General features: G+C 38.5%; 2 protein-coding genes across 3 annotated transcripts; both read right to left on the bottom strand.

Annotated features, from left to right (window-relative positions):
* Nucleotides 1-671: 671 nt before the first annotated feature.
* rgs18 (regulator of G protein signaling 18) lies at nucleotides 672-50,453 on the bottom strand. The gene is made up of 7 exons (XM_062046127.1): nucleotides 50,441-50,453; nucleotides 34,423-34,494; nucleotides 34,232-34,364; nucleotides 31,035-31,127; nucleotides 30,861-30,922; nucleotides 27,399-27,565; nucleotides 672-1,617 (listed from the first exon to the last, which is right to left on the bottom strand). The coding sequence occupies exons 1-7, from the start codon at nucleotides 50,451-50,453 to the stop codon at nucleotides 1,360-1,362; spliced, it is 798 nt and encodes a 265-aa protein (XP_061902111.1). The 3' UTR covers nucleotides 672-1,359.
* On the bottom strand, nucleotides 34,257-51,242 carry LOC133649599 (adenylate cyclase, terminal-differentiation specific-like). 2 transcript variants are annotated; one of them, XR_009826092.1, is made up of 3 exons: nucleotides 51,147-51,242; nucleotides 50,441-51,047; nucleotides 34,257-34,494 (listed from the first exon to the last, which is right to left on the bottom strand). XR_009826092.1 is itself a non-coding variant. In XM_062046209.1 (2 exons), the coding sequence occupies exons 1-2, from the start codon at nucleotides 51,200-51,202 to the stop codon at nucleotides 50,510-50,512; spliced, it is 594 nt and encodes a 197-aa protein (XP_061902193.1). In that variant the 5' UTR covers nucleotides 51,203-51,242; the 3' UTR covers nucleotides 50,326-50,509. The 2 variants fall into 2 exon arrangements, 1 of the variants encoding a protein (XP_061902193.1); XM_062046209.1 differs by lacking the exon at nucleotides 34,257-34,494 and having other exon boundaries at nucleotides 50,326-51,047.
* Between the last annotated feature and the right edge of the window lie 20,847 nt (nucleotides 51,243-72,089).

Here is a 72,089-nt window from a genome sequence, read left to right on the forward strand (position 1 = left end):
TCAATATATTTATTCTATTCTTACATGGGAAAAAAGACCAACAAAAAGAGTAAGAAATTGGAATGTAACGGGAAAAAGGTGACATTTTAATAACAATAATGAATAATAACATACTTAGTCACTTATAACACAAATTTGTGTCTTAAAATAATTCTAATATCGGGGTTTTGGCATTCTTTTTCAAATAAAAACAATCTAAAATACTACAAGCTCTCAAAATACAAGTAAAATGTACCTAAATATAAACAAAGATTAGTTCATTGAAATAAAATAAAATATTACTAACTTATGAATTAATTTGACAACTATAATAAACATGAAAGGTGTAACTGAACATTTATGTTTCTGTACAGGCATATTTTTAAACACCAACTTATGCAGTTAATATATTATCAATATATTTATTCTATTCTTACATGGGAAAAAAGACCAACAAAAAGAGTAAGAAATTGGAATGTAACGGGAAAAAGGTGACATTCTAATAATAATAATGAATAATAACATACTTAGTCACTTATAACACAAATTTGTGTTTAAAATAATTATAATATCGGGGTTTTGGCATTCTTTTTCAAATAAAAACGATCTAAAATACTACAAGCTCTCAAAATACAAGTAAAATGTACCTAAATATAAACAAAGTTTAGTTCATTGAAATAAAATAAAATATTACTAACTTATGAATTAATTTGACAACTATAATAAACATGAAAGGTGTAACTGAACATTTGTATTTCTGTACAGGCATATTTTTAAACACCAACTTATGCAGTTAATATATTATCAATATATTTATTCTATTCTTACATGGGAAAAAAGACTAACAAAAAAGAGTAAGAAATTGCAATGTAACGGGAAAAAGGTGACATTTTAATAACAATAATGAATAATAACATACTTAGTCACTTATAACACAAATTTGTGTTTTAAAATAATTATAATATCGGGGTTTTGGCATTCTTTTTCAAATAAAAACGATGTAAAATATTCCTTTGTTAAATGTTTAACTGTTGGTTGTGGACTCTGCACATCAATCAATCAACCAATCAATCAATCAATCAATCAATGTTTACTTACACAGCCCTAAATCCCATCAGTCCGACTGAACAAATGGAGACTAATGAGTTGTGAGGTGGTTCACCACCTAGTGAGGACTTACAAACGCCAGCAGACAAAAGAATCTGACATATTTGCTAAATATCTCAGGCTGGATCGATGGCTCCTCGCCAGGCTGAATATTGTTTGCTCGTAAAATAAAAGTGATTCATTCCGCGGACACGTCGCCGTCTGAAACACAAATTCCACTGATTACCGCCAAAGTAATCATGGCTTTTACCAGCTCCGTGGGAGACGTGGTGGCTACCAGGGCGAAGGCTGGGTGGCGGCGGTGGCGCCTCGCTCGCTGAAGACGCAGGAGCGTGACCTTCTGCGGAACATGCCCGCCCCCGGACCCTTCTTCCTGGACAGACCTAAATACATGTCCGAGTGCAGGAATCTGGGGTAGGAGTCCTTCTTCATCAGGCTGTAGACTTTCAGCTGGGCCGCTTGGAAACAAGTCCTGGTGGGCTCTGCCAGCTCCTCCTGGATGGCCACCTTGGTCTTGTAGTCAATGTTGACCTGGGAACAAACATTAGACTAGATGAGGCCAAGGAATTAGACTTGGACTTAGACAAACTTGATTGTTCCACAGGGCAAATGGTTGTTGTGTGAACGCTCCGAAGCTGAAGTTGAAGTGAAATGCTGGCAGAATGTAGTATGAATGGAAGAATAGTTTCAATGTTAAAGAGTTTCAATTTCCAGGAAAAACGGAAATTTGGTTTGGAACTTGGGAAAGTGTTAGTTTGAATGTCCAGGATGAGTTGAAAGTGTTGATGTTGGAATGCTTTGAATAGCATGAAAAATGTGGGAATTGTGCAACTTGGAAAAATGTCCTATTCATTTTAATGGGAACTTCCTGGAAATTTGGGAATTTTGGGAAAAGCGGGATTAAAAAAAAAAAGATTAGGATCATTAAAGTCCTGAATGAGCTGAGTTGGTTGGTGTTGGAATTGTTTAAATGGGTCAAGAAATGTTAAAGTAGGAGCAGTTTTAAAGGAAAAATGGTATTAAGGGATTTCGGGAAAACCGGGAATTTTTCAAGTTTTTAAACCAACTTGTTTTTTTGTCCTGAGTAAGAGGAATGGTTTTTTTTTGACAGTGGAACGCTTGAAGTGGGCTGACAAATGTGAAAGGAGTCATCACACTGAAAAAGGTTAGAAAAAAACAGGAATTCCTGGAAATTTGTTGAACTTTGAAAAATGATAGTTTGAATGTCCAGGATGAGTGGAATGGTTTGAAAAGGTTGAAAAATGTGGGAATTGTGCAACTTGGAAAAATGTCCTATTCATTTTAATGGGAACTCCCTGGAAATTTGGGAATTGTGGGAAAAGCGGGATTCCAAAAAAATGATTAGGATCATTAATGTCCTGAATGAGCTGAGTTGGTTGGTGTTGGAATTGTTCAAATGGGTCAAGAAATGTTAAAGTAGTAGCAGTTTTAATAGAAAAATGGTATTACAGGATTTCGGGAAAAGCGGGAATTTTTCAGGTTTTTAAACCAACTTGTTTTTTTGTCCCGAGTAAGAGGAATGGTTTTTTTTTGACAGTGGAACGCTTGAAGTGGGCTGAAAAATGTGAAAGGAGTCATCACACTGAAAAAGGTTAGAAAAAAACAGGAATTCCTGGAAATTTGTTGAACTTTGAAAAATGATAGTTTGAATGTCCAGGATGAGTGGAATGGTTTGAAAAGGTTGAAAAATGTGGGAATTGTGCAACTTGGAAAAATGTCCTATTCATTTTAAAGGGAACTTCCTGGAAATTTGGGAATTTTGGAAAAGTGGGATTAAAAAAAAATGATTAGGATCATTAATGTCCTGAATGAGCTGAGTTGGTTGGTGTTGGAATTGTTCAAATGGGTCAAGAAATGTTAAAGTAGTAGCAGTTTTAATAGAAAAATGTTATTACAGGATTTCGGGAAAAGCGGGAATTTTTCAGGTTTTTAAACCAACTGAAAGGAGTCATCACACTGAAAAAGGTTAGAAAAAATAGGAATTCCTGGAAATTTGTTGAACTTTGAAAAATGATAGTTTGAATGTCCAGGATGAGTGGAATGGTTTGAAAAGGTTGAAAAAATGTGGGAATTGTGCAACTTGGAAATGTTAAAGTAGTAGCAGTTTTAATAGAAAAATGGTATTACAGGATTTCGGTAAAAGCGGGAATTTTTCAGGTTTTTAAACCAACTTGTTTTTTTGTCCCGAGTAAGAGGAATGTTTTTTTTTTTGACAGTGGAACGCTTGAAGTGGGCTGAAAAATGTGAAAGGAGTCATCACACTGAAAAAGGTTAGAAAAAAACAGGAATTCCTGGAAATTTGTTGAACTTTGAAAAATGATAGTTTGAATGTCCAGGATGAGTGGAATGGTTTGAAAAGGTTGAAAAATGTGGGAATTGTGCAACTTGGAAAAATGTCCTATTCATTTTAAAGGGAACTTCCTGGAAATTTGGGAATTTTGGAAAAGTGGGATTAAAAAAAAAAGATTAGGATCATTAATGTCCTGAATGAGCTGAGTTGGTTGGTGTTGGAATTGTTCAAATGGGTCAAGAAATGTTAAAGTAGTAGCAGTTTTAATAGAAAAATGGTATTACGGGATTTCGGGAAAAGCGGGAATTTTTCAAGTTTTTAAACCAACTTGTTTTTTTGTCCTGACTAAGAGGAATGTGTTTTTTTTGACAGTGGAACGCTTGAAAAGGGCTGAAAAATGTGAAAGGAGTCATCACACTGAAAAAGGTTAGAAAAAAACAGGAATTCCTGGAAATGTGTTGAACTTTGAAAAATGATAGTTTGAATGTCCAGGATGAGTGGAATGGTTTGAAAAGGTTGAAAAATGTGGGAATTGTGCAACTTGGAAAAATGTCCTATTAATTTTAATGGGAACTTCCTGGAAATTTGGGAATTTGGGGAAAAGCGGGATTCAAAAAAAATGATTAGGATCATTAATGTCCTGAATGAGCTGAGTTGGTTGGTGTTGGAATTGTTCAAATGGGTCAAGAAATGTTAAAGTAGTAGCAGTTTTAATAGAAAAATGGTATTACGGGATTTCGGGAAAAGCGGGAATTTTTCAAGTTTTTAAACCAACTTGTTTTTTTGTCCTGAGTAAGAGGAATAGTTTTTTTTGACAGTGGAACGCTTGAAGTGGGATGAAAAATGTGAAAGGAGTCATCACACTGAAAAAGGTTAGAAAAAAACAGGAATTCCTGGAAATGTGTTGAACTTTGAAAAATGATAGTTTGAATGTCCAGGATGAGTGGAATGGTTTGAAAAGGTTGAAAAATGTGGGAATTGTGCAACTTGGAAAAATGTCCTATTCATTTTAATGGGAACTTCCTGGAAATTTGGGAATTTTGGGAAAAGCGGGATTAAAAAAAAAATGATTAGGATCATTAATGTCCTTAATGAGCTGAGTTGGTTGGTGTTGGAATTGTTCAAATGGGTCAAGAAATGTTAAAGTAGTAGCAGTTTTAATAGAAAAATGGTATTACGGGATTTCGGGAAAAGCGGGAATTTTTCAAGTTTTTAAACCAACTTGTTTTTTTGTCCTGAGTAAGAGGAATAGTTTTTTTTGACAGTGGAACGCTTGAAGTGGGATGAAAAATGTGAAAGGAGTCATCACACTGAAAAAGGTTAGAAAAAAACAGGAATTCCTGGAAATGTGTTGAACTTTGAAAAATGATAGTTTGAATGTCCAGGATGAGTGGAATGGTTTGAAAAGGTTGAAAAATGTGGGAATTGTGCAACTTGGAAAAATGTCCTATTCATTTTAATGGGAACTTCCTGGAAATTTGGGAATTTTGGGAAAAGCGGGATTAAAAAAAAAAATATTAGGATCATTAATGTCCTGAATGAGCTGAGTTGGTTGGTGTTGGAATTGTTCAAATGGGTCAAGAAATGTTAAAGTAGTAGCAGTTTTAATAGAAAAATGGTATTACGGGATTTCGGGAAAAGCGGGAATTTTTCAAGTTTTTAAACCAACTTGTTTTTTTGTCCTGAGTAAGAGGAATGTTTTTTTTTTGACAGTGGAACGCTTGAAGTGGGCTGAAAAATGTGAAAGGAGTCATCACACTGAAAAAGGTTAGAAAAAAACAGGAATTCCTGGAAATTTGTTGAACTTTGAAAAATGATAGTTTGAATTTCCAGGATGAGTGGAATGGTTTGAAAAGGTTGAAAAATGTGGGGATTGTGCAACTTGGAAAAATGTCCTATTCATTTTAATGGGAACTCCCTGGAAATTTGGGAAATTTGGGAAAAGCGGGATTCCAAAAAAATGATTAGGATCATTAATGTCCTGAATGAGCTGAGTTGGTTGGTGTTGGAATTGTTCAAATGGGTCAAGAAATGTTAAAGTAGTAGCAGTTTTAATAGAAAAATGGTATTACGGGATTTCGGGAAAAGCGGGAATTTTTCAAGTTTTTAAACCAACTTGTTTTTTTGTCCTGACTAAGAGGAATGTTTTTTTTTTTGACAGTGGAACGCTTGAAGTGGGCTGAAAAATGTGAAAGGAGTCATCACACTGAAAAAGGTTAGAAAAAAACAGGAATTCCTGGAAATTTGTTGAACTTTGAAAAATGATAGTTTGAATGTCCAGGATGAGTGGAATGGTTTGAAAAGGTTGAAAAATGTGGGAATTGTGCAACTTGGAAAAATGTCCTATTCATTTTAAAGGGAATTTCCTGGAAATTTGGGAATTTTGGGAAAAGCGGGATTCAATAAAAATGATTAGGATCATTAATGTCCTGAATGAGCTGAGTTGGTTGGTGTTGGAATTGTTCAAATGGGTCAAGAAATCTTGAAGTAATAGCAGTTTTAATAGAAAAATGGTATTACGGGATTTCGGGAAAACCGGGAATTTTTCAAGTTTTTAAACCAACTTGTTTTTTTGTCCTGAGTAAGAGGAATGGTTTTTTTTTGACAGTGGAACGCTTGAAGTGGGATGAAAAATGTGAAAGGAGTCATCACACTGAAAAAGGTTAGAAAAAAACAGGAATTCCTGGAAATTTGTTGAACTTTGAAAAATGATAGTTTGAATGTCCAGGATGAGTGGAATGGTTTGAAAAGGTTGAAAAATGTGGGAATTGTGCAACTTGGAAAAATGTCCTATTCATTTTAAAGGGAATTTCCTGGAAATTTGGGAATTTTGGGAAAAGCGGGATTCCAAAAAAATGATTAGGATCATTAATGTCCTGAATGAGCTGAGTTGGTTGGTGTTGGAATTGTTCAAATGGGTCAAGAAATGTTAAAGTAGTAGCATTTTTAATAGAAAAATGGTATTACGGGATTTCGGGAAAAGCGGGAATTTTTCAAGTTTTTAAACCAACTTGTTTTTTTGTCCTGAGTAAGAGGAATGTTTTTTTTTGACAGTGGAACGCTTGAAGTGGGCTGAAAAATGTGAAAGGAGTCATCACAGTGAAAAAGGTTAGAAAAAAACAGGAATTCCTGGAAATTTGTTGAACTTTGAAAAATGATAGTTTGAATGTCCAGGAAGAGTGGAATGGTTTGAAAAGGTTGAAAAATGTGGGAATTGTGCAACTTGGAAAAATGTCCTATTCATTTTAAAGGGAACTTCCTGGAAATTTGGGAATTTTGGGAAAAGCGGGATTCAAAAAAAAAGATTAGGATCATTAATGTCCTGAATGAGCTGAGTTGGTTGGTGTTGGAATTGTTCAAATGGGTCAAGAAATGTTAAAGTAGTAGCAGTTTTAATAGAAAAATGGTATTACGGGATTTCGGGAAAAGCGGGAATTTTTCAAGTTTTTAAACCAACTTGTTTTTTTGTCCTGAATAAGAGGAATGTTTTTTTTTTTGACAGTGGAACGCTTGAAGTGGGCTGAAAAATGTGAAAGGAGTCATCATACTGAAAAAGGTTAGAAAAAAACAGGAATTCCTGGAAATTTGTTGAACTTTGAAAAATGATAGTTTGAATGTCCAGGATGAGTGGAATGGTTTGAAAAGGTTGAAAATGTGGGAATTGTGCAACTTGGAAAAATGTCCTATTCATTTTAATGGGAACTCCCTGGAAATTTGGGAAATTTGGGAAAAGCGGGATTCCAAAAAAATGATTAGGATCATTAATGTCCTGAATGAGCTGAGTTGGTTGGTGTTGGAATTGTTCAAATGGGTCAAGAAATGTTAAAGTAGTAGCAGTTTTAATAGAAAAATGGTATTACGGGATTTCGGGAAAAGCGGGAATTTTTCAAGTTTTTAAACCAACTTGTTTTTTTGTCCTGAGTAAGAGGAATGGTTTTTTTTTGACAGTGGAACGCTTGAAGTGGGATGAAAAATGTGAAAGGAGTCATCACACTGAAAAAGGTTAGAAAAAAACAGGAATTCCTGGAAATTTGTTGAACTTTGAAAAATGATAGTTTGAATGTCCAGGATGAGTGGAATGGTTTGAAAAGGTTGAAAAATGTGGGAATTGTGCAACTTGGAAAAATGTCCTATTCATTTTAAAGGGAACTTCCTGGAAATTTGGGAATTTTGGGAAAAGCGGGATTAAAAAAAAATGATTAGGATCATTAATGTCCTGAATGAGCTGAGTTGGTTGGTGTTGGAATTGTTCAAATGGGTCAAGAAATGTTAAAGTAGTAGCAGTTTTAATTGAAAAATGGTATTACGGGATTTCGGGAAAAGCGGGAATTTTTCAAGTTTTTAAACCAACTTGTTTTTTTGTCCTGAGTAAGAGGAATGTTTTTTTTTTGACAGTGGAACGCTTGAAGTGGGCTGAAAAATGTGAAAGGAGTCATCACACTGAAAAAGGTTAGAAAAAAACAGGAATTCCTGGAAATTTGTTGAACTTTGAAAAATGATAGTTTGAATGTCTAGGATGAGTGGAATGGTTTGAACAGGTTGAAAAATGTGGGAATTGTGCAACTTGGAAAAATGTCCTATTCATTTTAATGGGAACTTCCTGGAAATTTGGGAATTTTGGGAAAAGCGGGATTCCAAAAAAATGATTAGGATCATTAATGTCCTGAATGAGCTGAGTTGGTTGGTGTTGGAATTGTTCAAATGGGTCAAGAAATGTTAAAGTAGTAGCAGTTTTAATAGAAAAATGGTATTACGGGATTTCGGGAAAAGCGGGAATTTTTCAAGTTTTTAAACCAACTTGTTTTTTTGTCCTGAGTAAGAGGAATGTTTTTTTTTTTGACAGTGGAACGCTTGAAGTGGGCTGAAAAATGTGAAAGGAGTCATCATACTGAAAAAGGTTAGAAAAAAACAGGAATTCCTGGAAATTTGTTGAACTTTGAAAAATGATAGTTTGAATGTCCAGGATGAGTGGAATGGTTTGAAAAGGTTGAAAAATGTGGGAATTGTGCAACTTGGAAAAATGTCCTATTCATTTTAATGGGAACTTCCTGGAAATTTGGGAATTTTGGGAAAAGCGGGATTAAAAAAAAAAATATTAGGATCATTAATGTCCTGAATGAGCTGAGTTGGTTGGTGTTGGAATTGTTCAAATGGGTCAAGAAATGTTAAAGTAGTAGCAGTTTTAATAGAAAAATGGTATTACGGGATTTCGGGAAAAGCGGGAATTTTTCAAGTTTTTAAACCAACTTGTTTTTTTGTCCTGAGTAAGAGGAATGTTTTTTTTTTGACAGTGGAACGCTTGAAGTGGGCTGAAAAATGTGAAAGGAGTCATCACACTGAAAAAGGTTAGAAAAAAACAGGAATTCCTGGAAATTTGTTGAACTTTGAAAAATGATAGTTTGAATTTCCAGGATGAGTGGAATGGTTTGAAAAGGTTGAAAAATGTGGGGATTGTGCAACTTGGAAAAATGTCCTATTCATTTTAATGGGAACTCCCTGGAAATTTGGGAAACTTGGGAAAAGCGGGATTCCAAAAAAATGATTAGGATCATTAATGTCCTGAATGAGCTGAGTTGGTTGGTGTTGGAATTGTTCAAATGGGTCAAGAAATGTTAAAGTAGTAGCAGTTTTAATAGAAAAATGGTATTACGGGATTTCGGGAAAAGCGGGAATTTTTCAAGTTTTTAAACCAACTTGTTTTTTTGTCCTGACTAAGAGGAATGTTTTTTTTTTTGACAGTGGAACGCTTGAAGTGGGCTGAAAAATGTGAAAGGAGTCATCACACTGAAAAAGGTTAGAAAAAAACAGGAATTCCTGGAAATTTGTTGAACTTTGAAAAATGATAGTTTGAATGTCCAGGATGAGTGGAATGGTTTGAAAAGGTTGAAAAATGTGGGAATTGTGCAACTTGGAAAAATGTCCTATTCATTTTAAAGGGAATTTCCTGGAAATTTGGGAATTTTGGGAAAAGCGGGATTCAATAAAAATGATTAGGATCATTAATGTCCTGAATGAGCTGAGTTGGTTGGTGTTGGAATTGTTCAAATGGGTCAAGAAATCTTGAAGTAATAGCAGTTTTAATAGAAAAATGGTATTACGGGATTTCGGGAAAACCGGGAATTTTTCAAGTTTTTAAACCAACTTGTTTTTTTGTCCTGAGTAAGAGGAATGTTTTTTTTTTGACAGTGGAACGCTTGAAGTGGGCTGAAAAATGTGAAAGGAGTCATCACACTGAAAAAGGTTAGAAAAAAACAGGAATTCCTGGAAATTTGTTGAACTTTGAAAAATGATAGTTTGAATGTCCAGGATGAGTGGAATGGTTTGAAAAGGTTGAAAAATGTGGGAATTGTGCAACTTGGAAAAATGTCCTATTCATTTTAAAGGGAATTTCCTGGAAATTTGGGAATTTTGGGAAAAGCGGGATTCCAAAAAAATGATTAGGATCATTAATGTCCTGAATGAGCTGAGTTGGTTGGTGTTGGAATTGTTCAAATGGGTCAAGAAATGTTAAAGTAGTAGCATTTTTAATAGAAAAATGGTATTACGGGATTTCGGGAAAAGCGGGAATTTTTCAAGTTTTTAAACCAACTTGTTTTTTTGTCCTGAGTAAGAGGAATGTTTTTTTTTGACAGTGGAACGCTTGAAGTGGGCTGAAAAATGTGAAAGGAGTCATCACAGTGAAAAAGGTTAGAAAAAAACAGGAATTCCTGGAAATTTGTTGAACTTTGAAAAATGATAGTTTGAATGTCCAGGAAGAGTGGAATGGTTTGAAAAGGTTGAAAAATGTGGGAATTGTGCAACTTGGAAAAATGTCCTATTCATTTTAAAGGGAACTTCCTGGAAATTTGGGAATTTTGGGAAAAGCGGGATTCAAAAAAAAAGATTAGGATCATTAATGTCCTGAATGAGCTGAGTTGGTTGGTGTTGGAATTGTTCAAATGGGTCAAGAAATGTTAAAGTAGTAGCAGTTTTAATAGAAAAATGGTATTACGGGATTTCGGGAAAAGCGGGAATTTTTCAAGTTTTTAAACCAACTTGTTTTTTTGTCCTGAGTAAGAGGAATGGTTTTTTTTTTGACAGTGGAACGCTTGAAGTGGGATGAAAAATGTGAAAGGAGTCATCACACTGAAAAAGGTTAGAAAAAAACAGGAATTCCTGGAAATTTGTTGAACTTTGAAAAATGATAGTTTGAATGTCCAGGATGAGTGGAATGGTTTGAAAAGGTTGAAAAATGTGGGAATTGTGCAACTTGGAAAAATGTCCTATTCATTTTAAAGGGAACTTCCTGGAAATTTGGGAATTTTGGGAAAAGCGGGATTAAAAAAAAATGATTAGGATCATTAATGTCCTGAATGAGCTGAGTTGGTTGGTGTTGGAATTGTTCAAATGGGTCAAGAAATGTTAAAGTAGTAGCAGTTTTAATTGAAAAATGGTATTACGGGATTTCGGGAAAAGCGGGAATTTTTCAAGTTTTTAAACCAACTTGTTTTTTTGTCCTGAGTAAGAGGAATGTTTTTTTTTTGACAGTGGAACGCTTGAAGTGGGCTGAAAAATGTGAAAGGAGTCATCACACTGAAAAAGGTTAGAAAAAAACAGGAATTCCTGGAAATTTGTTGAACTTTGAAAAATGATAGTTTGAATGTCTAGGATGAGTGGAATGGTTTGAACAGGTTGAAAAATGTGGGAATTGTGCAACTTGGAAAAATGTCCTATTCATTTTAATGGGAACTTCCTGGAAATTTGGGAATTTTGGGAAAAGCGGGATTCCAAAAAAATGATTAGGATCATTAATGTCCTGAATGAGCTGAGTTGGTTGGTGTTGGAATTGTTCAAATGGGTCAAGAAATGTTAAAGTAGTAGCAGTTTTAATAGAAAAATGGTATTACGGGATTTCGGGAAAAGCGGGAATTTTTCAAGTTTTTAAACCAACTTGTTTTTTTGTCCTGAGTAAGAGGAATGTGTTTTTTTTTGACAGTGGAACGCTTGAAGTGGGCTGAAAAATGTGAAAGGAGTCATCACACTGAAAAAGGTTAGAAAAAAACAGGAATTCCTGGAAATTTGTTGAACTTTGAAAAATGATAGTTTGAATGTCCAGGATGAGTGGAATGGTTTGAAAAGGTTGAAAAATGTGGGAATTGTGCAACTTGGAAAAATGTCCTATTCATTTTAAAGGGAACTTCCTGGAAATTTGGGAATTTTGGGAAAAGCGGGATTAAAAAAGAATGATTGCGATCATTTATGTCCTGAATGAGCTGAGTTGGTTGGTGTTGGAATTGTTCAAATGGGTCAAGAAATGTTAAAGTAGTAGCAGTTTTAATAGAAAAATGGTATTACAGGATTTCGGGAAAAGCGGGAATTTTTCAAGTTTTCAAACCATTTTGTTTTTTTGTCCCGAGTAAGAGGAATGTTTTTTTTTTGACAGTGGAATGCTTGAAGTGGGCTGAAAAATGTGAAAGGAGTCATCACACTGAAAAAGGTTAGAAAAAAACAGGAATTCCTGGAAATTTGTTGAACTTTGAAAAATGATAGTTTGAATGTCCAGGATGAGTGGAATGGTTTGAAAAGGTTGAAACATGTGGGAATTGTGCAACTTGGAAAAATGTCCTATTCATTTTAAAGGGAACTTCCTGGAAATTTGGGAATTCTGGGAAAAGCGGGATTCAAAAAAAATGATTGGGATCATTAAAGTCCTGAATGAGCTGAGTTGGTTGGTGTTGGAATTGTTCAAATGGGTCAAGAAATGTTAAAGTAGTAGCAGTTTTAATTGAAAAATGGTATTACAGGATTTCGGGAAAACCGGGAATTTTTCAAGTTTTTAAACCAACTTGTTTTTTTGTCCTGACTAAGAGGAATGGTTTTTTTTTGACAGTGGAACGCTTGAAGTGGGCTGACAAATGTGAAAGGAGTCATCACACTGAAAAAGGTTAGAAAAAAACAGGAATTCCTGGAAATTTGTTGAACTTTGAAAAATGATAGTTTGAATGTCCAGGATGAGTGGAATGGTTTGAAAAGGTTGAAAAATGTGGGAATTGTGCAACTTGGAAAAATGTCCTTTTCATTTTAATGGGAACTTCCTGGAAATTTGGGAATTTTGGGAAAAGCGGGATTAAAAGGATCATTAAAGTCCTGAATGAGCTGAGTTGGTTGGTGTTGGAATTGTTCAAATGGGTCAAGAAATGTTAAAGTAGTAGCAGTTTTAATAGAAAAATTGTATTACGGGATTTCGGGAAAAGCGGGAATTTTTCAAGTTTTTAAACCAACTTGTTTTTTTGTCCTGAGTAAGAGGAATGGTTTTTTTTTTGACAGTGGAACGCTTGAAGTGGGCTGAAAAATGTGAAAGGGGTCATCACACTGAAAAAGGTTAGAAAAAATAGGAATTCCTGGAAATTTGTTGAACTTTGAAAAATGATAGTTTGAATGTCCAGGATGAGTGGAATGGTTTGAAAAGGTTGAAAAATGTGGGAATTGTGCAACTTTGAAAAACTTCCTATTCATTTTAAAGGGAACTTCCTGGAAATTTGGGAATTTTGGGAAAAGCGGGATTAAAAAAAAATGATTGGGATCATTAAAGTCCTGAATGAGCTGAGTTGGTTGGTGTTGGAATTGTTCAAATGGGTCAAGAAATGTTAAAGTAGTAGCTGTTTTAATAGAAAAATGGTAAAATGGTATTACGGGATTTCGGGAAAAGCGGGAATTTTTCAAGTTTTTAAACCAACTTGTTTTTTTGTCCTGAATAAGAGGAATGGTTTTTTTTTGACAGTGAAACGCTTGAAGTGGGCTGAAAAATGTGAAAGGAGTCATCACACTGAAAAAGGTTAGAAAAAATAGGAATTCCTGGAAATTTGTTGAACTTTGAAAAATGATAGTTTGAATGTCCAGGATGAGTGGAATGGTTTGAAAAGGTTGAAAAATGTGGGAATTGTGCAACTTGGAAAAATGTCCTATTCATTTTAAAGGGAACTTCCTGGAAATTTGGGAATTTGGGGAAAAGCGGGATTCAAAAAAAATGATTGGGATCATTAAAGTCCTGAATGAGCTGAGTTGGTTGGTGTTGGAATTGTTCAAATGGGTCAAGAAATGTTAAAGTAGTAGCAGTTTTAATAGAAAAATGGTATTACGGGATTTCGGGAAAAGCGGGAATTTTTCAAGTTTTTAAACCAACTTGTTTTTTTGTCCTGAGTAAGAGGAATGTTTTTTTTGACAGTGGAACGCTTGAAGTTGGCTGAAAAATGTGAAAGGAGTCATCGCACTGAAAAAGGTTAGAAAAAAACAGGAATTCCTGGAAATTTGTTGAACTTTGAAAAATGATAGTTTGAATGTCCAGGATGAGTAGAATGGTTTGAACAGGTTGAAAAATGTGGGAATTGTGCAACTTGGAAAAATGTCCCATTCATTTGAATGGGAACTTCCTGGAAATTTGGGGGAAAGCTGATTGTAAAAAATGATTATTAGCAAGAATGTCCTGAATGAGCTGAGTTGGTTGCTGTTGGAATTGTTTAACTCGGTCAAGAAATGTTGAAGTAGAAACAGTATTTTAATAGAAAAATGGTATTACAGAATTTCGGGAAAACCGGGAATTTTTCTAATTCTTAAACCAACTTGTTTTTTTGTCCTTATAAGAGGAATTTTTAGACAGTGGAACGCTTGAAGAGGGTTGAAAAATGTGGGAGGAGTCATCGCACTGAAAAAGGTTGGAAATAAGTTTAGAAAAAAACAGGAATTCCTGGAAATTTGTTGAACTTTGAAAAATGATAGTTTGAATGTCCAGGATGAGTGGAATGGTTTGAAAAGGATGAAAAATGTGGGAATTGTGCAACTTTGAAAAATGTCCTATTCATTTTAATGGGAACTTCCTGGAAATTTTGGGAAAAGTGGGATTTTAAAAAAAAAAGATTAGTAGCAAGAATGTCCTGAATGAGCTGAGTTGGTTGCTGTTGGAATTGTTTAAATCGCTCAAAAAATGTTAAAGTAGAAACAGTATTTTAATAGAAAAATGGTATTACAGAATTTCGGGAAAACCGGGAATTTTTCTAATCCTTAAACCAACTTGGTTTTTTTGTCCTGACTAAGAGGAATGTTTAGACAGTGGAACGCTTGAAGTGGGTTGAAAATGTGAAAGGAGTCATCACACTGAAAAAGGTTGGAAATAAGGTTAGAAAAAAACAGGAATTCCTGGAAATTTGTTGAACTTTGAAAAATGATAGTTTGAATGTCCAGGATGAGTGGAATGGTTTGAAAAGGTTGAAAAATGTGGGAATTGTGCTACTTGGAAAAAATGTCCCTTTCATTTCAATGGGAACTTCCTGGAAATTTTGGGAAAAGTGGGATTGAAAAAAAAAGATTAGTAGCATGAATGTCCTGAATGAGCTGAGTTGGTTGCTGTTGGAATTGTTTAACTCGGTCAAGAAATGTTGAAGTAGAAACAGTATTTTAATAGAAAAATGGTATTACAGAATTTCGGGAAAACCGGGAATTTTTCTAATCCTTAAACCAACTTGGTTTTTTTGTCCTGACTAAGAGGAATGTTCAGACAGTGGAACGCTTGAAGAGGGTTGAAAATGTGAAAGGAGTCATCACACTGAAAAAGGTTAGAAAAAAACAGGAATTCCTGGAAATTTGTTGAACTTTGAAAAATGATAGTTTGAATGTCCAGGATGAGTGGAATGGTTTGAAAATGTTGAAAAATGTGGGAATTGTGCAACTTGGAAAAATGTCCGATTCATTTTAATGGGAACTTCCTGGAAATTTGGGAATTTTGGGAAAAGCGGAATTCCAAAAAAATGATTAGGATCATTAATGTCCTGAATGAGCTGAGTTGGTTGGTGTTGGAATTGTTCAAATGGGTCAAGAAATGTTAAAGTAGTAGCAGTTTTAATAGAAAAATTGTATTACGGGATTTCGGGAAAAGCGGGAATTTTTCAAGTTTTTAAACCAACTTGTTTTTTTGTCCTGAGTAAGAGGAATGTTTTTTTTTTTGACAGTGGAACGCTTGAAGTGGGCTGAAAAATGGGAAAGGAGTCATCACACTGAAAAAGGTTAGAAAAAAACAGGAATTCCTGGAAATTTGTTGAACTTTGAAAAATGACAGTTTTCAATGTCCAGGATGAGTGGAATGGTTTAAACAGGTTGAAAAATGTGGGAATTGTGCAACTTGGAAAAATGTCCCATTCATTTGAATGGGAACTTCCTGGAAATTTTGGGGAAAGCTGATTGTAAAAAATGATTATTAGCAAGAAAGTCCTGAATGAGTTGAGTTGGTTGCTGTTGGAATTGTTTAACTCGGTCAAGAAATGTTGAAGTAGAAACAGTATTTTAATAGAAAAATGGTATTACAGAATTTCGGGAAAACCGGGAATTTTTCTAATTCTTAAACCAACTTGTTTTTTTTGTCCTTATAAGAGGAATTTTTAGACAGTGGAACGCTTGAAGAGGGTTGAAAAATGTGTGAGGAGTCATCGCACTGAAAAAGGTTGGAAATAAGTTTAGAAAAAAACAGGAATTCCTGGAAATTTGTTGAACTTTGAAAAATGATAGTTTGAATGTCCAGGATGAGTAGAATGGTTTGAACAGGTTGAAAAATGTGGGAATTGTGCAACTTGGAAAAATGTCCCATTCATTTGAATGGGAACTTCCTGGAAATTTGGGGGAAAGCTGATTGTAAAAAATGATTATTAGCAAGAATGTCCTGAATGAGCTGAGTTGGTTGCTGTTGGAATTGTTTAACTCGGTCAAGAAATGTTGAAGTAGAAACAGTATTTTAATAGAAAAATGGTATTACAGAATTTCGGGAAAACCGGGAATTTTTCTAATTCTTAAACCAACTTGTTTTTTTGTCCTTATAAGAGGAATTTTTAGACAGTGGAACGCTTGAAGAGGGTTGAAAAATGTGGGAGGAGTCATCGCACTGAAAAAGGTTGGAAATAAGTTTAGAAAAAAACAGGAATTCCTGGAAATTTGTTGAACTTTGAAAAATGATAGTTTGAATGTCCAGGATGAGTGGAATGGTTTGAAAAGGATGAAAAATGTGGGAATTGTGCAACTTTGAAAAATGTCCTATTCATTTTAATGGGAACTTCCTGGAAATTTTGGGAAAAGTGGGATTTTAAAAAAAAAAGATTAGTAGCAAGAATGTCCTGAATGAGCTGAGTTGGTTGCTGTTGGAATTGTTTAAATCGCTCAAAAAATGTTAAAGTAGAAACAGTATTTTAATAGAAAAATGGTATTACAGAATTTCGGGAAAACCGGGAATTTTTCTAATCCTTAAACCAACTTGGTTTTTTTGTCCTGACTAAGAGGAATGTTTAGACAGTGGAACGCTTGAAGTGGGTTGAAAATGTGAAAGGAGTCATCACACTGAAAAAGGTTGGAAATAAGGTTAGAAAAAAACAGGAATTCCTGGAAATTTGTTGAACTTTGAAAAATGATAGTTTGAATGTCCAGGATGAGTGGAATGGTTTGAAAAGGTTGAAAAATGTGGGAATTGTGCTACTTGGAAAAAATGTCCCTTTCATTTCAATGGGAACTTCCTGGAAATTTTGGGAAAAGTGGGATTGAAAAAAAAAGATTAGTAGCATGAATGTCCTGAATGAGCTGAGTTGGTTGCTGTTGGAATTGTTTAACTCGGTCAAGAAATGTTGAAGTAGAAACAGTATTTTAATAGAAAAATGGTATTACAGAATTTCGGGAAAACCGGGAATTTTTCTAATCCTTAAACCAACTTGGTTTTTTTGTCCTGACTAAGAGGAATGTTCAGACAGTGGAACGCTTGAAGAGGGTTGAAAATGTGAAAGGAGTCATCACACTGAAAAAGGTTAGAAAAAAACAGGAATTCCTGGAAATGTGTTGAACTTTGAAAAATGATAGTTTGAATGTCCAGGATGAGTGGAATGGTTTGAAAATGTTGAAAAATGTGGGAATTGTGCAACTTGGAAAAATGTCCGATTCATTTTAATGGGAACTTCCTGGAAATTTGGGAATTTTGGGAAAAGCGGAATTCCAAAAAAATGATTAGGATCATTAATGTCCTGAATGAGCTGAGTTGGTTGGTGTTGGAATTGTTCAAATGGGTCAAGAAATGTTAAAGTAGTAGCAGTTTTAATAGAAAAATGGTATTACGGGATTTCGGGAAAAGCGGGAATTTTTCAAGTTTTTAAACCAACTTGTTTTTTTGTCCTGAGTAAGAGGAATGTTTTTTTTTTTGACAGTGGAACGCTTGAAGTGGGCTGAAAAATGGGAAAGGAGTCATCACACTGAAAAAGGTTAGAAAAAAACAGGAATTCCTGGAAATTTGTTGAACTTTGAAAAATGACAGTTTTCAATGTCCAGGATGAGTGGAATGGTTTAAACAGGTTGAAAAATGTGGGAATTGTGCAACTTGGAAAAATGTCCCATTCATTTGAATGGGAACTTCCTGGAAATTTTGGGGAAAGCTGATTGTAAAAAATGATTATTAGCAAGAAAGTCCTGAATGAGTTGAGTTGGTTGCTGTTGGAATTGTTTAACTCGGTCAAGAAATGTTGAAGTAGAAACAGTATTTTAATAGAAAAATGGTATTACAGAATTTCGGGAAAACCGGGAATTTTTCTAATTCTTAAACCAACTTGTTTTTTTTGTCCTTATAAGAGGAATTTTTAGACAGTGGAACGCTTGAAGAGGGTTGAAAAATGTGTGAGGAGTCATCGCACTGAAAAAGGTTGGAAATAAGTTTAGAAAAAAACAGGAATTCCTGGAAATTTGTTGAACTTTGAAAAATGATAGTTTGAATGTCCAGGATGAGTGGAATGGTTTGAAAAGGATGAAAAATGTGGGAATTGTGCAACTTTGAAAAATGTCCTATTCATTTTAATGGGAACTTCCTGGAAATTTTGGGAAAAGTGGGATTGTAAAAAAAAAAGATTGGTAGCAAGAATGTCCTGAATGAGCTGAGTTGGTTGCTGTTGGAATTGTTTAAATCGCTCAAAAAATGTTAAAGTAGAAACAGTATTTTAATAGAAAAATTGTATTACAGAATTTCGGGAAAACCGGGAATTTTTCTAATCCTTAAACCAACTTGGTTTTTTTGTCCTGACTAAGAGGAATGTTTAGACAGTGGAACGCTTGAAGTGGGTTGAAAATGTGAAAGGAGTCATCACACTGAAAAAGGTTAGAAAAAATAGGAATTCCTGGAAATTTGTTGAACTTTGAAAAATGATAGTTTGAATGTCCAGGATGAGTGGAATGGTTTGAAAAGGTTGAAAAATGTGGGAATTGTGCAACTTGGAAAAATGTCCTATTCATTTGAATGGGAACTTCCTGGAAATTTTGTGGAAAGCTGATTGTAAAAAATTATTAGCAAGAATGTCCTGAATGAGCTGAGTTGGTTGCTGTTGGAATTGTTTAACTCGGTCAAGAAATGTTGAAGTAGAAACAGTATTTTAATAGAAAAATGGTATTACAGAATTTTGGGAAAACCGGGAATTTTTCTAATCCTTAAACCAACTTGTTTTTTTTGTCCTGACTAAGAGGAATGTTCAGACAGTGGAACGCTTGAAGAGGGTTGAAAATGTGAAAGGAGTCATCGCACTGAAAAAGGTTGGAAATAAGGTTAGAAAAAAACAGGAATTCCTGGAAATTTGTTGAACTTTGAAAAATGATAGTTTGAATGTCCAGGATGAGTTTGAAAAGGATGAAAAATGTGGGAATTGTGCAACTTTGAAAAAGGTCCTATTCATTTTAATGGGAACTTCCTGGAAATTTTATGAAAAGTGGGATTGAAAAAAAAAAAAGATTAGTAGCAAGAATGTCCTGAATGAAAAGGTTGGAAATAAGGTTAGAAAAAAACAGGAATTCCTGGAATTTTGTTGAACTTTGAAAAATGATATTCAAGAAAAGTTGAAGTAGAAACAGTTTTTTCATTGAAAAATGGTATTTACAGAATTTCAGGAAAACCGGGAATTTTTCCAGTTCTTAAAACAATTTGTTTTTTTGTCCTGACTAAGAGGAATGTTGTGACAGTGGACATTCGATCAACCAATTTTCCAAGTACAAAAAATTCCAGGAATTCTCAGTTTTCCGAACCCTATTTTCACCCTTTTTTCTGTACTCCTTCCACATTTTTCAACCGGTCTACCGTCCAAATATTCCTCTTAATCAGGACAAAAAACTAAGTTGTTTTTTTTAACTGGAAAAATTCCCCCTTTTCCCAAATTTTCCAGGAATTCCATAATACCATTTCTCAATTCAAAATGTTACTACTTCAACATTTCTCGCCCGTTTTGAAAAATTCCAACACCAACTCATTTTTAACATTTACATTTTTTAGCATTTTCCCAAAAATTCCCACTTTTCCAGAAATTCCCAAATCTCCATGAAATTCCCATTGAAATGAATGGGACATTTTTCAAAGTTCTACAACTCTCACATTTTTCATCCGATTCAAACCGTTCCAACTTCAAAATATTCAGCTTTTCCAGGATACGTGTGATCCCTTTCAACAATCATCCCAAAAATTCCCCGGATTTCCTAGAATTCCCAGTTTTTAGGGATATTTTCCCCATTCAAAATTAATTATCCATTTTTTAAACATCCACCATTTCCACATTTTCAATTGATTAATTTCCATATTCCACTTGTCCTGGACATTCAAACTGTCGTTTTTCCAAGTAAAAAAAAATTCCAGTAATTCCCAGTTTTCCGTACCCTATTTTCACCCTTTTTTCTGTACTCCTTGCACATTTTTCAACCGGTCTACCGTCCAAATATTCTTCTCAATCAGGACAAAAAACTAAGTTGTTTTTTTGAACTGGAAAAATTCCCCCTTTTCCCAAATTTTCCAGGAATTCCATAATACCATTTCTCAATTCAAAATGTTACTACTTCAACATTTCTCGCCCGTTTTGAAAAATTCCAACACCAACTCATTTTGAACATTCACATATTTTTTTTTAGCATTTTCCCAAAAATTCCTGCTTTTCCAGAAATTCCCAAATTTCCATGAAATTCCCATTGAAATGAATGGGACATTTTTCAAAGTTCTACAACTCTCACATTTTTCATCCGATTCAAACCGTTCCAACTTCAAAATATTCAGCTTTTCCAGGATACGTGTGCTCCCTTTCAACAATCATCCCAAAAATTCCCCGTATTTCCTAGAATTTCCAGTTTTTAGGTACATTTTCCCCATTCAAAATGAATGATCCATTTTTTATACATCCACCATTTCCACATTTTAAATTGATTCATTTCCATATATTTCACTATTCCTGGACATTCAGACTGTCGTTTTTCCAAGTTAAAAAAAAATCCAGGAATCCCCAGTTTTCCAAACCCTATTTTCACCCTTTTTTCTGTACTCCTTGCACATTTTTCAACCGTTCCACCGTCAAAACATTCCTCTTAATCAGAACAAAAAACTAAGTTGAACTGGAAAAATTCCCGGTTTTCCCAAATTTCCAGGAATCTTATAATGCCATTTCACAATTCAAAATGTTACTACTTCGACATTTCTCGCCCGTTTTGAAAAATTCCAACACCAACTCGACTGTAATTTATGCGATTGTTTCCTCTTTAAACATTCTACTTAGGTCTTATCCCGGGTTTTCACCAAGTCATTTCTCAGGTCATAAAACCACGACTGAGGTGGTCCAACTAGCCTCAACACAGTCCATTTCTTTCAAATCTAATTTCAAATGTATTTTAGTAGATTGACTAGAAGGCGAGTGTTGTCAACAAGCACGCTATTGTCAACATTGTCACTTCTCTGCTGCTACTTGCAGTCATTTTCCTCCAACGTGCCATCTTGTAAGTCTAAAATGGAGAAGAAGGCTGCAGCAGAACAGGTGTGTAGTAGTTCTTAGTTCTGCCTCCAACACCGCAAATGTTCCTCTAACTGTTGTTAAAGTGAACTTTTGTAATAAATAAACATGAAGGTGTGAGTTGGCAGCATTCTCTTGGCGCGTTAGGAGCTGTAATTAATTAGCATCTAGGGCTAAAATACACGTATTTTATACTGCTTATCATTGGGAAGATAAGACGCTTTAATTTTCCGCATTCTGGTTTTGTCAACAGAATAAAAAATTAAAAAATCTATTGAAAAAAATGACAAATACTGATAATAACAGTCAGGAAGTTGTTCTAAAAGCTGTCTGTGGAAAAGTCCCTTTTGGAAGTTTGAAATGATACAAAAAAGTCCAGAAGAGACTTTTGATGACGGTGGATCAGAAGGTTGGGGGTTCAAATCCCCGCAGGGGCGTCTTTGTCACTGCAGATATGAATCAGGACTGCTCATGGGGATCAAAGAAAGGAAATCAGCACAAATTGTCAATTTTTCTAGTGAAGGTTATTCAAGTGTTTTATTCATTGTCCTCCTGAGTTCCTGTTCAATTAAATGTCTTATTTTTTAAAATTTAATTACATTTTTCACTATCAAATGGTGCAAGTCAAGTTAATGTTTGTATAGTTCAAATAAGAATTTGAGTTTGTTTTGAATTTTAGGCAAATTGATGCATTTGAAATATTTTCTGTTACCGACCAAAAATAAATAAATGAAAATACAGGTATTATTTGTTGTAAATGGATCTAGGTTTCTTTCTTTTTTAATTTTTTTTTTTATGTTAATAAGGATGAAATGTTATGCAGAGGTGTACTTACAACACTTTTATAGACAAATATAAGCGAAAATAAATGCAGCGTCTGCGTTAACGGTAGACGGTGGTTGAAGGTGGAATGGTTCGAATTGGTTGAAAAATGTGGGAATGGTGGATGTTTGAAAACTGGATAATTCATTTTGAATGGGGAAAATGTCCCTAAAAACTGGGAATTCTAGGAAATCTGGGGAACTTTTGGGATGATTGTTGAAAGGGAGCACACGTATCCTGGACAGGCTGAATATTTTGAAGTTGAAAAATCTGATGAAAAATGTGGGAGTTGTCCCGTTCATTTCAATGGGAATTTCATGGAAATTTGAGGATTTCGGGAAAAGCCGGATGTTTTTTTGAAAATGCTAAAAAATGTGAATGTTCTAAATGAGTTGGTGTTGGAATTTTGCAAAACGGGCGAGAAATGTTGAAATAGTAACATTTTGAATTGAGAAATGGTATTATGGGATTCCTGGAAAATTTGGGAAAACAGGGAATTTTTCCAGTTCAACTTAGTTTTTTGTCCTGATTAAGAGGAATGTTTTGAAGGTGGAACGGTTGAAAAATGTGCAAGGAGTACAGAAAAAAGGGTGAAAATAGGGTTTGGAAAACTGGGAATTCCTGGAATTTTTTTTAAACTTGGAAAAATTACAGTTTGAATTTTCAGGACGAGTGGAATATGGAAATTAATCAATTGAAAATGTGGAAATGGTGGATGTTTGAAAAATGGATAATTCATTTTGAATGGGGAAAATGTCCCTAAAAACTGGGAATTCTAGGAAATCTGGGGAATTTTTGGGATGATTGTTGAAAGGGAGCACACGTATCCTGGACAGGCTGAATATTTTGAAGTTGAAAAATCTGATGAAAAATGTGGGAGTTGTCCCGTTCATTTCAATGGGAATTTCATGGAAATTTGAGGATTTCGGGAAAAGCCGGATGTTTTTTTGAAAATGCTAAAAAATGTGAATGTTCTAAATAAGTTGGTGTTGGAATTTTGCAAAACGGGCGAGAAATGTTGAAATAGTAACATTTTGAATTGAGAAATGGTATTATGGGATTCCTGGAAAATTTGGGAAAACAGGGAATTTTTCCAGTTCAATTTAGGTTTTTTTGTCCTGATTAAGAGGAATGTTTGGACGGTGGAACGGTTGAAAAATGTGGAAAGAATACAGAAAAAAGGGTGAAAATATAATTTTGGAAAACTGGTAATTGCTGGAAAATGTTTCAACTTGGAAAAACAACAGTTTGAATGTCCAGGACGAGTGGAATATGGAAATTAATTAATTGAAAATGTGGAATTGGTGGATGTTTGAAAAATGGATAATTCATTTTGGAATGGGGAAAATGTCCCTAAAAACTGGGAATTCTAGGAAATCTGGGAATTTTTATTTATTTATAATTGTTGAAAAGGAGCACACAATTGGCTAAATATTTTTAAGTTGATGTTTGAAAAATGGCCAATTCAATTTGAATGAAAAAAATGTCCCTGAAAAACATGGAATTCTGGGAAATCTGGGAATTTGTCCAGGGAAAGCAGAGGAATGCCAAATAGGTTGAACGCTTTGAATCACAAATGTGAAAGGTAGAGCGCGCCAAAATCTGAAGAAGAAGAAGAAGAAGAAGCAGAAGAAGAAGCAGAAGAAGAAGCAGAAGAAGAAGAAGAAGAACAAGAACAACAACAAGAACAAGCAGAAGAAGAAGAAGAAGAAGAACAAAAAGATGATGAAGATGAAGAAGAAGAAGACGAGGAAGAAGATGAAAGAAGGAAAATAAGAAGAAGAAGAAGAAGAAGAAGAAGAAGACGAGGATAAGAAGAAGAAGAAGAAGACGGTAAGAAGAAGAAGAAGAAAAAGGAGAAGAAGAAGAAGAAGAAGAAGAAGAAGAAGAAGACGAGGAGAAGAAGAAGAAGAAGAAGAAAAAGAAGAACAAAACAAATAATGCACCAGTGAAAAGTACTAATTGTACCAAGTAAAAGTACATCTGAAGGAACATCTGAAGGAACATCTAAAGGAACATCTGAAGGAACATATAAAGGAACATCTAAAGGAACATCTTCCAAAAACACAACCTTTGGTTCCAGGTGAGTGAGCCACTAGAAAGTGTGCTTAAAGCCCCTTTGGTTCCAGGTGAGTGAGCCACTAGAAAGTGTGCTTAAAGCCCCTTTGGTTCCAGGTGAGTGAGCCACTAGAAAGTGTGCTTAAAGCCCCTTTGGTTCCAAGTGAGTGAGCCACTAGAAAGTGTGCTTAAAGCCCCTTTGGTTCTAGGTGAGTGACCCACTAGAAAGTGTGCTTAAAGCCCCTTTGGTTCCAGGTGAGTGAGCCACTAGAAAGTGTGCTTAAAGCCCCTTTGGTTCTAAGTGAGTGACCCACTAGAAAGTGTGCTTAAAGCCCCATTGGTTCCAGGTGAGTGACCCACTAGAAAGTGTGCTTAAAGCCCCTTTGGTTCCAGGTGAGTGAGCCACTAGAAAGTGTGCTTAAAGCCCCTTTGGTTCCAGGTGAGTGACCCACTAGAAAGTGTGCTTAAAGCCCCTTTGGTTCTAGGTGAGTGACCCACTAGAAAGTGTGCTTAAAGCCCCTTTGGTTCTAGGTGAGTGAGCCACTAGAAAGTGTGCTTAAAGCCCCTTTGGTTCCAGGTGAGTGAGCCACTAGAAAGTGTGCTTAAAGCCCCTTTGGTTCTAGGTGAGTGAGCCACTAGAAAGTGTGCTTAAAGCCCCTTTGGTTCTAGGTGAGTGAGCCACTAGAAAGTGTGCTTAAAGCCCCTTTGGTTCCAAGTGAGTGACCCACTAGAAAGTGTGCTTAAAGCCCCTTTGGTTCCAGGTGAGTGAGCCACTAGAAAGTGTGCTTAAAGCCCCTTTGGTTCTAGGTGAGTGAGCCACTAGAAAGTGTGCTTAAAGCCCCTTTGGTTCTAGGTGAGTGAGCCACTAGAAAGTGTGCTTAAAGCCCCTTTGGTTCCAAGTGAGTGACCCACTAGAAAGTGTGCTTAAAGCCCCTTTGGTTCCAGGTGAGTGAGCCACTAGAAAGTGTGCTTAAAGCCCCTTTGGTTCTAGGTGAGTGAGCCACTAGAAAGTGTGCTTAAAGCCCCTTTGGTTCCAGGTGAGTGACCCACTAGAAGGTGTGCTTAAAGCCCCTTTGGTTCTAGGTGAGTGACCCACTAGAAAGTGTGCTTAAAACCCCTTTGGTTCCAGGTGAGTGAGCCACTAGAAAGTGTGCTTAAAGCCCCTTTGGTTCTAGGTGAGTGACCCACTAGAAAGTTTGCTTAAAGCCCCTTTGGGTCCAAGTGAGTGACCCACTAGAAAGTGTGCTTAAAGCCCCTTTGGCTCCAGGTGAGTGAGCCACTAGAATGTGTGCTTAAAGCCCCTTTGGTTCTAGGTGAGTGAGCCACTAGAATGTGTGCTTAAAGCCCCTTTGGTTCCAAGTGAGTGACCCACTAGAAAGTGTGCTTAAAGCCCCTTTGGTTCCAGGTGAGTGAGCCACTAGAAAGTGTGCTTAAAGCCCCTTTGGTTCCAAGTGAGTGACCCACTAGAAAGTGTGCTTAAAGCCCCTTTGGTTCCAGGTGAGTGAGCCACTAGAAAGTGTGCTTAAAGCCCCTTTGGTTCCAGGTGAGTGAGCCCCTAGAAAGTGTGCTTAAGGCCCCTTTGGTTCTAGGTGAGTGAGCCACTAGAAAGTGTGCTTAAAGCCCCTTTGGTTCTGGGTGAGTGACCCACTAGAAAGTGTGCTTAAAGCCCCTTTGGTTCTAGGTGAGTGACCCACTAGAAAGTGTGCTTAAAGCCCCTTTGGTTCCAAGTGAGTGACCCACTAGAAAGTGTGCTTAAAGCCCCTTTGGTTCCCTGTGAGTGACCCACTAGAAAGTGTGCTTAAAGCCCCTTTGGTTCCAAGTGAGTGACCCACTAGAAAGTGTGCTTAAAGCCCCTTTGGTTCCATGTGAGTGACCCACTAGAAAGTGTGCTTAAAGCCCCTTTGGTTCCAGGTGAGTGAGCCACTAGAAAGTGTGCTTAAAGCCCCTTTGGTTCTAGGTGAGTGAGCCACTAGAAAGTGTGCTTAAAGACCAGTTGATCTGCCGTTTCTTTTCTTCTCTCCTCTTCTCCCCTGTCCCTTGCGAGGGGGAGTTGCATAGGTCCGGTGGCCATGGATGAAGTGCTGGCTGTCCAGAGCCGGGACCCCGGGTGGACCACTAGCCTGTGCATCGGTTGGGGACATCTCTGCGCTGCTGACCCGTCTCCGCTCGGGATGGTTTCCTGTTGGCCCCGCTGTGGACTGGACTCCCGCTGATGTGTTGGATCCACTGTGGACTGGACTTTCACAATGTTATGTCAGACCCACTCGACATCCGTTGCTTTCGGTCTCCCCTAGAGGGGGGGGGGGTTACCCACATATGTGGGTTTCTCATAGTCATTCACCGACGTCCCACTGGGGTGAGTTTTTCCTTGCCCGTATGTGGGCTCTGTACCGAGGATGTCGTTGTGGCTTGTACAGCCCTTTGAGACACTTGTGATTTAGGGCTATATAAATAAACATTCATTGATTCATTGAAAGCCCCTTTGGTTCCAGGTGAGTGAGCCACTAGAAAGTGTGCTTAAAGCCCCTTTGGTTCCAGGTGAGTGACCCACTAGAAAGTGTGCTTAAAGCCCCTTTGGTTCTAGGTGAGTGACCCACTAGAAAGTGTGCTTAAAGCCCCTTTGGTTCTAGGTGAGTGAGCCACTAGAAAGTGTGCTTAAATCCCCTTTGGTTCTAGGTGAGTGACCCACTAGAAAGTGTGCTTAAAGCCCCTTTGGTTCTAGGTGAGTGACCCACTAGAAAGTGTGCTTAAAGCCCCTTTGGTTCCAGGTGAGTGACCCACTAGAAAGTGTGCTTAAAGCCCCTTTGGTTCCAGGTGAGTGACCCACTAGAAAGTGTGCTTAAAGCCCCTTTGGTTCCAGGTGTGTGAGCCACTAGAAGGTGTGCTTAAAGCCCCTTTGGTTCCAGGTGAGTGAGCCACTAGAAAGTGTGCTTAAAGCCCCTTTGGTTCCAGGTAAGTTAGCCACTAGAAAGTGTGCTTAAAGCCCCTTTGGTTCTAGGTGAGTGACCCACTAGAAAGTGTGCTTAAAGCCCCTTTGGTTCCAGGTGAGTGACCCACTAGAAAGTGTGCTTAAAGCCCCTTTGGTTCCAGGTGAGTGAGCCCCTAGAAAGTGTGCTTAAAGCCCCTTTGGTTCTAGGTGAGTGACCCACTAGAAAGTGTGCTTAAAGCCCCTTTGGTTCCAAGTGAGTGACCCACTAGAAAGTGTGCTTAAAGCCCCTTTGGTTCCAGGTGAGTGAGCCACTAGAATCCACCCAGAGATACTTTGAGGAACAGGCCCTAAATGTTGTCCACCCCCAGGAGACAAGAACACCTTCATGAACGTTGCTTACCTCTTTCGGGGCGTCCGACTCAATAAAAAGGGCATAAATGTGTTTGGCTTTGGCCGGCAGCTTGTTGTCCGAGTGCAAGGTCTTGTATTCTTCACACGCCAGCCAGAAGTCCATGTTCTCCTCACTGAACTCCGTGCGCAGGAAGCCAGAGAAGGTCTCCACCCCGTCTGAGAGAAAGTGCAGCTGGTTACCACGGCAACATGCCAGGAAGGAGAAGAAAGCGTGTGTTCAAAACTAAGTGAAGGATATGAAAACAACTTCCTCATTTAAAGGTCAGCTAAATGTGCTTCAAGTTCCGTATTTGACGGACTACTTTTTCTTCTTTGGCATTCCTCAAATATTTGTCATAAAACACAGAAAAGGTGTGCTAATGTTTGTGCTATGGTGCCTTCTTTTGGACCAGTCCAAAATATACTTCGGGTTTTGTGCCTTGAACCGGAAGTATATCTGGTTTTGTCTACCAATCGTCTATAGAGTTTCTGCTCAAAAACATTCTCCATTCTTCACTCCAAGCAAGCGTTCTAAGTTTCACAATATAACTAAAACAATATTGACTTAGTACTTTCACAATATACCTAAAACAATGTTTACTTAGTAGTTTCACAATATAACTAAAACACTGTTTACTTAGTAGTTTCACAATATAGCTCAAACAAAGTTTACTTAGTAGTTTCACAATATAACTCAAACAATGTTTACCTAGTAGTTTCACTATATAACTAAAACAATGTTGACTTAGTACTTTCACGATATAACTCAAACAATGTTTACTTAGTACTTTCACAATATAACTAAAAAACAATGTTAACTTGGTAGTTTCACTATATAACTAAAACAATGTTGACTTAGTACTTTCACAATATAACTAAAACAATGTTTACTTAGTAGTTTCACAATATAACTCAAACAAAGTTTACTTAGTAGTTTCACAATGTAACTCAAACAATGTTTACTTAGTAGTTTCACAATATAACTCAAACAATGTTTACTTAGTAGTTTCACTATACAACTTAAACAATGTTTACTTAGTACTTTCACAATATAACTCAAACAATGTTCACTTAGTAGTTTCACTATATAACTAAAACAATGTTTACTTAGTAGTTTCACTATATAACTAAAACAATGTTTACTTAGTAGTTTCACTTTATAACTAAAACAATGTTCACTTAGTAGTTTCACTATATAACTAAAACAATGTTTACTTAGTAGTTTCACTATATAACTAAAACAATGTATACTTAGTAGTTTCACAATATAACTAAAACACTGTTTACTTAGTAGTTTCACAATATAACTCAAACAAAGTTTACTTAGTAGTTTCACAATATAACTCAAACAATGTTTACCTAGTAGTTTCACTATATAACTAAAACAATGTTGACTTAGTACTTTCACGATATAACTCAAACAATGTTTACTTAGTACTTTCACAATATAACTAAAAAACAATGTTAACTTGGTAGTTTCACTATATAACTAAAACAATGTTGACTTAGTACTTTCACAATATAACTAAAACAATGTTTACTTAGTAGTTTCACAATATAACTCAAACAAAGTTTACTTAGTAGTTTCACAATGTAACTCAAACAATGTTTACTTAGTAGTTTCACAATATAACTCAAACAATGTTTACTTAGTAGTTTCACTATACAACTTAAACAATGTTTACTTAGTACTTTCACAATATAACTCAAACAATGTTCACTTAGTAGTTTCACTATATAACTAAAACAATGTTTACTTAGTAGTTTCACTATATAACTAAAACAATGTTTACTTAGTAGTTTCACAATATAACTCAAACAATGTTTACTTAGTAGTTTCACTATAAAACTAAAACAATGTTTACTTAGTACTTTCATAATATAACTCAAACAATGTTGACTTAGTAGTTTCACAATATAACTAAAACAATGTTTGCTTAGTAGTTTCACAATATAAGTCAAACAATGTTTACTTAGTAGTTTCACTATAAAACTAAAACAATGTTTACTTAGTACTTTCATAATATAACTCAAACAATGTTGACTTAGTAGTTTCACAATATAACTAAAACAATGTTTGCTTAGTAGTTTCACAATATAACTCAAACAATGTTGACTTAGTAGTTTCACAATATAACTCAAACAATGTTGACTTAGTAGTTTCACAATACAATTAAAAAAATGTTTACTTAGTAGTTTCAAAATATAACTAAAACAATGTTTACTTAGTAGTTTCACAATATAACTCAAACAATGTTTACTTAGTAGTTTTACTATATAACTAAAACAATGTTTACTTAGTACTTTCACTATAAAACTAAAACAATGTTTACTTAGTAGTTACACAATATAACTCAAACAATGTTGACTTAGTAGTTTAACAATATAACTCGAACAATGTTGACTTAGTAGTTTCACAATATAACTCAAACAATGTTGACTTAGTAGTTTCACAATATAACTCAAGCAATGTTTACTTAGTAGTTTCACAATATAAGTCAAACAATGTTGACTTAGTAGTGTTGCCATGCATGTTAGTACCTGCTATCATACTGTGTTCAAGCTAGCATCATTATGCTAACAGGTTTACGAGTGCCTCTGTTAGTATTATTAACTTACATTCTTTTTGTATTGTTTCACTTTTGCAAATTCACCAAAACGTCACCGTGGAGTTATTGAGTCTGTTTAGCTGATTGGAGAGCTAGCTAGGAGTTAACTCCTCTTATTGAGTCTGTTTAGCTGATTGGAGAGCTAGCTAGGAGTTAACTCCTCTTACTGAGTCTGTTTAGCTGATTGGAGACCTAGCTAGGAGTTAACTCCTCTTATTGAGTCTGTTTAGCTGATTGGAGAGCTAGCTAGGAGTTAACTCCTCCTATTGAGTCTGTTTAGCTGATTGGAGAGCTAGCTAGGAGTTAACTCCTCCTATTGAGTCTGTTTAGCTGATTGGAGAGCTAGCTAGGAGTTAACTCCTCTTATTGAGTCTGTTTAGCTGATTGGAGAGCTAGCTAGGAGTTAACTCCTCTTATTGAGTCTGTTTAGCTGATTGGAGAGCTAGCTTGCACAGCTAATGGCTCCATGACCATGACTTCATTGACTAAATATGTTTAGTCAGGTGTGGCTAAAATATGTAAACACATTTATTTCTTCTCAAAGTTGGTGGGTGCGGCTTAAATACCAGTCGTTATGTACGGTAAATAAACAAAAACATTATTCAGGGATGTTTGATCATTTGTTTGCAGTTAAACTTTAATGATATTTTTATTGAATCACACTCATTATTGTGGCTCCCCTCACTCGGGAGCACTTTTTCACACTTTCAACGACGCACAAAGGAGCAATTTTGTGATAAAGAGGAAGTTGCAAACATTAAAAACGTGCATTGCGACAAATAAGGCTCTCAATATTCTTTGACGAATACACCGCGGCTGAGCGTGGGCAGTGACCTGGCTTCACCGCCCGTGTTTCAACTGACCTGAGTTCTTCATCAGTTCTTCGAAGGACTCGCTCCATTGCAGAGCCGTCTCTGCTGAAATGCTGAGAAAAGATGGCGGTTAGAGGACCCGGCAGCAAAGTCCTACACGTGTGGACCTCAAAGCTGGGGTCAAATACCAATCATGCTGGTCTAAATGAAATCCTTGGAACTCACGTGCTGGATGGAGTCTTTTTATGCTGGCTGACATTTTCATGGGAGCCAAACCTGGTGAGACTGAGCCGGCTCTTCCTCTCTGTCACCTGATGTCTGCAAACAAAGGAGAACCCGTCACAATCCCTTAAACAGGGGCCATCAACTGGTGGCCTGGGGGGACAACCTCACGGTCCCTTAAACAGGGGTCATCTCCCAGTGGTCCGGAGGACGACGTCACAGTCCCTTAAACAGGGGTCATTATCCAGTAGCCCGGGGGACAACGTCACAGTCCTTTAAGCAGAGGTCATCAACCAATGGCCTGGGGGACAACGTCACAGTCCCTTAAACAGGGGTCATCAACCGGTGGTCCAGGGACAACGTCACAGTCCCTTAAACAGGGGTCATCACCCGGTGGCCCGGGGGACAACATCACAGTCCCTTAAACAGGGGTCATCAACCGGTGGCCCGGGGGACAACCTCACAGTCCCTTAAACAGGGGTCATCACCCGGTGGCCTGGGGGACAACCTCACAGTCCCTTAAACAGGGGTCATCAACCGGTGGCCTGGGGGACAACATCACAGTCCCTTAAACAGGGGTCATCAACCGGTGGTCCGGGGACAACGTCACTGTCCCTTAAACAGGGGTCATCAACCGGTGGCCCGGGGGACAACCTCACAGTCCCTTAAACAGGGGTCATCACCCGGTGGCCTGGGGGACAACCTCACAGTCCCTTAAACAGGGGTCATCAACCGGTGGCCTGGGGGACAACCTCACAGTCCCTTAAACAGGAGTCATCACCCGGTGGCCCGGGGGACAACCTCACAGTCCCTTAAACAGGGGTCATCACCCGGTGGCCCGGGGGACAACATCAAAGTCCCTTAAACAGGGGTCATCACCCGGTGGAGACAAACATCTTTGCAGCAAAGTCCTAAAAACACAACAGTGCTCTTCTTTTATAGAGCAGGGTCTTTTAACCTTGTATATATTATTGATATATTGTTATTTACAGATAAACACTGACATTTATTATTCATATATTGTTATATACATATAAACACTGACATGTATTATTGATATATTGTTATTTACAGATAAACACTGACATTTATTATTCATATATTGTTATATACATATAAACACTGACATGTATTATTGATATATTGTTATTTACAGATAAACACTGACATTTATTATTCATATATTGTTATTTACAGATAAACACTGACATTTATTATTTATATATTGTTATATACATATAAACACTGACATGTATTATTGATATATTGTTATTTACAGATAAACACTGACATTTATTATTGATATATTGTTATTTACAGATAAACACTGACAATTATTATTGATATATTGTTATTTACAGATAAACACTGACATGTATTATTGATATATTATTTACAGAAAAACACTGACATTTATTATTGATATATTGTTATTTACAGATAAACACTGACGTTTATTATTCATATATTGTTATATACATATAAACACTGACATGTATTATTGATATATTGTTATTTACAGATAAACACTGACATGTATTATTGATATATTGTTATTTACAGATAAACACTGACATGTATTATTGATATATTGTTATTTACAGATAAACACTGACAATTATTATTGATATATTGTTATTTACAGATAAACACTGACATTTATTATTGATATATTGTTATTTACAGATAAACACTGACATGTATTATTGATATATTGTTATTTACAGATAAACACGGACAATTACTATTGATATATTGTTATTTACAGATAAACACTGACATGTATTATTGATATATTGTTATTCACAGAAAAACACTGACATTTATTATTGATATATTGTTATTTACAGATAAACACGGACATTTATTATTGATATATTGTTATTTACAGATAAACACGGACATTTATTATTGATATATTGTTATTTACAGATAAACACTGACATGTATTATTGATATATTGTTATTTACAGATAAACACTGACAATTATTATTGATATATTGTTATTTACAGATAAACACTGACATGTATTATTGATATATTGTTATTTACAGAAAAACACTGACATTTATTATTGATATATTGTTATTTACAGATAAACACTGCTATTTATTATTGATATATTGTTATTTAGAACTGAAATGGATCAAAATGAATCACCTGACCTTCATGAATTCATCATTTTTCTGACTTTCTGACTGTTGGACATTTTGGACAAAAAAACAGACTTTTTCTGAACAATTCAGTACATTTTAATGAATAAATCTTATTATTTGGGATATTATTGCTTTGTATACAATTCACTTCCACTTAGTAGAAGACTATTGTGTGTTTATGTCCATGGCATCAGTGTAGAAATATAAACCACTGTCTTCAACTAGACTCCTGGTGTTCCACAGGGTTCAGTCCTAGGTCCTCTCTTCCAGGGTTTGGATTTTGAGTTCAGTTAAAAAAAACAAAACTAGCCTTTGATGGAGGTCCTTAAAAAGTGACCAAATGTCCACTGTGGAGGACGCTGGCCTAGGGTAATACACCAAATAAGACTCAGAGAGAGGGAAGAAGTCCTTACCTTCCTGGACATGTGGCCCCCAGAACAAGGTGCTGGACCAGGCCTGCCATGTGAAGGACTCCTCCCTGACACACTTCCAGGTGTTTCCAAGAAAGTCCAAAGACACGTCACATGTGCACACCTGAGTCCACCTCCCAGCTGGCCCTACTTTCACGGCACGGCGCACAAGAACCCAAACCAGAGCAGAGAAGCCAAACCAGACCAGAGAAGCCAAACCAGAGCAGAGAAGCCAAACCAGAGCAGAGAAGCCAAACCAGACCAGAGAAGCTAAACCAGAGCAGAGAACCCAGACCAGACCAGAGAAGCCAAACCAGAGCAGAGAACCCAGACCAGAGCAGAGAAGCCAAACCAGAGCAGAGAACCCAGACCAGAGCAGAGAAGCCAGACCAGACCAGAGAAGCCAAACCAGACCAGAGAAGCCAAACCAGAGCAGAGAAGCCAAACCAGAGCAGAGAAGCCAAACCAGACCAGAGAAGCCAAACAAGAGCAGAGAACCCAAACCAGACCAGAGAAGCCAAACCAGAGCAGAGAACGCAGACCAGAGCAGAGAAGCCAGACCAGACCAGACCAGAGCAGAGCAGGAGTAGGTGTGCAGGTGTGCGTGAAGAAGAAAGTGTTTGTCACACCAACCTGCTGCTGTCGGCCTTCATGGTGACTTCCTTCTCCTCCGGCCTTCTCAAAGGCGCTTCCTCCTTCAGTAGAATTGAGGAAACACGAGCCAACACGAGCGTGTCCGCGAGCGTCAGATCGCTCTCCAAATGCTCTTTTCAGCCAGGCGTTGTTTTCACTTTAGACGCCACTTCCTGTGGAGGTGTCACAACGTGCGGTGCAGAAAAAGCCCCCGCTCGTCCACTTCCTGTTCTCCACGCACAGCAGACATGTGGTGTCGGAGACTAGCAACAGCAGACATGTGGTGTCAGAGACTAGCAACAGCAGACATGTGGTGTCAGAGACTAGCAACAGCAGACATGTGGTGTCAGAGACTAGCAACAGCAGACGTGTCGTGTCAGAGACTAGCAACAGCAGACATGTGGTGTCAGAGACTAGCAACAGCAGACATGTGGTGTCAGAGACTAGCAACAGCAGACATGTGGTGTCAGAGACTAGCAACAGCAGACATGTGGTGTCAGAGACTAGCAACAGCAGACATGTGGTGTCAGAGACTAGCAACAGCAGACATGTGGTGTCAGAGACTAGCAACAGCAGACGTGTGGTGTCAGAGACTAGCAACAGCAGACATGTGGTGTCAGAGACTAGCAACAGCAGACATGTGGTGTCAGAGACTAGCAACAGCAGACATGTGGTGTCAGAGACTAGCAACAGCAGACATGTGGTGTCAGAGACTAGCAACAGCAGACATGTGGTGTCAGAGACTAGCAACAGCAGACATGTCGTGTCAGAGACTAGCAACAGCAGACATGTGGTGTCAGAGACTAGCAACAGCAGACATGTGGTGTCAGAGACTAGCAACAGCAGACATGTGGTGTCAGAGACTAGCAACAGCAGACATGTGGTGTCAGAGGCTAGCAACAGCAGACATGTGGTGTCAGAGACTAGCAACAGCAGACATGTGGTGTCAGAGACTAGCAACAGCAGACATGTGGTGTCAGAGACTAGCAACAGCAGACATGTGGTGTCAGAGACTAGCAACAGCAGACATGTGGTGTCAGAGACTAGCAACAGCAGACATGTGGTGTCAGAGACTAGCAACAGCAGACATGTGGTGTCAGAGACTAGCAACAGCAGACATGTGGTGTCAGAGACTAGCAACAGCAGACATGTGGTGTCAGAGACTAGCAACAGCAGACATGTGGTGTCAGAGACTAGCAACAGCAGACATGTGGTGTCAGAGACTAGCAACAGCAGACATGTGGTGTCAGAGACTAGCAACAGCAGACATGTCATGTCAGAGACTAGCAACAGCAGACATGTGGTGTCAGAGACTAGCAACAGCAGACATGTGGTGTCAGAGACTAGCAACAGCAGACATGTGGTGTCAGAGACTAGCAATAGCAGACATGTGGTGTCAGAGACTAGCAACAGCAGACATGTGGTGTCAGAGACTAGCAACAGCAGACATGTGGTGTCAGAGACTAGCAACAGCAGACATGTGGTGTCAGAGACTAGCAACAGCAGACATGTTGTGTCAGAGACTAGCAACAGCAGACACGTGGTGTCAGAGACTAGCAACAGCAGACACGTCGTGTCAGAGACTAGCAACAGCAGACATGTAGTGTCAGAGACTAGCAACAGCAGACACGTCGTGTCAGAGACTAGCAACAGCAGACATGTGGTGTCAGAGACTAGCAACAGCAGACACGTCGTGTCAGAGACTAGCAACAGCAGACATGTGGTGTCAGAGACTAGCAACAGCAGACATGTGGTGTCAGAGACTAGCAACAGCAGACACGTCGTGTCAGAGACTAGCAACAGCAGACATGTGGTGTCAGAGACTAGCAACAGCAGACATGTCGTGTCAGAGACTAGCAACAGCAGACACGTGGTGTCAGAGACTAGCAACAGCAGACACGTGGTGTCAGAGACTAGCAACAGCAGACACGTCGTGTGAGAGACTAGCAACAGCAGACATGTCGTGTCAGAGACTAGCAATAGCAGACATGTGGTGTCAGAGACTAGCAACAGCAGACATGTGGTGTCAGAGACTAGCAACAGCAGACATGTGGTGTCAGAGACTAGCAACAGCAGACATGTGGTGTCAGAGACTAGCAACAGCAGACATGTGGTGTCAGAGACTAGCAACAGCAGACATGTGGTGTCAGAGACTAGCAACAGCAGACATGTCGTGTCAGAGACTAGCAACAGCAGACATGTCGTGTCAGAGACTAGCAAAAGCAGACATGTGGTGTCAGAGACTAGCAACAGCAGACATGTGGTGTCAGAGACTAGCAACAGCAGACATGTCGTGTCAGAGACTAGCAATAGCAGACATGTGGTGTCAGAGACTAGCAACAGCAGACATGTGGTGTCAGAGACTAGCAATAGCAGACATGTGGTGTCAGAGACTAGCAACAGCAGACATGTGGTGTCAGAGACTAGCAACAGCAGACATGTGGTGTCAGAGACTAGCAAAAGCAGACATGTGGTGTCAGAGACTAGCAACAGCAGACATGTGGTGTCAGAGACTAGCAACAGAAGACATGTGGTGTCAGAGACTAGCAACAGCAGACATGTGGTGTCAGAGACTAGCCACAGCAGACATGTGGTGTCAGAGACTAGCAACAGCAGACATGTGGTGTCAGAGACTAGCAACAGCAGACATGTGGTGTCAGAGACTAGCAACAGCAGACATGTGGTGTCAGAGACTAGCAACAGCAGACATGTGGTGTCAGAGACTAGCAACAGCAGACATGTGGTGTCAGAGACTAGCAACAGCAGACATGTGGTGTCAGAGACTAGCAATAGCAGACATGTGGTGTCAGAGACTAGCAACAGCAGACATGTGGTGTCAGAGACTAGCAACAGCAGACATGTGGTGTCAGAGACTAGCAACAGCAGACATGTCGTGTCAGAGACTAGCAACAGCAGACATGTGGTGTCAGAGGCTAGCAACAGCAGACATGTGGTGTCAGAGACTAGCAACAGCAGACATGTGGTGTCAGAGACTAGCAACAGCAGACATGTGGTGTCAGAGACTAGCAACAGCAGACATGTCGTGTCAGAGACTAGCAACAGCAGACATGTGGTGTCAGAGACTAGCAACAGCAGACATGTGGTGTCAGAGACTAGCAACAGCAGACATGTGGTGTCAGAGACTAGCAACAGCAGACATGTGGTGTCGGAGACTAGCAACAGCAGACATGTGGTGTCAGAGACTAGCAACAGCAGACATGTGGTGTCAGAGACTAGCAACAGCAGACGTGTAGTGTCAGAGACTAGCAACAGCAGACATGTGGTGTCAGAGACTAGCAACAGCAGACACGTCGTGTGAGAGACTAGCAACAGCAGACATGTCGTGTCAGAGACTAGCAATAGCAGACATGTGGTGTCAGAGACTAGCAACAGCAGACATGTGGTGTCAGAGACTAGCAACAGCAGACATGTGGTGTCAGAGACTAGCAACAGCAGACATGTGGTGTCAGAGACTAGCAACAGCAGACATGTGGTGTCAGAGACTAGCAACAGCAGACATGTGGTGTCAGAGACTAGCAACAGCAGACATGTCGTGTCAGAGACTAGCAACAGCAGACATGTCGTGTCAGAGACTAGCAAAAGCAGACATGTGGTGTCAGAGACTAGCAACAGCAGACATGTGGTGTCAGAGACTAGCAACAGCAGACATGTCGTGTCAGAGACTAGCAATAGCAGACATGTGGTGTCAGAGACTAGCAACAGCAGACATGTGGTGTCAGAGACTAGCAATAGCAGACATGTGGTGTCAGAGACTAGCAACAGCAGACATGTGGTGTCAGAGACTAGCAACAGCAGACATGTGGTGTCAGAGACTAGCAAAAGCAGACATGTGGTGTCAGAGACTAGCAACAGCAGACATGTGGTGTCAGAGACTAGCAACAGAAGACATGTGGTGTCAGAGACTAGCAACAGCAGACATGTGGTGTCAGAGACTAGCCACAGCAGACATGTGGTGTCAGAGACTAGCAACAGCAGACATGTGGTGTCAGAGACTAGCAACAGCAGACATGTGGTGTCAGAGACTAGCAACAGCAGACATGTGGTGTCAGAGACTAGCAACAGCAGACATGTGGTGTCAGAGACTAGCAACAGCAGACATGTGGTGTCAGAGACTAGCAACAGCAGACATGTGGTGTCAGAGACTAGCAATAGCAGACATGTGGTGTCAGAGACTAGCAACAGCAGACATGTGGTGTCAGAGACTAGCAACAGCAGACATGTGGTGTCAGAGACTAGCAACAGCAGACATGTCGTGTCAGAGACTAGCAACAGCAGACATGTGGTGTCAGAGGCTAGCAACAGCAGACATGTGGTGTCAGAGACTAGCAACAGCAGACATGTGGTGTCAGAGACTAGCAACAGCAGACATGTGGTGTCAGAGACTAGCAACAGCAGACATGTCGTGTCAGAGACTAGCAACAGCAGACATGTGGTGTCAGAGACTAGCAACAGCAGACATGTGGTGTCAGAGACTAGCAACAGCAGACATGTGGTGTCAGAGACTAGCAACAGCAGACATGTGGTGTCGGAGACTAGCAACAGCAGACATGTGGTGTCAGAGACTAGCAACAGCAGACATGTGGTGTCAGAGACTAGCAACAGCAGACGTGTAGTGTCAGAGACTAGCAACAGCAGACATGTGGTGTCAGAGACTAGCAACAGCAGACATGTGGTGTCAGAGACTAGCAACAGCAGACATGTGGTGTCAGAGACTAGCAACAGCAGACATGTGGTGTCAGAGACTAGCAACAGCAGACATGTGGTGTCAGAGACTAGCAACAGCAGACATGTGGTGTCAGAGACTAGCAACAGCAGACATGTCGTGTCGGAGACTAGCAACAGCAGACATGTGGTGTCAGAGACTAGAAACTCTCAAATTACGTTTCTGAAGTCAAACAAAAGCGTCATGTGACATCTGTCAAGTCACATGACTCCACCGAGGGCCTGATCTACTAAGACGTCAATAAGTATGTGCGGGTCGATACTGGAATACCCATACCAGATAGCAGATACCTCTCATGTACATTCTCACATCCACATATGTTCAACCCTTTTTCGATTACGCATGCACCTCCTGGTACCCTAGCACCTCCAAAACCCTCAAATCTAAACTCCAAACATCTCAGAACAAGCTAGTCAGGTTACTTCTAGACCTCCACCCCAGATCCCACCTCACTCCTACCCACTTCTACAAAGTGGGCTGGCTCAAGGTGGAGGACAGAGTTAAACAACTTGCACTGAGCCTAGTCTATAAAATCCGCTACACCTCCCTGATACCGAAGTACATGTCAAACTACTTCCTTAACGTAAATGACCGCCATAACCACAACACCAGGGGGAGCTCCACTAACCACGTTAAACCCAGATTCCGAACTAACAAAGGTCTTAACTCATTCTCTTCCTATGCCACATCAATGTGGAATGCGCTCCCAACAGGTGTAAAAGAAAGGGCATCTCTATCCTCCTTCAAAAGCGCAAAAAAAGTTCACCTCCAGGCAGTTACAACCCTAAACTAACACCCTCCCCGGATTGCTAATAATCAAATGTAAACAATCAAAAGCAGATACTTTTTCTCATGCCTTCTGCTCTCTCTCTCTCTCTCTCTCTCTCTCTCTCTCTATGTCCACTACTTGATGTCCATATCCTACCCCCCCCCTGATTGTAAATAATGTAAATAATTCAATGTGATTATCTTGTGTGATGACTGTATTATGATGATAGTATATATGATAGTATATATCTGTATCATGAATCAATTTAACAAGTTGAAAAACGTATTTGGGTGTTACCATTTAGTGGTCAATTGTACGGAATATGTACTTCACTGTGCAACCTACTAATAAAAGTCTCAATCAATCAAAATGGATACTTTACCTCTCATGTACATTCTCACATCCACATATCCATACCTTAGTTGAGGGAGTCCACACCTTTTCCACCAAGGGCCACGCACTAACAAGTCAAAGTATGCGGGGCCACATGGTCTTTTTTATTAAAAAAAAAAAAAAAGCTAAAAACTGATATATTATTAATTATTAGTATTATAGGTGACTAACTATATTTTATTAATTATTAGTATTATAGGTGACTAAGCATATTATTATTAATTATTAGTATTATAGGTGACTAAGCATATTATTATTAATTATTAGTATTGTAGGTGACTAAGTATATTATTATTAATTATTAGTATTGTAGGTGACTAAGTATATTATTATTCATTATTAGTATTTAAGGTGACTAAATTTATTATTATTCATTATTAGTATTAAAGGTGACTAAGTAAAAAATAAAAAATAAAAAAAATAAAATAATAAATACAATAAAATAAAATAAAAAAAATAAAAATAAAAATAAAAAAATAAATAAAAATAAAAAATAAATAAATAAAAAAAACAATTAAAAAATAAAAATAAAATAAAAAATAAATAAATAAATAAATAAATAAATAAATAAATAAATAAATAAATAAATAAATAAATAAATAAATAAATAAAAAATAAAAAATAAAAAAAGGTGACTAAGTATATTATTATTATATTATAGAGGTTTATTTGAAATAGGGACAGATACAATAACATAGACATCTGAAACAGTTATCCGATGCATGCATCACAGTGTTTGTGGCCAAAGCTAATTTACAACACTTGTCCCCAACAACAACAACAACACAGATCCAACATCATTAAAATAGGAAAATAAAAAATAGAATGAGTTGATAATAATGATAATAGTAATAACACAGACAAAGTGCAAACTAGATAAAAGCCAATAATAATAATAATAACACAGACAAAGTGCAGACTAGATAAAAACCAATTAGTAAAAATGAGTAAAAACTAAACATGGGAACACGATTGTTGCTCAACTAGCCATAATTGTGTTTGTTTTTTGAAAGTGACAAGTGCAGGTATACTTTTCAAAGTGTCCGGTAAAGAGTTCCATAGTTGTGGTCCTTTTATTGAAAAGGCAGTCTGGGCAAAAGATGTTCTACGGAATGGAACACAACAGTTGCCTTTTGACGCTGCTCGGGTGGTAGATCTGGTACCACTTTGCAGTCTTGTAATTGCCTTGCACAGCAATTGGGGAGCAGAGTTATACAAGCATTTAAAAACCAGTTTGACTGTGTGTAACAAAATAAAATTGGTAAAACTTAAAATATTGTACTTGGTTAAAATTTGGCAATGATGATATCGTATACTCTTCTTGTCTAGAACTTTCAAGGTGCGGTTATAAAGACACTCAATGGTCTTGATTGATGACTGGTGTGCCTGGGACCATGTGGTTAAGCCATAAGATATGTGTGAAAGAATCATTGCATTCATAAAAGTAAAAGCACAGCTAAGAGTTAAGCAGTGTCTTATAATCTTAAAACAGCCTAGGTTTGCCTTCAGGGTTTTACACATTTTCTTAATGTGACTTTTAAAATTCAGCTGATAGTCTATGATTATGCCCAAATATTTGACTTCAGGTACTTGTTCAATGACCTCCTCATTAATTTTTATATTCAGGTTTGTTTGAGGTAGCTTTTTTATGGAGAAGCAGACAGAGTTAGTCTTTTTAGTGTTTAGGGTTAAACAGGATGACTCCAGCCAAGATGCTATTTTGTCTAATTGAGCATTTAACTTCTCCGCATCTAGAGTACAGGGGCCGTACTTATCAGGCTTCTTAGAATTACTTTTGACAAAAACAAGAAAGTTTGATCATATTACGCCTATACTGGCTCACCTGCACTGGCTTCCTGTGCACTTAAGATGCGACTTTAAGGTTTTACTACTTACGTATAAAATATTACACGGTTTAGCTCCAGCCTATCTCGCCGATTGTATTGTACCATATGTCCCGACAAGAAATCTGCGTTCAAAGAACTCCGGCTTATTAGTGATTCCCAGAGCCAAAAAAAAGTCTGCGGGCTATAGAGCGTTTTCTATGCGGGCTCCAGTACTCTGGAATGCCCTCCCGGTAACAGTTAGAGATGCTACCTCAGTAGAAGCATTTAAGTCCCATCTTAAAACTCATTTGTATAATCTAGCCTTTAAATAGACACCCCTTTTTTAGACCAGTTGATCTGCCGTTTCTTTTCTTCTCTCCTCTTCTCCCCTGTCCCTTGCGAGGGGGAGTTGCATAGGTCCGGTGGCCATGGATGAAGTGCTGGCTGTCCAGAGTCTGGACCCCGGGTGGACCACTAGCCTGTGCATCGGTTGGGGACATCTCTGCGCTGCTGACCCGTCTCCGCTCGGGATGGTTTCCTGTTGGCCCCGCTGTGGACTGGACTCCCGCTGATGTGTTGGATCCACTGTGGACTGGACTTTCACAATGTTATGTCAGACCCACTCGACATCCGTTGCTTTCGGTCTCCCCTAGAGGGGGGAGGGGGTTACCCACATATGCGGTCCTCTCCAAGGTTTCTCATAGTCATTCACCGACGTCCCACTGGGGTGAGTTTTTCCTTGCCCGTATGTGGGCTCTGTACCGAGGATGTCGTTGTGGCTTGTACAGCCCTTTGAGACACTTGTGATTTAGGGCTATATAAATAAACATTGATTGATTGACTCCTAAGAAGTCTGCTAAGAGTTGACTTAAGAGTAAATAAATTCTTCGCTGAAAGCTGCACTTAAAAGTTAGTTATCAAGCGTCTTACTCACACTTTCAGCGAAGTGTAGGACTGAATCTTAAGTGTCAGACTCAGAGCTGAATTACGACATTACTATGTGCCGTAAACGGAATTTTAGGTGACGTCATTTCTGTGTCCATAGAAATGACCAATCACGGAAGGGAATCCGTTGTCTAAGAATAAAGAAATATCTTGGAAATATTTAAGTGGACAATGGGAGTGTATATTTTGACAATAAACTACAAAATAATACAAAACAAACTAGTCCCCGCCGGCACTCCCTCTCTTCTCTCGCCCACACACTCACTGACGTCACTCACCTCACGGCCACACACATACGCTACTCTCATAAAATTTTCTTTCCAATTCCTTAATTAGGCAACTAATTTGAAACTGGTGTGGGTGGCTCTATATATACTAGCCCACTGCAGCCACATGCAGAAATCAACAAGGAATCGAAAAGTATTAAATCTGTGACAAAAATAATACCCGCTCTGTCTAAACGATACCGTTTGATCAGCTGCTCGTCATCAAACAAATCCAGGACATCGTTCCGCTCCCTGAACGCTCGCGCACGTCTCTCTCGCCTCAGTGCCATCCCCTGCTGGCAACTCCTAACCACTTAAGACACCTCTGAAGGTCTCTTAAATATCGTGGAGAGTAGGAGTGATACTTAGACTTAAGAACGTTAATAAAAAGCTTTTATTCTTAAGTTTGAGAGTAGGACTAAATTTCGCAAATTCTCAGGACTTAAGTGTAAAATGGCACTCTAAGAAGCTTGATAAGTACGGCCCCAGGTCTTACCTGATGTATATACCACTGTGTCATCCGCATACATCTGTAAATCTATATCTGTGCATACATCTGGTAGGTCATTGATGTATAGACTGAATAGTATATGTCCCAAGACACTACCCTGAGGTATCCCTGTTTCTATTTTGCGGAAGAAAGATCTCACATTATTAATGGTGACACATTGTTCACGGCCCTTTAGATATGACTCAAACCAGGACAATGACTGTTTGGATAAATTGAAATTAGTTAGTTTTGAAATTAAAATGTCATGATTGACTGTATCAAATGCTTTTTTTAAGTCTATAAATACTGCACCAACCACCTGTCCTTTGTCAAGAGAATGTTTGATCCTTTCAGTTAAAAAACAAGTGGCAGATTCTGTAGAATGGTTACGTCTGAATCCGAATTGTAGGGGAGTCAAATAGTGATTTGTCTCAAGGTGGTGCATTAGTTGTTCCGTAACAATCTTCTCCAGGACTTTAGATGAAACTGGAAGAAGGCTGATAGGTCTATAGTTAGATGTCATTCCAGCATCACCAGATTTTAAAAGTGGTATTACCTGTGCAGTTTTCCATCCATCTGGGAATTGCCCAGTTTTAATGGAAATATTAATAATATTATTATTATTATTATTATTATTAATTCTTAGTATTATAGGTGACTAAGTGTATTATTATTCATTATTAGTATTAAAGGTGACTAAGTATATTATTATTCATTATTAGTATTAAAGGTGACTAAGTATATTATTATTCATTCTTAGTATTATAGGTGGCTAAGTGTATTATTATTCATTATTAGTATTATAGGTGACTAAGTATATATTATTAATGATTAGTATTATAGGTGACTAAGTGTATTATTATTCATTATTAGTATTATAGGTGACTAAGTATATATTATTAATTATTAGTATTATAGGTGACTAAGTGTATTATTATTCATTATTAGTATTATAGGTGACTAAGTATATTATTATTCATTATTAGTATTATAGGTGACTAAGTATCTTATTATTAATTCTTAGTATTATAGGTGACTAAGTATATTATTAATAATTATTAGTATTACAGGTGACTAAGTATATATTATTCATTATTAGTATAATAGGTGACTAAGTATATATTATTCATTATTAGTATTATAGGTGACTAAGTACATTATTATTAATTCTTAGTATTATAGGTGACTAAGTATATTATTATTCATTATTAGTATTATAGGAGACTAAGTGTATTATTATTCATTATTAGTATTATAGGTGACTAAGTATATATTATTAATTATAAGTATTATAGGTGACTAAGTGTATTATTATTCATTATTAGTATTATAGGTGACTAAGTATATATTATTAATTATTAGTATTATAGGTGACTAAGTGTATTATTATTCATTATTAGTATTATAGGTGACTAAGTATATTATTATTCATTATTAGTATTATAGGTGACTAAGTATCTAATTATTAATTCTTAGTATTATAGGTGACTAAGTATATTATTAATAATTATTAGTATTACAGGTGACTAAGTATATATTATTCATTATTAGTATTATAGGTGACTAAGTATATATTATTCATTATTAGTATTATAGGTGACTAAGTATATTATTATTAATTCTTAGTATTATAGGTGACTAAGTATATTATTATTCATTATTAGTATTATAGGTGACTAAGTGTATTATTATTCATTATTAGTATTATAGGTGACTAAGTATATATTATTAATTATAAGTATTATAGGTGACTAAGTGTATTATTATTCATTATTAGTATTATAGGTGACTAAGTATATATTATTAATTATTAGTATTATAGGTGACTAAGTGTATTATTATTCATTATTAGTATTATAGGTGACTAAGTATATTATTATTCATTATTAGTATTATAGGTGACTAAGTATCTTATTATTAATTCTTAGTATTATAGGTGACTAAGTATATTATTAATAATTATTAGTATTACAGGTGACTAAGTATATATTATTCATTATTAGTATTATAGGTGACTAAGTATATTATTATTAATTCTTAGTATTATAGGTGACTAAGTATATTATTATTCATTATTAGTATTATAGGTGACTAAGTGTATTATTATTCATTATTAGTATTATAGGTGACTAAGTATATATTATTAATTATAAGTATTTTAGGTGACTAAGTATATTAGTATTAATTATTAGAATTACAGGTGACTAAGTATATTATTATTATTCATTAGTATTATAGGTGATTAAGTATATTATTATTCATTATTAGTATTATAGGTGACTAAGTATCTTATTATTAAATGTTATTATTATAGGTGACTAAGTATATTATTAATAATTATTAGTATTACAGGTGACTAAGTATAAATTATTCATTATTAGTATTATAGGTGACCAAGTATATATTATTAATTCTTAGTATTATAGGTGACCAAGTATCTTATTAATTGTTAGTATTATAGGTGACTAAGTATATTATTAATAATTATTAGTATTACAGGTGACTAAGTATATATTATTCATCATTAGTATTATAGGTGACTAAGTATCTTATTATTAATTCTTAGTATTATAGGTGACTGAGTATATTAGTATTCATTAGTATTATAGGTGACTAAGTATATTAGTATTAATTATTAGTATTACAGGTGACTATGTATATATTATTTTTTTATTTATTTATTACATTTTTATTTATTTTTTACCATGCAAAAATAGAATAAAATGTAATAAAATGAATGTGTAAATAAATAAGAATATTCATGTTCACTTAAACATTTAACAGTGTTTATTATTTTTGTTGTCATTTTTCAAATGAATTAATATACAAAGTTAGTATTTAAAATTATTTTTTCTCATTAAATAAAAATGTTTTTATTGATACATTATGACTCTTGTTTTTTATCATGCGAAAATAGAATACAAATAGTAATAAAATGTGACAAAGCTGTTTTCCGATGAATTCAGGAGTTGAAGCAATAACTGAGTTGAAAGACGTGAAAAGACTTCCTTTGAAAGACAAATACATTTCTTGGTGCACGTGATGAGGCGTGAACGTCAGCTTGACCACATATTGATTACAAATGGACTAAATTGCAGGGTAGAGTCCTGCAAATGCACTTGTCTGGCGCGTTACAAACACCCCCGCAGAGCGCCCGGCAGACAATGTGCACCTGTGTAAGTCCCATTAAAAGCAAGCAGCATTGATTGGACGGGCGCATGCAGCTCCAGCCCAGTGATCCAGTAAAGTATCCTTCCCTTCAGGTAAACAATGGACAGCTGAATCACTAAAAGCAAATTGAAATGCACTCATTTAGTGGGCCTGTACGTGTTTGCCTCCTGTCAACATGGCAGATGAGAGAAGCTACAAAATCAATACGCCCCCAAGGCGCTCCCGCCAGCTGGGCGCAAAAGATTAGCTTTTTATTTTTGCTTTTATCATTTGGAAATCATATTCCCATATGCACTTTTAAATGTGTTTTTTTAACAATTATCTGCAGGTTTTCACCCATGAAATGAAAGTGTGGACAAAAGACAACGAAGGCAGGACTGTGCTTCTTTCCTTTTCAAGTCACTCACACACTAAATCATCAACTAGAAGAAAAGAAAGAGTCAAATAAATACAGTACAGAATATTTGGTGTGTTTGCCAAAAAAGAAAGTGAGGGGAAAAAAATCAAAACTTATAATCGAGGGATGAATCTGAAGTTGATCTAGAGATTTGAGTGAAAAAAAATAATACTTATATATACTTTTGGATCCCCCAAGGATTTTAGTGGGAATTTGTTTTTAAAGGCCTACTGAAAGCCACTACTAGCGACCACGCAGTCTGATAGTTTATATATCAATGATGAAATCTTAACATTGCAATACGGCCGGGTTAACTTATAAAGTCACATTTAAAATTTCCCGGGAAATATCCGGCTGAAACGTCGCGGTATGATGACGTATGCGCGTGACGAAGTCAGAGTAACGGAAGTTATGGTACCCCGTAGAATCCTATACAAAAAGCTCTGTTTTCATTTCATAATTCCACAGTATTCCGGACATCTTTTGCAATTTGTTTAATGAACAATGAAGGCTGCAAAGAAGACAGTTGTAGGTGGGATCGGTGTATTAGCAGCGGACTACAGCAACACAACCAGGAGGACTTTGTTGGAGAGCAGCCGCGCTAGCCGCGCTAGCCGCCGACCTCACCTTGACTTCCTACGTCTCCGGGCCGCCAAACGCATCGGGTGAAGTCCTTCGTCCTTCTGCCGATCGCTGGAACGCAGGTGAGCACGGGTGTTGATGAGCAGATGAGGGCTGGCTGGCGTAGGTGGAGAGCTAAGGTTTTTAGCATAGCTCTGTGCAATCCGGTTGCTAAGTTGCTAAGTTAGCTTCAATGGCGTCGTTAGCACAGCATTGTTAACCTTCGCCAGCCTGGAAAGCATTAACCGTGTATTTACATGTCCACGGTTTAATAGTATTGTTGATTTTCTATCCATCCTTCCAGTCAGGGGTTTATTTTTTTTTGTTTCTATATGCAGTTAAAGCACGATGCTATCACGTTAGCTCGTAGCTAAAGCATTTCGCCGATGTATTGTCGTGGAGATAAAAGGCACTGAATGTCCATTTCGCGTTCTCGACTCTCATTTTCAAGAGGATATAGTATCCGAGGTGGTTTAAAATACAAATTTTTATCGTCGATTTTCTCTACTAAATCCTTTCAGCAAAAATATGGCAATATCGCAAAATGATCAAGTATGACACATAGAATGGATCTGCTATTCCCGTTTAAATAAAAAAAAATCATTTCAGTAGGCCTTTAAGACCATCATTGCTCATCAAATAATAATCAATTAAAATATACGTTGCTATGAATTATTGACTTATTGAAGGCTTCAATGATGTCACATGAAATATTCCACTTAGACAAATGTTTTTCAGGGGAAAATATTGCAGATTTTGTGATTTTGCCATAAAAAAACAGGGAATAAAACATTAAAAATGTTTTAACTTTATGTCAATTGATCTATACATATTTTAGTGTTAAAAGTAAAAAAACAACTAACGTCTATATATATATATATATATATATATATGTCTTAATTAGATTATCCAAAAAATAGTGCTCAATACCGTGGTAGAGCGCAATATATGTATGTGTCGGAAAAAATCTCAAGACTACATCATCTCTACAGGCCTGTTTCATGAGGGGTTCCCTCAATCATCAGGAGATTTTCATAGAAGCATTCACAAACCATGGTTTATATAGGGCACAGAACGGGTAGGTACAGGCAGGCGTAGGGGCGTGGTGATTGGCTCATGTGTTACCTAGGAGGTGTTTCCGTCTGTGACGGCATGCTGATACAATTTCGCTGCGCTTGTTGAGGGATGACAGGTCTGGGCGGTATATAATAAACAGTTTCTCTTTTAAGCACAGGTTGCATCTTTTATTACCACTGTTGTAAGGTGTGCTGAATGCAAGAATTTGCCATGTTGTTGAATATTCAACATTATTGTCTAAGAGGTTCCAAATGTGTTTGCGGAGTTCTGTAGTGTTCCGCAGGCTTTGGTTCTTGAAAAAAGCCTTGTGAATGTTCCATCTGGCTTTGAATTCTCCCTCGGTTAATCCTACATACGTGTCAGATGTGTTAATGTCCTTGCGTGTTACCTTTGATTGGTAAACGACTGATGTTTGTAAGCACCCCCCCTTTGAGAGGGCAATCAGGTTTCTTGCGGCAGTTACAGCCTTTGTCGGTTTTGGAGTGCACTAAAACATTGATTGACATCTGAATCGCAATTCTTATTCATTCTGATATTAAATTAATTCATAATTTTAAAAAATTTATGAAAAAAATTAAAGTGAATGTTTTTTTTCAAAATAAAAGTCAATTGTTACTTTAAAGAAACATTTGTCTCGAAGCAAGTTAGCTCAAAAAAATGTTTTCTTCGAATGTCGGCGGGCGACGTTGTAAATGTTGTCAGACGAGAAGAGAAACAAACTACCGTATTTCCTTGAATAGCCGCAGGGGCGCTAATTAATTTAAAACCTCTTCTCACTCCTGCGGTTACCAAAACCATGCGGAATGAGCAAGCATGCTCTAATTATTTTAAAACCTCTTCTCACTCCGGCGCATACCTTATCATGAAAAACACATTTAATAAAAAAAACGTTATTATGATCTTACCTTTACTTGTAGATGGGTCCATGTGCAGCTGCTTCTGATCAAAGGCAGTCTTTCTCATCTTTCTTCAATTTTAAAAGTCTCTGGAGGTATTCCTTTAATTATTACCTCCTGCTTCGATTGAAAGTCCAGTTTAGAAAACGGTTTTATTTTAGATATGTAATCCTCCATGTTAAAAGTGCAAGCAAACAATTGCTGCATGCTTGCTGCTTGTTGTCTTCTTCTGCAGTACCTGTCTCCTGCAGTGCTGGTAGTCGCAAGAAGGATCACTAGCGCCCTCTACCACCTGGAGGCGGGAGTCATTTAATGACTCATATTTGACCCGGCGGAAGTGCCAAGCATGCGCTAATTATTTTGCGAAACGAGTTTGACCCGGCTGTAATTCTAGGCAGGCGAATACTATATTCCCGGCGCCAATTCAAGGAAATACGGTACATTGTTTACAAGTCTTGTAAACATCATGACTCAACTTTTATTGTGAAAAACTGCTTTTTAGAAAGAAAAGTTTGGTATTTACTCGCCAAGGGACATGATTTGTACCGAATTTTCATTAATGTGAGAAATAAAACTAGTGTGAAAAATAGCAGTAGAACATGAAGTCTGCTCACCTGTCAGACTCATTGCTGATGGACTGTTCTGGCATCTGTTGCTTCTGTTCTGATGGACTGTTCTGGCATCTATTGCTTCTGTTCTGATGGACTGTTCTGGCATCTGTTGCTTCTGTTCTGATGGACTGTTCTGGCATCTGTTGCTTCTGTTCTGATGGACTGTTCTGGCATCTGTTGCTTTGGTTCTGATGGACTGTTCTGGCATCTGTTGCTTCTGTTCTGATGGACTGTTCTGGCATCTGTTGCTTTTGTTCTGATGGACTGTTCTGGCATCTGTTGCTTCTGTTCTGATGCACTGTTCTGGCATCTGTTGCTTCTGTTCTGATGGACTGTTCTGGCATCTGTTGCTTCTGTTCTGATGGACTGTTCTGGCATCTGTTGCTTCTGTTCTGATGGACTGTTCTGGCATCTGTTGCTTCTGTTCTGATGGACTGTTCTGGCATCTGTTGCTTCTGTTCTGATCTGATGGACTGTTCTGGCATCTGTTGCCTCTGTTCTGATGGACTGTTCTGGCATCTGTTGCTTCTGTTCTGATGGACTGTTCTGGCATCTGTTGCTACTGCCTTGGCTGCTGTCACTCGGCCTCAGGGTGGCGGCGGTGAGTTCGCTAAAGACAATAAAGCCAGCGTTTGGGTGAAGTTCTGCTTCATAAACAAAGCACAATTGAAATGTTGCCAGTCGTATGAATCAAACACAAATATCTCACCTGTCTTTGTTGTCAAAGTAGTTCTCAGAGCGATGAACATTGGACATCTTCTCCATCTGCAAAGCCCCCTTGTTCTTCAAACCTAGTGACGGCCCTGGCTGAAGGTAACATAAACAGCACTAAAGGAACAGTAATCAGCTAATAGTGTAGCTAGCAAACAAACACACACGACTGCCAGACTCGGTGGAGAAAGAGGAAGGTCTAAATAGCTCTTTGATTAGTGATCAGGAGCAGGTGTACGTCTTGACCACAAACCACAGGCAGGTGCAACAAGTGATTGTCCATGACAACAAAGGGAGCACGAGAACAGAAATGAACACTAAACTGATGAGATAAGACCAAATTAAGCATCACAGACCCGAGATGGAACACTCTTTGGACCCCTCCTTGCACCACTCCTTGGACCACTCTTTGGACCACTCCTTGGACCACTCCTTGGACCACTCCTTGGACCACTCTTTGGACCACTCCAGAGGGCAGCAGGTGGAACAGGTCAGAGACAGGGTGGGTGCTGTCCTTGATGATGGCACTGGCTCTGTTGAGGCAGCGGGAGGTGTAGATGTCCATCACGCAGTGTATTTTAAAACAAGAAGGCAGAGAAATTAGATTAAAGCTGTGCTAAAAAGGTGGGTTTTTAGTCCCTTCTTAAAACGGTCGACCGACTGTGGTGCTCTAAGATGGTCGGGGAGAGCATTCCAGAGTTCGGGAGCGGTCGAGCAGAAAGCCCGGCGGCCCATAGATTGTAACTTTGTCCTGATGGGTTTGAGGAGGTTAGTGTTTGAGGAGCGGAGGTTGCAGGTAGGAGGTTGAGGGGAAACTAGGTCCTTGAGGTATGAGGGGGCGTTACCGTAGATGCATTGGTGAGTTAGCAGGTTAATCTTAAATTGGGTCCGGGATGCAATAGGGAGCCAGTGGATTGATTTGAGGATGGGTGTGATATGATCACGCTTGCGCAGTCTCGTCAGGATTCTCGCTGCCATACCGATACTGCTGCTTTTGGGGAATCATCTTCAAACAATTTAAAATCACATAGCGAAACAAAGGATGGCGTTATCTCATTGTAACTTTTTTAGATAAACAAATGCAGACTCAATGACTGAACCCCTTATACGTTTGCGCATTACGTACTTATACCTACCGTAAAAGAGTTCCCCCCCATTCACGTTTCATTTAGACGAGATCTCAATGATTTTGTTACTTTACACCGTCTACCTGTTAATGATATGCATTATCTAAATAATCTAAAGCATTGATATTTTGATGTAATAATTGATATTAGAGCATAAGATCTATTGATATTTCAGTATGGATCACTACTTCTACAGAGCTACAGACATCTGTGCGTAGGTGACTGGCTGAGGCTGTTAGAAGATATACTCCCCCCCTGACTGTCTGTTGATTTCCCACAGACGAGACTCCCACTTTATTTACTACATTAGCAACTAATTTACTTGACATCCATTGCAGCCTAGAAGGGGGTCCCTCCATCTGCAATCCCTTCTCATGGTTTTCTTTATTCCATCTGGGTTTTTTTGATTCAAGTTCAAGTTGAACCGATGCAACTCAACTTTGTGGCTATTATCAACTTACTTTCACGTGGGTACAAATAATGGCCAAAAGAAATTAGGTCGACCGTCCCTGAAGGTGTCCTTTTTTTTGTCACCCAAATGGTGATGTCTGCAAATGTGAGCGTTTAGCAGAAAGAGGAAGTGACACGAGTGAAACTGCTGCGCTCACAGGGCTGAACGAGGAACAGGAGCGTTACTTCCTGTCTGTTCTTTCCAGTCGGCCTCGGACCGACTCGTGGCGGTCACAGTTTGTAACAAAAACAAGAGAAAGCCACACGCTGAAAACAACATCTTGAATTCACTTTGTGTTTGTGCGTTCAAACGAGTAAACAATGAGGCTCTCTGGGATGGCTTTCATCTCTAGGAATACGCTGGGAGGTTCATTGGGCATTGGATGAAGCCAAAATATTCTTCTCGTACATCTTTGATTTATTCATTTTCTATCATATTCAGGGTCATGAGTAAGCAGCACACACTAAAATGTTTGCAGTCAACCCGGGGACCCCCTCCCAACAAACATGGCAGAAGGTGTGTGGGAAAAGTTCCAAGACTGTTGATGTCGCTCGCGCTCCTCGGAGTGAGGGCTGGGGACTTCCTGCCACAGGGCCAGACCGTCAAGCGGCGTGTCGATAAAGAGATCCTGCGGCGTTTTGCTCCGTTCAGCGAGCAAGCAGAGGCGAGAGTTGTCTGCTTCACCATGGCAACATGCACATCTGCCGACAAAACCCCGAGCATCTGGCGGTTCCTGGCCCAGAATTACAGAGTGTTTTGGGAATAAAGCTACATATTTCCGACAGCGTAATATCAGGAGTCAAGATGCTATATTAACTGTCCAAAATCCCCAGGTTAACAGTCCAGAGACCAACTTGATCTCCAACAGTCCTCTTCTTAATGCAGGTTTATGTTCCACATATTGAAACCTTGACTACTTTGAGTTATTATTTCCTACTGATTGGGTGGAGGAGCTAGGTGAGGCGGTTTGGGCATCTGGGGCCGTACTTATCAAGCTTCTTAGAGTGCCATTTTACACTTAAGTCCTGAGAATTTGCGAAATTTAGTCCTACTCTCAAACTTAAGAATAAAAGCTTTTTATCAACGTTCTTAAGTCTAAGAATCACTCCTACTCTCCACGATATTTAAGAGACCTTCAGAGGTGTCTTAAGTGGTTAGGAGTTGCCAGCAGGGGATGGCACTGAGGCGAGAGAGACGTGCGCGAACGTTCAGGGAACGGAACAATGTTTTTTGTTTTTTTTTGACGACGAGCAGCTGATCAAACGGTATCGTTTAGACAGAGCGTATATTATTTTTGTCACAGATTTAATACTTTTCGATTCCTTGTTGATTTCTGCATGTGTCTGCAGTGGGCTAGTATATATAGAGCCACCCACACCAGTTTCAAATTAGTTGCCTAATTAATGAATTGGAAAGAAAATGTTATGACAGTAGCGTATGTGTGTGGCCGTGAGGTGAGTGACGTCAGTGAGTGTGTGGGCGAGAGAAGAGAGGGAGCGGTAGCGTGAGTGCCGGCGGGGACTAGTTTGTTTTGTATTATTTTGTAGTTTATTGTCAAAATATACACTCCCATTGTCCACTTAAATATTTCCAAGATATTTCTTTATTCTTAGACAACGGATTCCATTTTGTGATTGGTCATTTCTATGGACACAGAAATGACATCACCTAAAACTCCGTTTACGGCACATAGTAATGTCGTAATTCAGCTCTGAGTGTGACACTTAAGATTCAGTCCTACACTTCGCTGAAAGTGTGAGTAAGACGCTTGATAACTAACTTTTAAGTGCAGCTTTCAGCGAATAATTTATTTACTCTTAAGTCAACTCTTAACAGACTTCTTAGGAGTAATTCTAAGAAGCTTGATAAGTACGGCCCCTGGGGCCGTACTTATCAAGCTTCTTAGAGTGCCATTTTACACTTAAGTCCTGAGAATTTGCGAAATTTAGTCCTACTCTCAAACTTAAGAATAAAAGCTTTTTATCAACGTTCTTAAGTCTAAGAATCACTTCTACTCTCCACGATATTTAAGAGACCTTCAGAGGTGTCTTAAGTGGTTAGGAGTTGCCAGCAGGGGATGGCACTGAGGCGAGAGAGACGTGCTGCGAACGTTCAGGGAACGGAACAATGTTTTTTTTTTTTTTTTTATGATGAGCAGCTGATCAAACGGTATCGTTTAGACAGAGCGGGTATTATTTTTGTCACAGATTTAATACTTTTCGATTCCTTGTGGATTTCTGCATGTGTCTGCAGTGGGCTAGTATATATAGAGCCACCCACACCAGTTTCAAATTAGTTGCCTAATTAATGAATTAGAAAGAAAATGTTACGTGTGTGTGGCCGTGAGGTGAGTGACGTCAGTGAGTGTGTGGGCGATAGAAGAGAGGGAGCGGTAGCGTGAGTGCCGGCGGGGACTAGTTTGTTTTGTATTATTTTGTAGTTTACTGTCAAAATATACACTCCCATTGTCCACTTAAATATTTCCAAGATATTTCTTTATTCTTAGACAACGGATTCCATTCCGTGATTGGTCATTTCTATGGACACAGAAATGACGTCACCTAAAATTCCGTTTACGGCACATAGTAATGTCGTAATTCAGCTCTGAGTGTGACACTTACGATTCAGTCCTACACTTCGCTGAAAGTGTGAGTAAGACGCTTGATAACAAACTTTTAAGTGCAGCTTTCAGCGAATAATTTATTTACTCTTAAGTCAACTCTTAGCAGACTTCTTAGGAGTAATTCTAAGAAGCTTGATAAGTACGGCCCCTGGTCATTTCCACAGCCACCGCCACAGACTTTCCATTACGGATCTCTACGCTAGATAGACGCAGAGCTTCCTCAGGATCCCCCGGGAGGATCTGGATGAAGTGGCTCGGGAGAGGGAAGTCTGGGCTTCATGAAGAAGATGGATGGATGGATGGATCATCCAATCGAGAGTTGGAATTAAGATGAAGTTCGATCACATATGAGTGTTTTCTACTGAAATTAGCTTATTTTTCTCGTTAATAGCAGGTCTATTGTTACTATCATTCTGTTCTTGTCAGTCAATCAATCGATGAATACCCTTAATTTAACCAGGTAAAAACTCTTTCCAAGAGTGACCTGGCCAATAGGGCAGCAAAACAAAGAAATATATATATAAGAACAACAAAAACAGCCGCACCATTAAAAACTCAAGTACTTATATGTATTCACATAAAAACAATGTATAAAATGTTTCAGTAAAAACAACTTAAAAGCAAGTACAACGCCCAATAGAAATAGTTTCTCCATCCTTTTAAAGTGGCCTGAAATTCTCCCATAGGTCACCTTTTGTAATAAACAATGTATATTGTAATAACTTGTTATATATTGTCAAAGTTAAGTTGTGTAATAAAACTGAACAATTGTGTGCATGATGTAGTAAACCAGAAGGCTCCAAATGGTTTTGATTGGGGGCCACATTGCAGTAATGTTGGACCTCACAGGGCTGCATGTCACACTGAAAATGTGTGAATATTCATCTATAATGGCCTCATGATATTATTACACCATTACTTATGCATTTGATTATGTTGACTATACTGTATTTAGATCATATTTTTAAGTACGGAAGCGGAAGCGGATGGTCCAAGATGGCGGACTAAGCAGCGTGGCTTTCCGGAGAATTTCACATTCACGACCATATTAATAGAAAAAAAAGACTTTGAGTTTGGAGTGACGGCGTGTTATCTGAAGTGAAGACAGAGAGGAGGCTAGCCGGCAGGAGCGGCGAAGGGACCCTGCGGAAGACGTCGGTGGCGAGGGAGAGGCCCGGCTAGCAGCTAGCAGCAGCTAGCAGAAGCAAGACCACCTCGCGACGACGGGACCGGCAGGTGAGGGCGGCGGCGAGTGACGGCAGCGGGGCGGCGAGGTAGAGGCCCGGCTAGCAGCCAGCAGCAGTGAGACCACCACCCCACCACCTCACGGCGGCGAGAGCGACAGCTTTCTTGCGGCGGCGTGTGACAGCAGCAGAGCGGCGAGGGAGAGGCCCGGCTAGCGGGTAGCAGAAGCAGGACCACCTCGCGGCGGCGAGTGACGGCAGCGGGGCGGCGAGGTAGAGGCCCGGCTAGCAGCCAGCAGCAGTGGGACCACCACCCCACCACGGCGAGAGCGACAGCTTTCTTGCGGCGGCGTGTGACAGCAGCAGAGCGGCGAGGGAGAGGCCCGGCTAGCGGCTAGCAGAAGCGGGACCACCTCGCGGCGGCGAGTGACGGCAGCGGGGCGGCGAGGGAGAGGCCCGGCTAGCAGCCAGCAGCAGTGGGACCACCACCTCACGGCGGCGAGAGCGACAGCTTTCTTGCGGCGGCGTGTGACAGCAGCAGAGCGGCGAGGGAGAGGCCCGGCTAGCGGCTAGCAGAAGCGGGACCACCTCGCGGCGGCGAGTGACGGCAGCGGGGCGGCGAGGGAGAGGCCCGGCTAGCAGCCAGCAGCAGTGGGACCACCACCTCACGGCGGCGAGAGCGACAGCTTTCGCGCGGTGGCGTGTGACAGCAGCAGAGCGGCGAGGGAGAGGCCCGGCTAGCGGCTAGCAGCAGCTAGCAGAAGCGGGACCACCTCGCGACGACGGGACCGGGGACAGCCTTGGCTGAAGGCGGTAAACACCCGCAACAGCCAAAATCAACATGGGGCCAAAGAAGGTGCTCTCTACTGATGAAGGTGAGGAGATAAGGCGATCACTTGAATTTTTAACAGCAGAGGTATCAGCCATTAAGCAGTACCAACAGACAATTATGCAGCTGGTGGAGGAGGTAAAAATTCTACGAGTCGAGAATGACGCAAAAACTTTACAAATAGAACAATTAACAGACCGAGTGGATGAACTGGAACAATACACAAGAATAAATGTCGTTATTCTGACCGGGCTTAATATTAAAGGCCTACTGAAAGCCACTACTAGCGACCACGCAGTCTGATAGTTTATATATCAATGATGAAATCTTAACATTGCAACACATGCCAATACGGCCGGGTTAACTTATAAAGTGACATTTTAAAATTCCCGGGAAATATCCGGCTGAAACATCGCGGTATGATGACGTATGCGCGTGACGAAGTCCGAGTAACGGAAGTTATGGTACCCCGTAGAATCCTATACAAAAAGCTCTGTTTTCATTTCATAATTCCACAGTATTCTGGACATCTTTTGCAATTTTTTTAATGAACAATGAAGGCTGCAAAGAAGACAGTTGTAGGTGGGGTCGGTGTATTAGCAGCGGATTACAGCAACACAACCAGGAGGACTTTGTTGGAGCGCTAGCCGCGCTAGCCGCCGACTTCACCTTGCCTTCCTACGTCTCCGGGCCGCCAAACGCATCGGGGGAAGTCCTTCGTCCTTTTGCCGATCGCTGGAACGCAGGTGAGCACGGGTGTTGATGAGCAAATGAGGGCTGGCTGGCGTAGGTGGAGAGCTAATGTTTTTAGCATAGCTCTGTGCAGTTCGGTTGCTAAGTTAGCTTCAATGGCGTCGTTAGCACAGCATTGTTAACCTTCGCCAGCCTGGAAAGCATTAACCGTGTATTTACATGTCCACGGTTTAATAGTATTGTTGATTTTCTATCTATACTTCCAGTCAGGGGTTTATTTCTTTTGTTTCTATATGCAGTTAAAGCAAGATGCTATCACGTTAGCTCGTAGCTAAAGCATTTCGCCGATGTATTGTCGTGGAGATAAAAGTCACTTTAAATGTCCATTTCGCGTGCTCGACTCTCATTTTCAAGAGGATATAGTATCCGAGGTGGTTTAAAATACAAATCTGTGATCTACAATAGAAAAAGGAGAGTGTGGAATCCAATGAGCCAGCTTGTACCTAAGTTACGGTCAGAGCGAAAAAAGATACGTCCATCGCTGCCTCTCAAGTCCTTCACTGTAACGTTCCTCATCCACGAATCTTTCATCCTCGCTCAAATTAATGGGGTAATCATCACTTTCTCGGTCCGAATCTCTCTCGCTCCATTGTAAACAACGGGGAATTGTGAGGAATACTAGCTCCTGTGACGTCACGCTACTTCCGGTACAGGCAAGGCTCTTTTTTTTTATCAGCGAGCAAAAGTTGCGAACTTTATCGTCGATTTTCTCTACTAAATCCTTTCAGCAAAAATATGGCAATATCGCAAAATGATCAAGTACGACACATAGAATGGATCTGCTATTCCCGTTTAAATAAAAAAAAATCATTTCAGTATGTGGAAGCTTACCACCCACTCCATAAGAAGAAAGATAATTCGGCACCAGTAATAATAATGAGATTTGTCAATAGGAAACATAAAACCGCATTACTAAAACAAGGGAGGAAGCTGAAAGGAACAGACGTGTACATAAATGAACATTTAACAAAGAAAAACGCAGCTTAAGAAAACAAGAAAAAATACAACAAACATGGACAGCAAACTGTAAAATATTTATTAAACTAAATGGAACACCAGAGGAAGCAAGAGTAATAGTCATAAGGAAAATAGCAGAGCTGGATAAATATCAATAACGATAAAAAAATTAAACACAACCATAACACAAACAAACAATAATCAATCAAACAGAGAATTTATAACCTTTTCCAGCACCGACTATAACAGGATGGAATTGGACAGTGCTATAGATCCAGACATACATTTTTTTCCTCACATGGACAATAATTGTTTACCGTATTTCCTTGAATTGGCGCAGGGAATATAGTGTTCGCACGTCTAGAATTACTGCCGGGTCAAACTCGTTTCTCAAAATAATTAACGCATGCTTGGCCTTATCGCCGGTTCATTATTGAAGCTGGATCAAATTCGTTTCGCAAAATATTAATTTTATTATCGCATGTCTATAATTTTCACCGGGTCAAACTCGTTTCGCAAAATATTTAGCATATGGCTAGAACTTCCACCGGGTCAAATTCGTTACGTCACGAGTGACGCATCTGTCCTCATTTTCAAAATGGAGGAAGCTGCTTTCAGTAGTTTACAATCGCACAAAGGAAAAAAGATAAAGAGCTTTTCAGTAGGATTTAAGGTCCAAGCTATTGAATACCGGTACAGTATGCTAAAGAGAACAGTAAGCAGCTATGTTTTATTAATATACCGTAGCTGCGTGTGTGAAATACTGTATAAGTCATTAAATGAATCCCGCCTCCTGGTGGTAGAGGGCGCTGCCGCGCTAGTGATCCTTCTTGCGACTTCCGGTACTGCAGAAGAAGTGAACACACGCAGCAAGAGATTTTTTTCTCTTCCTTTTGACAAGGAGGGTATCTAAAATAAAACAGTTTTCTAAACTGGACTTTCAATGGAAGCAGGAGGTAATAATTAAAGGAATATCTCCATCGAGACAGAGAGACTTTTAAAACGGAAAAAAGAAAATAAGGAAGACTTCTATAAACAAGTTATCGATGCTTTTGGTCAGAAGGAGCTGCAAATGGACTCCATTTATAAGTACAGGTAAGACCATAATAACGTTTTTTTTAATTAAATGTGCTTTTCATGATGGTATGCTGACATCACACTCAAAGCGCACGCCTACATTTTATGGATTCCTTTTGGTAAACGCCGGAGTGAGAAGAGGTTTTAAAATAATTAGCGCATGCACGGCCATCCCGCCGGTTTCCGGTAAACGCAGGAGTGACAGGAGGTTTTAAATTAATTAACGCCCCTGCGGCTATTCAAGGAAATACGGTATATTATACAGAAGTACAGTACAACACCAACATTAATTCCAATAACAAACTGTCAATTATTCATATTAACTGCAGAAGCTTGTATGCCAATTTTAACAATATGAAATTATTTTTTGGAACAATTTAAAGAACCTTTCAAAATTATCGCTGTATCAGAGAAATGGATGGATCCAAAAAAAGGAATGGACTCAATTATATGAATAGAGTAAATAAGAATGGAGGCGGAGTTGCTGTATATGTGATGAAGGACTTCCATTGCAAGGTGGTAAAAGACATGTCACTGGCTATTGACAATGTTTTAGAGTGTATAACCATTGAGATATGTCATGAAAGAAATAGAAATGTATTGATCAGTTGTATATATAGGGCACCCAACTCAAGTATTGAAGGATTTGAAGACTGGATTAAGGGAACTGTCAATGGAATCAGTCAAAAAGTACTCTTTTTATGTGGAGACTTCAACACTGATCTCTTGAACCCCAACAAGCAAAAGTCCATTAATGATTTCACAGATACAATGTATAGTATGAGTTTGTATCCTCAAATCACAAGGCCGACCAGAATTGCAAGTCACAGTGCTACACTTATTGACAATATATTCACTAATGTCTTTGATAATAATATAACAAGTGGACTGTTAACAAGCGACATCAGCGACCATCTGCCAGTCTTTACTATTTATGATGGGAACTACAGGAAGAAGAACATTGACAAAAAGACATTTCAAAGACTATGCACAGAGGAAGGAATGATTTTCTTCAAGAAGGATCTGAGGAAACAAATTTGGGACAATGTATATAATGAAGATGATGTAGATCAGGGGTCACCAACGCAGTGCCCGCGGGCACCAGGTAGCCCGTAAGGACCAGATGAGTAGCCCGCTGGCCTGTCCTAAAAATAGCTCAAATAGCAGCACTTACCAGTGAGCTGCCTCTATTTTTTAAATTGTATTTATTTACTAGCAAGCTGGTCTCGCTTTGCCCGACATTTTTAATTCTAAGAGAGACAAAACTCAAATAGAATTTGAAAATCCAAGAAAATATTCTAAAGACTTGGTCTTCACTTGTTTAAATAAATTCATAATTTTTTTTACTTTGCTTCTTATAACTTTCAGAAAGACAATTTTAGAGAAAAAATACAACCTTAAAAATGATTTTAGGATTTTTAAACACATGTACCTTTTTACCTTTTAAATTCCTTCCTCTTCTTTCCTGACAATTTAAATCAATGTTCAAGTAAATTATTTTTTTTTATTGTAAAGAGTAATAAATACATTTTAATTTAATGCTTCATTTTAGCTTCTGTTTTTTCGACGAAGAATATTTGTGAAATATTTCTTCAAACTTATTATGATTAAAATTAAAAAAAAATATTCTGGCAAATCTAGAAATTCTGTAGAATCAAATTTAAATCTTATTTCAAAGTCTTTTGAATTTCTTTTAAAATTTTTGTTCTGGAAAATCTAGAAGAAATAATGATTTGTCTTTGTTAGAAATATAGCTTGGTCCAATTTGTTATATATTCTAACAAAGTGCAGATTGGATTTTAACCTATTTAAAACATGTCATCAAAATTCTAAAATTAATCTTAATCAGGAAAAATTACTATTGATGTTCCATAAATTCTTTTTAAAATTTTTTCAAAATGATTCTAATTAGCTAGTTTTTCTCTTCTTTTTTTCTGTTGAATTTTGAATTTTAAAGAGTCGAAATTGAAGATAAACTATGTTTCAAAATTTTATTGTAATTTTTTTCGTGTTTTCTCCTCTTTTAAACCGTTCAATTAAGTGTAAATATCATTAATTATTAATAATAACAGAGTTAAAGGTAAATTGAGCAAATTGGCTATTTTTGGCAATTTATTTAAGTGTTTATCAAACTGGTAGCCCTTCGCATTAATCACTACCCAAGAAGTAGCTCTTGATTTCAAAAAGGTTGGTGACCCCTGATGTAGATGATGCATATGGGAATTTTGTCAACACCTTTCTAACACTCTATGATAAACATTGCCCATGGAAAGAACGTAGTAAGAAGCAAAAGAAAAACAACCAACCGTGGATGACAAAAGGACTGACAAATGCTTGTCACAAAAAAAACCACATTGTATCGAATATTTATAACACAAAGATCTATAGAGGCAGAAAATAAGTATAAGAAATATAAAAACAAGCTAATTGGTATACTACGAACATGTAAGAAGGAATACTAAAGTCAATTATTAAACAAAAACAAAAACAACATGAGAGCAACATGGGGCATCCTAAATAGCATCATTAAAAATGGTGCTAAGAAAGATTACCCCCAGTACTTTCTAGATGGACATTCAAAAAAATGACAATATGAACCAAATAGCTGAACGTTTCAATGATTATTTTGTTGATATCGGAACAAATCTGGATCAAAGAATTCCAAATGCAGATGATGGGTCAGTTGAGGTCTTGAGTGAGCTCATAGACAGAAATCCCAATTCCATGTTTCTTAAAAGTGTAACAAAAGAAGAAATAATCAAAATTGTAAAAAATTGTAAATCCAAGACTTCAACCGACTGTCATGGAATAGGTATGGTAACGATAAAAAAGGTTATAGAAGACATTTCAGAACCTCTGACATACATCACCAATGTATCATTTTTAACCGGAAAACTCCCAGACAAAATGAAAATTGCAAAAGTCGTACCAATCTATAAGAATGGAGACGTACACCAGTTTACTAACTACAGACCAGTTTCATTACTTCCACAATTCTCCAAAATCATGGAAAAATTATTCAATAGTCGATTAGATTTATTTATTAACAAAAGTGGGACGCTCGCGGAGAACCAATATGGATTTCGAGCAAATATCTCAACATCAATAGCATTAATTAAAATAACAGAGGAAATTACCAATGCAATAGATGGTAAAGAATGTGCGGCAGCAGTATTCATGGACTTAACAAAAGCATTTGACACAATTAATCATGGTATTTTAATACAAAAATTAGAACGATATGGCATCAGAGGTTTGGTATTGAACTGGGTAAGAAGCTATTTAACCAACAGGAAGCAATATGTGAAGATGGGTGAAAATATGTCAACACGGCTAGTTATATCCTGTGGTGTGCCGCAGGGATCAATACTGGGACCCAAATTGTTTAATCTTTATATAAACGACATTTGTAAAGTTACAAAGGACTTAAAGTTAGTTTTATTTGCAGACGATACAACTGCTTTCTGTTCAGGAGAGAACACACAGAAGATAATACAAATAATAACAGAAGAAATGAACAAATTAAAAAGATGGTTTGACAAAAACCAGTAAAACTAAAATAATGCTATTTGGTAACAGTAGGAAAGAGCATCATACGCAAATACAAATAGACGGAGTAGACATCGAAAGGGTAAAAGAAACCAGGTTTTTGGGAGTATTAATAGATGATAAAATGAACTGGAAATCTCATATACAAAACATACAACATAAGGTAGCAAAAAACATTTCAATAATGAATAAAACAAAACACGTCCTGGGCCAAAAATCACTTCATATTCTCTACTGCTCACTAGTGTTACCATATCTGAGTTATTGTGCAGAAATATGGGGAAATAACTACAAATGTGCGCTACATTCGTTAACCATGTTACAAAAAAGATCAGTTAGAATAATACATAATGTTGGATATAGAGAACATACAAACCCTTTATTTATTAAGTCAAAAATATTAAAGTTTGGTGATTTGGTAAAATTGCAAACAGCTAAAATGATGTACAAAGCAATCTATAACCTGCTACCAAAGAATGTACAACATTTCTTCTCAACTAAAGAGGAGAAATATAACCTTCGAGGAAAAAATAATTGAAAACATTTATATGCACGTACAACACTTAAAACTTTTAGCATAACAGTATGTGGAATTAAATTATGGAATGGGTTAAGTAAAGAAGTTAAAAATTGTACTGACATGATCCAGTTTAAGAGGTTGTTTAAATTAATAGTGCTTACAAAGTACAAAGAAAAAGAATTATGAGAAAAACTTCCAACCTTATTGAAAATATTCTTCATCTCAGTATGTTAATAATGACTGAATTAATTAATTGTATATTACAAACTGTTGTATATACTAATTCATAGATGTTATTTTATTATATAAAAAGGTCAGTAAATGATTTTATATCATTGTAAACGCTTTGAAGTGGGAAAGGGGTAGGATTAAATAAGCTTTGCTTCTTCCTACTCCTTTTCGGGCATGACGTAAATGAAATGATATGACATTGTGTGATGTATTATGAGGTAAACGTGTTCATGTGCGAAATAAACTAAAAGAAAGAAAGAAAGAAAGAAAGAAAGTACAACATTAAAGGATAACCTGCTTGTTTCCGAAAATGTGCTTTTTAGGTAATATGTATATATGTATGTATCTATGTATATATATATTTATATGTATGAATGTATATATGTATGCATATATATAGATATATATGTATGTTTGTATATATATATATATATATATATATATATATATATATATATATATATATATATATATATATATATATATATATATATATATATATATATATATATATATATATATATATATATATATATATATATAAAGGGACAAGCGGTAGAAAATTGATGGGATGGATTATATATATATTTTCTTTTTTCTTTTCGGAGTATAAGTCGCACCTGCCGAAAATGCATAATAAAGAAAGAAAAAAACATACATAAGTCGCACTGGAGTATAAGTCGCATTTTTGGGGGAAATGTATTTGATAAAAGCCCACACCAAGAATAGACATTTGAAAGGCAATTTAAAATGTCTAAAGAATAGTGAACAACAGGCTGAATAAGTGTACGTTATATGAGGCATAGATAACCAACTGAGAAGGTGCCTGGTATGTTAACGTAACATATTATGGTAAGAGTCATTCAAATAACTATAACATATAGAACATGCTATACGTTTACCAAACAATCTGTCACTCCTAATCGCTAAATCCCATGAAATCTTATACGTCTAGTCTCTTACGTGAATGAGATAAATAATATTATTTGATATTTTACGCTAATGTGTTAATAATTTCACACATAAGTCGCTCCTGAGTATAAACTGCGCCTTATAGTCCGAAAAATACGATATATTAATATATATATATATATATATATATATATATATATATATATATATATATATATATATATATATATATATATATATATATATATATGTATATATATATATATATATATATATATATATATATATATACAGTATATATAAGTACCAAGGGTTGAAAGAGCAGCTGGAACGGATGTGGAAGGTCAAGGCTAGCGTGGTCCCCGTGGTAGTGGGGGCGCCCGGAGCAGTAACCCCCAAAGTGGGAGAGTGGCTCCAACAGATCCCAGGAACAACATCTGAAACACGGCCAACTCCTATTTGAATTATAATTCTGTTTACACACGCGAGAACAAAAACTACAATTGAGTTAATGTTGATAGTTAACACGTTTTACATTTGTTTTAGTGTTATGTATTCTTGTAGTATTATGTCAGTTATCATCGTAACATATTCCATTTCAGTGCAATTGTCATTTTTGTGTCAGTAATATTCCACAAGTTTAACTTTTTAAAGGCCTACTGAAAGCCACTACTAGCGACCACGCAGTCTGATAGTTTATATATCAATGATGAAATCTTAACATTGCAACACATGCCAATACGGCCGGGTTAACTTATAAAGTGACATTTTAAATTTCCCGCTAAACTTCCGGTTCGAAACGCCTCTGAGGGTTGACGTATGCGCGTGACGTCAATCATTGAAACGGAAGTATTCGGACACCATTGAAGTCAATACGAAATAGCTCTGTTTTCATCTCATTATTCCACAGTATTCTGGACATCTGTGTTGGTGAATCTTTTGCAATTTGTTCATTGCATTATGGAGAAAGAAGCTGAGCAAGCAAAGAAGAAAGTTGTCGGTGCGAAGTGTCTATTTTGCGAGGGAAGTCAGCAACAACACGTACACAGCCGGCGCTTCTTTGTTTACATTCCCGAAAGATGCAGTCAAGATGGAAGAACTCGGACAACAGAGACTCTTACCAGGAGGACTTTGATTTGGATACACAGTTGCGATAACGTGAGTACACAGCTGCGCTTCCAAACATTTGATCACTTGCTATAACTAGCTCGAGCTAGTAGCTAGGAGCTAGGAGCTAGCATTAGGATTAATTTGTGGCATATTAAATATAAGCCTGTTTGTGTTGTGGCTAATAGAGTATATATATGTCTTGTGTTTATTTACTGTTGTAGTCATTCCCAGCTGAATATCAGGTCCCACCCGCGCGCTTCCAAACATTTGATTGCTTGCCCGTACGTGCGTGTCATGTACGTAACTTTGATTAAATACATAAGCTTTATGAACCTTGGGTTAGGTGAACGGTTGTTTGGGCTGAGTGAGTGTGTGTGTTATGCAGGTGTTTGAATTGTATTGGCGGGTTATATATACGGGATCCCGTCCATATTACCCGCTCGAGCTATAACTAGCTCGAGCTAGTAGCTAGGAGCTAGCATAACAAACACCTAGGTGTTTTTATGCAGGATTAATTTGTGGCATATTAAATATAAGCCTGGTTGTGTTGTGGCTAATAGAGTATATATATGTCTTGTGTTTATTTACTGTTGTAGTCATTCCCAGCTGAATATCAGGTCACCCCCGGCTCTCACAGCATCTTCCACTCCCCACTAGTCCTTCACTTGCACTTTCCTCATTTAAAAATATTTCATCCTCGCTCAAATTAATGGGGAAATCGTCGCTTTCTCGGTCCGAATCTCTCTCACTTCATGCGGCCATCATTGTAAACAATAGGGAATTTTGCGTGTATGTTCAACTGACTACGTCACGCTACTTCCGGTAGGTGCAAGCCTTTTTTTTATCAGATACCAAAAGTTGCGATCTTTATCGTCGTTGTTCTATACTAAATCCTTTCACAAAAATACGGCAATATCGCGAAATGATCAAGTATGACACATAGAATAGATCTGCTATCCCCGTTTAAATAAAAAAAATTCATTTCAGTAGGCCTTTAAATTCTCAATAAAGTTAAAGGCCTACTGAAATGAATTTTTTTTATTTAAACGGGGATAGCAGATCTATTCTATGTGTCATACTTGATCATTTCGCGATATTGCCATATTTTTGCTGAAAGGATTTAGTATAGAACAACGACGATAAAGATTGCAACTTTTGGTATCTGATAAAAAAAAGGCTTGCACCTACCGGAAGTAGCGTGACGTAGTCAGTTGAACATATACGCAAAGTTCCCTATTGTTTACAATGATGGCCGCATGAAGTGAGAGAGATTCGGACCGAGAAAGCGACAATTTCCCCATTAATTTGAGCGAGGATGAAAGATTTGTGGATGAGTAAAGTGCAAGTGAAGGACTAGTGGGGAGTTGAAGCTATTCAGATAGGGAAGATGCTGTGAGAGCCGGGGGTGACCTGATATTCAGCTGGGAATGACTACAACAGTAAATAAACACAAGACATATATATACTCTATTAGCCACAACACAACCAGGCTTATATTTAATATGCCACAAATTAATCCTGCATAACACCTGCGTGTTTGTTATGCTAGCTCCTAGCTCCTCTGCTAGCTCCTAGCTCCATAGAACACGCCAATACAATTCAAACACCTGATCAACACACACAATCACTCAGCCCAAAAGACCGTTCACCTAACCCAAGGTTCATAAAGCTTATATATTTTTAAAAAGTTACGTACGTGACGCGCACGTAGGTACGGTACGTGTTATGCTAGCTCCTCTGCTAGCTCCTAGCTCCATAGAACACGCCAATACAATTCAAACACATGATCAACACACACAATCACTCAGCCCAAAAGACCGTTCACCTAACCCAAGGTTCATAAAGCTTATATATTTAAAAAAAGTTACGTACATACGCAAAAAAAAGCCAAAGCTGCATACTCACAGTAGCACGTCTGCGTCTTTGTCATCCAAATCAAAGTAATCCCGGTAAGAGTCTGTGTTGTCCCAGTTCTCTACAGGCGTCTGTGTATCCAAGTCAAATGTCCTCCTGGTTAGAGTCTCTGTTATCCGAGTTCTTCCATCTTGACTGCATCTTTCGGGAATGTAAACAAAGAAGCGCCGGCTGTGTACTGTTGTGGCTGACTACGTTCGAAAAATACGTCCATTTCGCACCGACAACTTTCTTCTTTGCTTGCTCAGCTTCCTTCTCCATAATGCAATGAACATGATTGAAACAGATTCACGAACACAGACGTCCAGAATACTGTGGAATTATGAAATGAAAACAGAGCTTTTTCGTATTGGCTTCAATGTGGAAGGCATACCCGTGTTCGCCGGTCTACGTCACGCGCATACGTCATCCTCAGAGGCGTTTCGAACCGGAAGTTTAGCGACAAATTTAAAATGTCACTTTATAAGTTAACCCGGCCGTATTGGCATGTGTTATAATGTTAAGATTTCATCATTGATATATAAACTATCAGACTGCGTGGTCGGTAGTAGTGGCTTTCAGTAGGCCTTTAAGTTTGACCAATGCAACTAAATTCCTACAATTAGTTCTGACGAAGATGAAATGTTTCATGTTGTTGTTTTTCTAATTAAGGCACCAAACTTGATAGTTCATTACATCATTCTTCATTAAAAAAAAAAGGCATTTTGCTCTATCATAATTACATAGTGCGGTGTCACACCCCCCTACCCAATATGGCACCCTTCTTTCCTGGTATGGCTACGTCTCCTGCAGCAAAGTGACGGTCCGATTTGAGAAATAGCCCGACTTAGCACAAGCTCGGCATATTTTGTCACGATTCTGACTCCAATCCAGCTTATTATTGAAATAGTGTTTGCAAATATATTCCAGTTGATTTTTAAAGGACACGTTAGGTTTGCAAACGGCATTGAACATCCTAACAAGTTCTCCAGAGAAAAGGCCTAATTATGTTGATTTTCTTCTTCCTGTTTACATTTTGTATGAACCCAAGTTTTTCACTACCCCTGTGGGTTCCTACTGAGACCCTTTGGACCCACCGAGGGCCACATGGCACCTTGTCACATTCACCACAGCAAACACAAACAACACAAAAAAAAACCCCAAAGCCTTTTTTCCCCCTTGTTAAAAATGGTCGACCAAAAGGTTGCCCACGGCCCGTAGAGAGTGCAGGCAAGAACACATTTGCAGCCATGAGTGATTGGGACTTCGTTTTTCTCACCAAACCAAACTTGAAATCAATATTTCATGTGAGTAAATGTTTGTGAGTACAAGTGCAGTTACATTTTGCACCAAACCACCCTTTCTTATATCCTCAAGATGGCCGCCTGTTGTATACTTTTGAACAATACTGTCTTAACCAGTGCAATCTTTCATCTTATTAATCACAATTAAAAAATAGCCAAGAGACCGTTTATAAAATACCTCGAACCTCACGTCTGTTTCATGATAAAATAAGATAAGGTAAGCTAATTGTGTTGATATTCTTCACCAGATCGCTATTGGTAATGGATAAGTCCGCATTAACTTTTGTTTCCCTGATATTGATCATCTTCAATAGACAACCGTCCATAGCGTTTCTGCTCGAAATGAATGACCGTGCAAGTAGTAGTGCCATTCCATCTTCTAATCTTCCATAGCGTTTCTTCTCGTATGGACTGGTCCATACCAGTTCATGAAGTTAGGAGAAGGCCAGAGCCTTGGTCCACACCAGTTCATGCAGTGAGGAGAAGGCCAGACCCTTGGTCCACACCAGTTCATGAAGTGAGGAGAAGGCCACACCCTTGGTCCACACCAGTTCATGAAGTGAGGAGAAGGCCACACCTGTGGTCCACACCAGTTCATGCAGTGAGGAGAAGGCCAGACCCTTGGTCCACACCAGTTCATGAAGTGAGGAGAAGGCCACACCCTTGGTCCACACCAGTTCATGAAGTGAGGAGAAGGCCACACCTGTGGTCCACACCAGTTCATGCAGTGAGGAGAAGGCCAGACCCTTGGTCCACACCAGTTCATGAAGTGAGGAGAAGGCCACACCCTTGGTCCACACCAGTTCATGAAGTGAGGAGAAGGCCACACCTGTGGTCCACACCAGTTCATGAGGTGAGGAGAAGGCCACCCCTTTTGGTCAACACTCATTCATGAAAAGAGGAGAAGGCCACACCTGTGGTCCACACCAGTTCATGAGGTGAGGAGAAGGCCACACCTTTGGTCCACATTAGTTCATGAAGTGAGGAGAAGGTCACGCCCGTGGTCCACACTCGTTCATGAAAAGAGGAGAAGGCCACACCTGTGGTCCACACCAGTTCATGAGGTGAGGAGAAGGCCACACCTTTGGTCCACACTCATTCATGAAAAGAGGAGAAGGCCACACCTGTGGTCCACACCAGTTCATGAGGTGAGGACAAGGCCACACCTTTGGTCCACACCAGTTCATGAAATGAGGAGAAGGTCACGCCCGTGGTCCACACTCGTTCATGAAAAGAGGAGAAGGCCACACCTGTGGTCCACACCAGTTCATGAGGTGAGGACAAGGCCACACCTTTGGTCCACACCAGTTCATGAAATGAGGAGAAGGTCACGCCCGTGGTCCACACTCGTTCATGAAAAGAGGAGAAGGCCACACCTGTGGTCCATACTCGTTCATGAAAAGAGGAGAAGGCCACACCCTTGGTCCACACCAGTTCATGAAGTGAGGAGAAGGCCACACCTGTGGTCCATACTCGTTCATTAAAAGAGGAGAAGGCCACACCTGTGGTCCACACCAGTTCATGAAGTGAGGAGAAGGCCACACCTGTGGTCCATACTCGTTCATGAGGTGAGGAGAAGGCCACACCTGTGGTCCACACCAGTTCATGAGGTGAGGAGAAGGCCACACCTTTGGTCCACACTCATTCATGAAAAGAGGAGAAGGCCACACCTGTTGGCCACACCAGTTCATGAGGTGAGGAGAAGGCCACACCTTTGGTCCACACCAGTTCATGAAGTGAGGAGAAGGTCACGCCCGTGGTCCACACTCGTTCATGAAAAGAGGAGAAGGCCACACCTGTGGTCCACACCAGTTCATGAGGTGAGGAGAAGGCCACACCTTTGGTCCACACTCATTCATGAAAAGAGGAGAAGGCCACACCTGTGGTCCACACCAGTTCATGAGGTAAGGACAAGGCCACAACTTTGGTCCACACCAGTTCATGAAGTGAGGAGAAGGCCACACCTGTGGTCCACACTCGTTCATGAAAAGAGGAGAAGGCCACACCTGTGGTCCACACCAGTTCATGAGGTGAGGAGAAGGCCACACCTGTGGTCCACACCAGTTCATGAATTGAGGAGAAGGCCACACCTGTGGTCCACACTCGTTCATGAAAAGAGGAGAAGGCCACACCTGTGGTCCACACCAGTTCATGAGGTGAGGAGAAGGCCACACCTTTGGTCCACACCAGTTCATGAAGTGAGGAGAAGGCCACACCTGTGGTCCACACCAGTTCATGAATTGAGTAGAAGGCCACACCTGTGGTCCACACTCGTTCATGAAAAGAGGAGAAGGCCACACCTGTGGTCCACACCAGTTCATGAAGTGAGGAGAAGGCCAGACCCTTGGTCCACACCAGTACATGCAGTGAGGAGAAGGCCACACCTGTGGTCCACACCAGTTCATGAGGTGAGGAGAAGGT

The sequence above is a fragment of the Entelurus aequoreus genome, linkage group LG05, assembly GCF_033978785.1.
Source record: "Entelurus aequoreus isolate RoL-2023_Sb linkage group LG05, RoL_Eaeq_v1.1, whole genome shotgun sequence".
In the NCBI taxonomy this organism is placed as follows: Eukaryota; Metazoa; Chordata; class Actinopteri; order Syngnathiformes; family Syngnathidae; genus Entelurus; species Entelurus aequoreus.

Bases quoted from the DNA above. Each gene is read 5' to 3' on its own strand.
- rgs18 (XM_062046127.1), bottom strand. The intron at 31,128-34,231 runs GTTGGTGTGACA...CTTTGTTTGCAG, and splicing joins ATGAAGGCCGACAGCAGCAG to ACATCAGGTGACAGAGAGGA. The intron at 30,923-31,034 runs GTGAGTTCCAAG...ATCTTTTCTCAG, and splicing joins AAAAAGACTCCATCCAGCAC to CATTTCAGCAGAGACGGCTC.
- LOC133649599 (XM_062046209.1), bottom strand. From the start codon at position 51,202: ATGGAGAAGATGTCCAATGTTCATCGCTCTGAGAACTACTTTGACAAC. The intron at 51,048-51,146 runs GTGAGATATTTG...TATTGTCTTTAG, and splicing joins TACTTTGACAACAAAGACAG to CGAACTCACCGCCGCCACCC.